At 39.2% G+C, this 64901-nt stretch overlaps 1 protein-coding gene across 1 annotated transcript; it reads left to right on the top strand.

Moving 5' to 3' along the window:
* The first annotated feature begins 4820 nt into the window (after nucleotides 1-4820).
* Nucleotides 4821-59445, top strand: IPO8 (importin 8). Its single transcript, XM_037032410.1, has 25 exons — nucleotides 4821-4904; nucleotides 11760-11841; nucleotides 14577-14733; nucleotides 17173-17331; nucleotides 18407-18563; nucleotides 21435-21524; nucleotides 22696-22790; nucleotides 23387-23471; nucleotides 26196-26330; nucleotides 27607-27706; nucleotides 31421-31497; nucleotides 31769-31885; nucleotides 32327-32416; nucleotides 33824-33989; nucleotides 34976-35136; nucleotides 35970-36095; nucleotides 39484-39550; nucleotides 44472-44597; nucleotides 45237-45334; nucleotides 48742-48837; nucleotides 50106-50326; nucleotides 52318-52523; nucleotides 54697-54900; nucleotides 56425-56541; nucleotides 57464-59445. The coding sequence occupies exons 1-25, from the start codon at nucleotides 4821-4823 to the stop codon at nucleotides 57559-57561; spliced, it is 3114 nt and encodes a 1037-aa protein (XP_036888305.1). The 3' UTR covers nucleotides 57562-59445.
* Nucleotides 59446-64901: the final 5456 nt, after the last annotated feature.

Raw genomic sequence — 64901 nt, 5'->3', positions numbered from 1 at the left:
GTGAATTGGCAGTAACTATCAAGGTATAAAGTACATGACCCAGAAATTGTTCTGCGAGGAGTTTACAAATAGTTTTGGAATTACGGCAAGGTACATGCACACAGGTCGTTCGTATAGCATTAACCCTATAGTAATCCTTGGACAGCCTGGATGCCTGTCAACAGGGAATTAGTTAAGTCGAAACAGAAGAGAAAGAACAAAATGTGCAACATTTGTGTAAAAACCTTTAAAAGCATGTGTCTTTGATTACTTGAATCATTTTTTCCCTGGCAGTATGTCTAAGAAATTTGATGGTGCAGGCGTTAAGGAAAGGGAGTTGTAGTAGAAGGGAGGAAGACTTGTCTTTCATTCTGAAACTTACTTGAAACTTGAAATGTACATATTACTTATTTTAGAAAATCTTTAAGTAAAAGGGAAAATGGTAGATTACTGTGGTATTTACTGTGCCTTGTCTTTCCTTGGATAGAGCTTGAGGGTTTGTTTAAATTAAGTCTGGGATAATACATGGAAGAGGGTTACTATAAAAAACCCAGATACCTTTCATCTTTTCCTAATATTTGCATTTCACCTTGTAATTTATAGAGGACTTTTCTGTTATCTTATTTGATCCTCACAATGGCCCTTGTGAGGTACACACTGTTTTAAAGGATAAGAAAATCGAGAGTCTTGGAGATTGACCAAGGCCACTAGTAGAGGTGCCAGAGCCAGACTCAGCTTTCGCCAATCGTAATACAACACATTTTCTACAGTGTTTTTTCCTTGTCTTTAGTTCTCTGGCACCGCTGTCTTTCATGTTTCCCATTGCTGTTCCGCACACACACATTTCTGGTGCACTACTCAGAAACAACACTTGGAGGGACAGACACTGACTTGAGATATTTCTTTTGGTTCTGGTTAGTATTTCTAGCTTCTCCCCTGCCCACAACCACTACCATTTCGTCTCTTGGTGAAGGCAGTTTCTGGCTTCTGTTCGTAAACTTCCTAACCTCCTATTTTACTTTAGCTTACATATATTACTGGTAGTTAAAAAGTTTCTCTTTAACTGAGAAGTCTGTCATACTCTTGCAGTAAATTCTACTTGGAGATTTTGGTTACATGTGTTGTAAAGGAGATTATTACAACAAAATACTAGAGATCTTACATTTATAAGATGTGTACATACTCTCTTTTTTTAAAAAAAATCCTCACCCGGGGACATGTTTGTTGATTTTTAGAGAGGAACGAGGAGAGAGAGAGACATTGGTTTCCTCCTGTATGTTCCCTGACTGGGGACTGAACTTACAACCTAGGCATATTGCCCTGATTGAACCCTCAACCTTCTGGCGAATGGGATGATGCTCCAACCAACTGAACCATTTGGCCAGGGCATATGTATGTACTCTTTTATATATTTTAGGTGCTATGATGTACAGCCCTGCCAATATAGATGCTTTTTTGAGTAGATGTATTTATCCACAAACTTTGCAGTATTTGCTTACAGATTATTTAACATGATTTAATGGATATATTGTTAAACTCACAAGTAGGGATTTTTTGCATTGGGTTTTTGCGCCCATTTTCTCTTTACCATGTGGGCAAGATTAAAGCCTGCTAACATAGACTGGCAGATGAGCTGCTGCCAACAGATGGGGAGGACAGCTGTGATGTTCCATTTAGATGACTAAAACGTCAAATCTCAAAAAAGGCTACAGTGGCAGGGCTTGGAGTAAAAAAGTACTTTCTGTAATAGAGCTGTAATCATGCCAGTTATTCTCACTCTGTGCTATTATTTCTAGGGTAATGACATCCATTTCTATGGTGTCACCTAGCCTCTATACACAGATGACTCACAGTTTTCAAATTATTTCTCCATTCCTTCTCCCCTGCCATAGCTCCCTGTGTGACTACCAGATGTGCATTTCCAGTTGTTACTGGGAACTTCTAGCTGTATGGCCCATAAGTACAACACTTCTAGTTCAGTAGGTCCATAGGCAAACTGATCTTTCCTTTGAAATCTAATACTCTTTCCATTTTCTCTGGTTGTTAATTTCCATTGGCCATCAAAGCTTGAAATTGTAGTGCCATCCTTGACTTCCCTTTGTTACTTTGTGTATCCAATCAGTCACAAATTTCTGTTTATTCCACCTGTGAAATGTCTCATGTCTATTCCTGCTGTGGATATTGCATTTTAGATCCCTTATTTTTCTCACATGCTTTCATTTATTCATCCAACCAGTTCTTTTCTTATCGATTGCTTATTATGTGCCAGGCATAGTGTGAGAGTATGTCTCACTATGGCCCATTCATCAAAGGTTGAATAAGGTCTCACCTGTCTCTTTAAATAGAATACAAGGATAATAGTATTGTATCATGAACAATGTGTTTATCTTATTTAATCTTCACTACAGTTCTTGGAAGTAGATGAGGAAACAGGCACAGAGAAGTGAGGTGAATGCAAACCACGGTAATACAAGACAATATGCTGGCTCACATTCTACCTTAAACAAGATAGCAGTAAGTGGAGACATCCTTTTATATTATGCAGAGAAACAAAAGGGGACTGGACCAACTATAAATTGAATAGTTTAGGGAAAGCAACTTTAAAACACTTGCAAAGAAATCTGAGAGCAGAATCACAAAAACTTATGGGTTCTTTTCCTGTTGTTTTGGACACTGCTAATTTGACTGCATCGCTTTTTAGTAACTGGTCTTCACTTAATCCGAAGTCTATGAAGTTTTCATGGGTGCATAAAAATGAGAGCTGAAAATGTTTCTTGCATTTGGTATTTAGGGGATCAGTTTTGACCTTTGCTTGGCAGTTTCAGTGGGCAGAAACCTGGGGATAGTTTATGGAAACATGAATAAGCAGGGAAGTACAGACAATGAATGAAAACTATACTTTGGAGTGAAAAGTGAAAAAGAATATGCACTAATCACAAAGCATTACTTAAAGTTTTTTTTAATGGAAAGGTTTTTACACTGAGGTTGAATCAGTGGAGGAAAAAGTTTTATAAATTGTCAACAATGAGCATGTAATATCCAAATGTAATGAAAAATATGTAGGTGAGAGAGATTTATGGAGCAAGGTCCCAGAGGAGATTGGAGAAGACTGGGTTCCGATTGGAGGCAAGGAGATTAATTTGTGTTTGAGTTGAGCCTGATAGCTTCGCTCATCTTTTCAGGGCTCTGTGAGGAGTGAAAGGTGGTGCTGAGCACAGACAAGGAACAGGGTTGTTGAGCTGAAGAAAACGAATTTGTAGTCGTGTCATTTTGTGCAGTGGGTCAAGAGTAGACCCAACAGGTGGATTTAGTTTAATAGCCAAGAAGGATGTGTAGTCAGAAATGAATAGGCTAAAAAGAACTGCTGCAGAAGTGATTGAATTGGGAAACAGGTAGAGAGCGAGAGCGCGTGCGCGCGAGAGAGCGAGCTCGCTCACAGAGGAAGAATAGGTCCTAACTTGAACAGTGTTTTGGAATTAAAATTTCAGAAGTCAGGGAATTTTAGGTAATTATTGTGAGGTGCGAGAGAGTGGGGTAATGAAATAGAGTGGAGATGAAAGGCACTGCGTTTTCTACGTTCCTGGAGTGCTAAGCAGTTTGCATTTTGTATTGAAATTGATGGGAATCATCAAGGAAGAAACATGACACTGAAGGCAGAGTGGAGAACGGGTTAGAGAGGGCTATAACGAAGCAATCAGACACTGGTATTGCTAGGCACTCTTGCACCCAAAGTGAGGGGCGTTGCCCCACTTGGAGCCTGCAGAGGGTAGGGCTTTAGGCAGGCAGGTAAGTTTTCTGCCTTGTATATATATTCTACTCTCTCGATCGAACCCAGTTAATTGAATGAATCTATCTTCTCAGATATATTTCGCCCACAACATGTAATCACAACTCTCCTTTTTGGTTAACCTCAGGGAAAACTAGCTCCTTAATATTTTTAGGCCATTGAAGTTGTGGGGCCAGATATGGCCATAGTGGGCCTTTCACTACTTTTCTGAGGTCTGGAAATTTTTCAGAAAACTCAGGCATTTAGTTAGTGTCTCTGATCTATTTCAAGAGTTACTTTGTAAATATATTTTACCATTTAATATTTGCCTCTTCTATCAGGTTGTAAATTCCTTCATAGTAACCCGCATCAAAGTCATGCCTGTACAATGGGGTGCCTAAATATTTCGATACTGTGTTAAAAATATGTTGAACCAACGTTCAGTGAATGAATGAGTAAATGAATGATCTCTCCCACCGATCTCGAGGGGACCCTGCCCTGTTGTGGACTAGAGGATCTCAGGGCTCCAACAAATTGTGCCCCGGAACCCACTCAGCTGTGATGCGCACCCAGCTCTCGGACTCACAAAAACTGCCAGCTCCCCTTATACGGTCAATGTGGAAGCAGGGGAAAGAGACACCCAGCCCCTCGGTCTGGAACGGAGGGGAGGGGGCTGCTTTCCGCGCAGCACGGCGGCCGCTGGCCGGGCGGCCAGAGCCGGGCGCACGTTCCGCACCGGAGCACCGCAGCACGCCGGCCGCCGGGGGGAGCCCGCCCGCGCCTCGGCCCGGGGAAGAGGCCGCCGTAAAGGAAGCGCGGCTTCCTCTCCTTCTCCCGCCTCCCACCGGCTGTCGTAAAAGGGTGAATGGAGAGCGAGTTGTTGGGGGTGGACAGGGCGGACAGGGGGCGCGGAGTCGGAGTGGCGCAGCAAGTGGCTGCAGGTGGTGACGCTGGCGGGGGGTGGGGAGTGAGGTAGTCCAGGGGCAGCGGAGGAAAAGGCTGAGCGGCTCTAAAGGAAAACTCACGCAGCTGTCTGGCCTACTGGTCCGGGGGCTGCGGAGCCCCCGCCGGGGAGATGGACCTCAACCGGATCATCCAAGCGCTGAAGGGCACCATCGACCCGAAGCTGCGGATCGCAGCTGAGAATGAGCTCAACCAGGTGAGGCCCGGGCCTGCGGCGGGGGGCGCCGGCTCCGGGGCTCTGCCCCCCGGCGCCCGATGTCCACCCCTGACCGTGGGCTCCCGCCGGCCCGGCGCCCGCCCCCGCCCCAGGGTGCTGTGCAGCGGCGTTCTGGGGACCGCGTCTGAACAGCCCCGGCACCTGTTGGCTACTTTCGCATCTTTTCTTGTGTTCCTTCCCCACCGTGCAGTTTGTTCAGCCCGTTGGGTCCGCAGAAAGAAGCTTTAGCAGCCCTTGCTGGTGTTTCCAGGGTGTGATTTAAGCACGCTGACTTGGGGACGCGGCTGGGAAAATTCACTTGAATTTCAAATCCGAGTTGGGCTTTTCTCCAGACAGAACCCTTTTTAGGTGTTACTGTGGGAAACCTTGCCCGGCGCCCGCTGCTGTGGGGCTTGGCAGTCCTGTTTTGACACTGATTAGGGGAGTTTTGTGTGCGAGCTGGGAAGTGCTGCCGGGAGAGAGCTCTAGGAAGAGGAGGCGATTTTCATGGTGGAATTGCCTTACAAAAGGCACGAGCAAAAGACGTGGTTGGAGGGATTTCTGAAAAACGCTAAAATGTATAACGCTCTTTTATCCTCCATCCTTTAAGTAACAACTCAGCTAGACCTTGTTTCCTTGTCACCGGCTACATGTTAAAATTCTGATGAGCCCAAACTCTAGCTTATGTTTTCCCCTAAACCTGGAAGCGTAAATCAGACCTCTCACAGAGAAGTGTGAGTTAAGGTCTACCCCCAAGACAGAATGACAACTGTTTGAGGTTGCGGTAGTCCTTAAAATATAAAGGAGTATTCCTAGAGTAGTGGTTTTCAGAATGCTGTCCAGGATGAACAGTGTCAACATCACCTGGGAATTTGTTGGAAATGCAAGTTTTAGGGCTTCACTCTAGACTTGAAGAATCAGAGACTCGGGAGGGAACCTCATTTTGTTTTAATTAGCTAGCTAGGTGATTCTGTGCTTTCCTACGTGAGAACGACTGTCCTAAGTAAATGTTTCTGTAGGAGCTCGCTAAGGCTTTCCCTGGCTGGAGCTGACTTAGCAGTGCAGGTACACTGCGAATCTTGGAGATGAGTTGCTTTAATGGGAAATCTGGGGGGAGTTTGGACTGAGTGTGAATCTAGGATTTTCAACAGATAAAAGGGAGAGTGAAAACACTGACTCTGTAGAGAAGGTTGAGTTGAACGGTAGCCTAAAGGGACAGTATTTCTTCTCAAAAAGAAAAGGACTCTCACTTAGAATAGTGGAAAGTTAAAGTCAGTACTTGTCCCAGGCTCTGGAGAGTAGAAGTACTCTATGTTGATTGGCTAGAAAAATAGTAATCCGGGGATCGATTAGGAGGAGCAAAGCAAGAATTGGACTTGCAGTCTACTAGTGTAAACAGAAGAGTTGGCCTCGTTGTGACCTTCTTCTCCTTACAGTGAGGCCAGGTGTTACTTTAATAGTGTCCATAGGCATCATATCTTTGATATTATGATGTACTTCCCTGCTTCTGTTAGTATACCTTTGCTTTGTTTCTGATTCATCAGTACATAGGTGCAATTGACTTTACAAAACTTGGGAAGGTAGGTGGGTGTGATCCTGTAGAGCTAGAAGTGAAACTTAGAACCCAGTTCTATTTTTTCCACGATGTTTCAATTCAAATTCATTCCATCCTCACTCTGCCTTTCCCCGTATTCACCCAAGTCATCACAGACCACAATTTACTCTGTAACTTCTAAAAGCTTATTGCCATGCCACGTTTTAGCATTTGTATTTTGTATAATGCTTTAGATTGTAATATGCCTTACGTATTTTTTTGAATTGTCTACAGGTGGAAGGCTAAATTATGTCATAATTTATGTAAAACAGGAAAACATGGTTATAGTGTTGGGTTTTGTGTGCTTAGCCTTTACCATCGTGCTCTGTTGGGTAAACAGGTGGGGAATTTGCCATAAGTGATGAGGGACCAGCTCAGTTATTGTGGTCTGGGTTGCCCCCTCAGCAGATGTGCTCTGCATAGGAAATGGACTCCTCTTCTCCAGAGTACTGATTGGTTGGTCAGTTGCCATTTAGAAGAGGAAAGCAGCTTCAAAACGTAATAGCCTGAATTCCACAGGATAAATTCTTATTTGGAGCTATATTTTTCTGTGGCCAACGTAGTATTTCTGTTACCACTGACTGGTTCCTTGCCTGCTATTTGTGATATTGTTTGTATGGAAAAATGCATTTTCACTTTTATCTCAGGAAATTAAGGCTGCTTCCTGTATATGTACTTCACCATCTCTAGTCCCAGAAAACCCTGTAGCAGCAACACAGAGAAGTAGGAATGTGTAGATATCTTGCTCCAGTAACTCACCTAGAAAAGTATTTTCTTTTAATAAATAATTCTCCACATGGCCTACACAAGGAAATAAAATACATGCTTTTATTGCCAGGCTTTTATTTCTGCTTTTCCATGCATCTGTGGTATCATTTTTATCGCCCTTTAAGGAGTTTGCTTATATGAATAACATATTTATTGAGTTATATTACAGGTGTTAGTACAAGACTCTGCTCTCATATAACTTGCATTCCAGTAGGGGATACAGACAAGTAAATAATATAACTTCAGGTCGTAAGTGTTACATGGAGAGTAACTCCCTAGAGTGGGTTGGGTTGTGTAATTAGGGTGGTCGTTCTCTGAAGAATGACGTTAAGCAAAGATCTGGATGTTAAAACGGGCAGGCGAAGAACTGGGAGGGGAATGGAGGGGAGGCCAAGCTCAGTAGAACCCTCTCCACTTGGCATGCGGGGGACTGGGGAAGTGAACATAGTGGGGGCAGTGAGGCCGAGAGTGGGAAAACCTAAGTTCTTTGCTTTAAATGGGTTCTCCTAAAGTGTAGTATTTAGCTAAGCAAGTAAACTCTTTATTTTCAAAAAACTTCAAAGTGTCTTTTTTTCACCCTTAGACATTTGATGCCTAAGGTGGAAAAGGAAATTGGATAAATATTTTTGAGGGAAGTAGTATGAGAATACATCTTAATTTACCACCGAATGTTTTAACTGGCCAAATTAACGTAGATTGAATCAAGACTGAAAGGGAAAGACAAAAATTGCAGAAGTTCTTTGAAATGCAAACAGTTGCAAAAGGAGAGTTTCGAAATGTGTAAAATGGCAACAATGTAGAAATAAAAGTAGTCTCCACAGTGACTGTTTCAAATGAGTAGCATTATTCTAAGTATAAAGATTATTTTGGACTTATGTGTAATAAGACTTTTAAATAAATACTAAACTATATAGATTAGAACTAAGCTATAGAGATATTTACTCACTATAAGATAAGATCTTTGAGTATCTCAAAAGTCATAGGCTCAAGTTATTTTATAATGTAAATGTAGGGGTGTTGAAGGGTGGGCTAAATCTGTATTAATTTTGACTCCTGTAAATTGCTGTTAAAACAAATGTTTTCTTTAAAAATACTTTAAACTTCTGGTAATTTCAATTGCGGATGAAACAGAATTTATTTCCTATGCAACAGATTTAAGATTCTGAAGTTTATATAGGATGAAAGAACAATTATAAGATGACTTAAAATTTTACTGAAGAATACAGAAAGGTTTGGAAAGCATAATATTTTTAGATGGAAATGATCAATATTTAGAAGATACCAGTTTTTCCCGATTTTTTAGTCAAACACTTATCTCAATAAATGCCATTGTAAATAAATGAATATGCTCTTGGGAGACAATAAGATGAGTGGACTCTGCATCATTTGTCCAGCTTTATTTATTTTTCTAAAAGTGTATTTTATTGATCATGCTATTACAGTTTTCCCATTTTTTCTCCCCTTTGTTCTCCTCCACCCTGCACCCCCTCCCCCCAACCAGCATTTCCCCCTTCCTTAGTTCATGTCCATGGTTGTACATATAAATTCTTTGGCTTTTCCATTTCCGATACTGTTCTGAACCTCCTGCTGTCTGTTTTGTGCCTACCATTTGTGCTTTTCATTTACTGTACCTTTTTCCCCTTTTTCCTGCCCCCCTCCTGGCTGATTACCCTCAATGTGCTCTCCATTCCTGGGATTCTGTTCCTGTTGTGGGTTTTTGCTTGGGTTTTAAAAATTTATTTATTATTATTATTTTTTTAGGTTCAGTTGTTGATGGTTGTGAATTTGTTGTCATTTTACTGTTCATATTTTTTTATCTTCTTTTTCTTAGACAAGTCCCTTTAACATTTCGTATAATAAGGGCTTGGTGATGACGAACTCCTGGAATTTGACCTTATCTGAGACACACTTTATCTGCCCTTACATTCTAAATGGTAGCTTTGCTGGATAGAGCAATCTTGGATGCAGGTCCTTGCCCTTCATGACTTTGAATACTTCTTTCCAGTCCCTTCTTGCCTGCAAGGTTTCTTTTGAGAAATCAGCTGACAATCTCATGGGAACTCCTTTGTAGGTCACTGTGTCCTTTTCTCTAGCTGCTTTTAAGATTCTCTCGTTATCTTTAATCTTGGATAATGTAACTATGATGTGTGTACTTCCTTAAGTCTAACTTCTTTGGGACTCTCTGGGCTTCCTGGAGTTCCTGGAAGTTTATTTCCTTTGCCAGATTGGGGAAGTTGTCCTTCATTATGTTTTCCAAAAAGTTTTCAGTTTCTTGTTCTTCCTCTTCTCCCTTTGGCACCTCTATGATTCAGATGTTGGAATGTTTAAAGTTGTTCTAGAGGTTCCTAAGCATCTCCTTGTTTTTTTTGAATTCTTGTTTCTTCATTCTGTTCTGGTTGAATGTTTATTTCTTCCTTCTCTTCCAAAATTATTGATCTGAGTCCCAGTTTCCTACCCTTCACTGTTGGTTCCTTGTACATGTTCCTTTATTTCACTTTGCATAGCCTTCATTTCTTCTGTTTTGTGACCATACTCAACCATTTCTGTGAGCATCCTGATTACCAGTGTTTTGAACTGTGCATTGGATAGGTTGGCTTTCTCTTTGTTGCTTAGTTCTTTTTCTGGATTTTTGGACTGTTCTTTCACTTAGGCCATATTTCTTCGTTTGGGCACACCTGTTACATTGAAAAGGGTTGGAACCTTAGGTATTTGCCCTGGTGTGGCACTGTGGCACTGTATGGGGGGGAAGGGTCTGTGAGGTGACAATGCCACCTGCTCAGCTTTCAGCTGGCTTTCAGTCACTTCCCCTTCAACCCACAGCAAATTGGGCCCTTCTGGGGCTGATTCCTGGGTGGCTGGTTTTGTGTGTGTTCTAGGACCCTGAGGGTCTCTCCAATGAACTCTCCTGTGAGGCTGGGAGTTTCTTCTGCTGCTACAACCTCCACAGGTTTTTACAGCCAGAGGTTTTGAGGCTTCCTTTTCCATGTTGGAAACCTGGGTTGTTCGGTTTGTCGTGCTCCCCATTTCCTTCTGGTTTATTTGCACGTAAATGTGGGACTGCCCAGTCCTCCAGCTGCCACCTTGCCACGGGTCCTCTCCACCCCAACTGCCCATCTTCGCCCCTCCTACCAGTCTGGATGAATGTTTCTTTAACTTCTCAGTTGTCAGACTTCTGTATGGTTCAGTTTTCTGGCAGTTCTGGGTTTTTTTTTTTTTTCCAATGTATGGTTGCCTTTTGTGTGTCCCCCGCTGGGAGTTGGCCTACAGGGAACCGGCTTGCAATCCAGGCATGTGCCCTGACTGGGAATCGAACCGCGATCCTCTGGTTTGCAGGCCTGTGCTCAATCCACTGAGCTACACCAGCCAGGGCTTCTGGTTGTTTTTGTTTTTAAATTTGTTGTTTCCCTTCTTTAAGTTGTGCAAGGAGGCAAACTATATCTATCTATGCCTCCATCTTGGCTGGATGTCTCCATTTGTCCAGCTTTAACCTTACTGAGAATTTATGAGTCTTTTCTGGGACCGTCAGAGGGAAAGGCCAAGTACATTCAAGTACATTCAGGGAATGTGGCAGGGTTGTAGTATAGTCTGGGTAACAGACATCTGGTGAAAATACTGTCAGAAAGAATGGGGTTGCTCTGTATCTTTTTGTGCTTCCCAAGTCACCCTGGCCAAACTCAAGAGTAGGTCAAAGTAGAACATGCCTATGGGCTGAAAATGACCCAGGCAGCAGGCACTTCACCAGCACAGGCTCAGTGGGGCATTGTTAAGTTTGAAAGATGCTCCAGCACCGGAGGGCCTCCTGTTGGCAGCTCTTTTAGGCACGGGGTTCCAGTCCCTCTGTGCAGTGCATGCACAGCTGTCTAATGTTATCTGGTCCGTTTTTTTCTGTGTTGGAGTTTCTGTCTACTGTAGCTTATGATTTTCTGCTTATGGGTTGTCAAAAATAAAGAAAATTGAAGCACAAATAAGCTGGGAAGAAACACTTGCAATGTATAGGTCATATAAAAAGTTGAAATTGTAAATCAAATAGCTCTAAGAATTTATTAATACTAAAACAGATATTTCATTTATAGAAGGATAAAGAGAATAAGGAGTTTGTAGAAAAACGAATAGTCAACAAACAGGAAAAATTCAACATAGAGGAAATACAATTTAAAATATGAGTAAGGTTTTAAGATTTTTGAAGGAATGATATCTCTGTATTGGATAGATGGACACACTCTTATGCTACGGTTGTGCTGTAAGTTGCCACACCTGTTCTGGAGAGCACTTTGATCATATATGTGCAAACAAACAAACAAAATATTCATACTCTTTTATTCATCAATTTATTCTAAGTAAGTTTTTTTTGACTTGAAGTATTTTAATAATTTTTATTTTGGAGAGTTTTTCTCACTTTAAAAGTTTTATTTACAGTAGTATATGTAGTAGTAAGTGCTAATAGTTATTCACTTATATTGCCCTATTTAAAATAAATTTCTTTGTAATTTCAGTCTTACAAGATCATCAATTTTGCCCCCAGTTTGCTTCGGATTATAGTCTCTGACCATGTGGAGTTCCCAGTTCGCCAAGCAGGTGGGTTGGTTTTTTACCCTTTTAAAATTTATTTATGGTGAAAGTAAAAATAGAGTTTTATTTTAATTCTAAATATCTGTGATTTCTTGAAAAAAATAGGAAATGCATGACAAGTATTTGTATTTCTAATGGTTTATAAAAATCACTTTCTGCCTTGGCCAGGTGGCTTGGTTGGAGCTTCGTCCCCATGCACCAAAAGGTTATGGGTTTGATCTTGGTCAGCATGTATGGGAGGCAACTGATTGATGTTTTTCCTGCACATTGATGTTTCTCTCTGTCTCTCCCCATCTTCTCTCTAAAACCAATAAACAGACACATGGACAAAACCAAGGGGGAGGGTAGAAGCAAGGGAGGGAGGTGGGTTTGGCTGGGGTGGGGGGAGTGGTGAGGGAAAAATGAAGACAACTGTAATTTTTAAAAAAAGAAAATCAATAAACATATCCTCTAGCAAGGATTAGAAAATAAATAACAATAAAAAATAAGCACTTATTTTAAAAATATCACTTTCCTTTTCTCTGGAAACGTAGAGGCAGATACTGAGCTCTTAAATCTCCCCTAGCCTTTTGCTTCCTTCTCACCTTCCACCTACCAGTTCCTCGCCTCTGTAACTTTGCCATTTCCCCCTTATCTTTCCTAATTTTAACATCTTCATCTCCCAGCTCCTTTCTTTTTCATGATTTCTGGTAGCCTTGCCATCAGGCCCACAGTTTAATGCTGTACATTTGTGTTTGTGCATTCGAGCTCCATTTGTGCGTCAGATCGTGGAGCCCGTGTATTGCACAGGCCTTCCTGCCCATGCGATTGGGGAACGGGGTCTTAAGATTATATTTATTTATTTTTAGAGAGAGGGGAAGGGAAGGAGAAAGAGAGGGAGAGAAATATTAATGTGTGGTTGGTTTCTTGCATGCCCCTCACTGGGGACCTGGCCCGTAACCCAGGCACGTGCCCTGATTGGGAATGGAATCCTCGGCCCTTTGGCTCACAGGCCGGCACTCAACCCCCTGAGCCACACCAGTCAGGGCGGGAACAGGCCTTTTGCTTTAAACATGAAGGTTACCTTTAAGTCTGTGGTACCTATGGTAGTTCCATGGTGTGTGGTTTTTTAAAAAATAAGGTTGTCATTAGAACCCAAAAGGTCAAAAGATGGAGAAAGAAGCCTTGGAGTATTGTGAGACCCAAAAAGATAGTAGCTTCAAGATAAAGGGCTAAAATAATAATAACTAAATAAAAACCCAAATAATTAAAAAGGCTTTTTAAAAATTATGTAAGTGGCATATATTCATTGTGGTTAATTTGGGCAATATAGGAGAATACCAAGAAGAAATTAAAAAAAAATTACTCAACATTCATCTCTCAAAGGACCATCATTAGGACATTGTGTGTGTTGTTTGGGTGGAGGGATTGGTGGACCATCTTACAGGAATGGGGTTGTATTCTACATGCTGATGGAAGTGTTTAATTTTACCTGAAATAACATAAAAAAGTAAGGAATCATTATACTTTGAGGAAATATTTATGACAATTTGTATGATTTCCTGAGAGATCCCTTTGTGATTAAGAAAAACCTATAGAAAGACACTCACGTTGGAATTATTTTTTACTTAAATAAGATTTGTAAAACTTCTCTAAGTTTTTTTGAAACCACTGCTCTATTTTGTTTAACTTTTGTTTTATAAAATCAGCTATTCTGAAACCGCATTTTGCTAAATGAAATCTATTTTAATAACGTAAGTATTTACAGGGCCATTGTGAAGTTTCTTTGGAACCTTTTTGGAAGTAGTATTTTTAAAGATCTTAAAGCAATTTATTAAACTAATATTTCCTCTTTATATGGCATATAAACATTACGGAAACACGGACTTTACACATTAGATGGCTGTTAATCCTGCCCTGAAAGATAGTTGCTGTCAACTGTGGTGCATGGTTTAACAGTTCTTTTTTTTTCTTCTAGATACACCAGCAGGCTTTAAAGAGTTACGGAGATCTGTTCACATTGCACATGCTATTTTATAATTTCCTTTTTCTTATTCAACCTTGTACTTTGGGGGGATTGTTCCATGTCAGTGCATATGCATATATTTTATAACAATTGTTCAGCATTTCTTTGTACATGACTATCATAGTTTATTTAAACAATTTGATATTAATGGACATTTCCTTTATTGTCCCTTTTCATTGTTGTTGTTATAGAGACAGTGCTAAATTGAGCAGCATCGTAGCACGTAATATCTCAGGATACTTGTGGGAATATTTTTATAGAATGAATTATGAGAGGTGGAAATGCTAAGTCAATGCCTACTAATGATGTTAACGTTCAGAACTTTGAATTTTATCACCAAATTAGTTTTGCTTGCGTTTTCTATCAACAGTGCATTAAAATGCCAGATTACCAATAAGATCATAAAACCATTATAATCCGTATAGAATTTGTCTTGAAAACAAAAAGCAACCTTCAGACAACAATGATACACACATGGTAAAATCATGGACTTACTTATAATTCAGCCATTAACTGCTGTTAATTTTATAACGAAAAATATTTGCATTAATAGGGCATCATCTGAGATGGCCTATATAAAGTAAAAGGCATACTGTGAGATTTATAGTGGTAAGATTTTCCATTTTTGCTGGCTGTCCTGTTTAACATTGAAGGGATTAGCCTTTCGTGCCCTGTAAAGCTGAATGAAAGTCATCTTTTTGTTGCTGCTACATTAGCATTTTTTTCTCTAACTTAGCTGCCATTTACTTGAAGAATATGGTGACACAGTATTGGCCAGACCGAGAACCTCCACTGGGAGAAGCAGTATTTCCGTTCAACATTCATGAAAATGATCGCCAGCAGATACGTGATAACATTGTGGAAGGAATAATTCGGTCTCCGGATTTAGTGAGGTACTTGGTGCTGTATCTGTATGACGAGTAGGGAAACGCAGCAGTGTGTGTGGATGTGGGAGGCTGGGTTGAATCATCAGCTGAATTTCGTTGGTAAGCTAATGGAGACAGGCACTCAGAGAATATTCTTTCACTTATTTGTCCTTACATTTGTAATCCTTTGCAGTATTTTCGGAAAGATTTAGCTGCTTTAAGTTGCCACAAAAAAGAGTTAAGGCAAAAATTATACTTGATTAAAATTGTTGTGTAAATCCCCACTGTGTAAATAACTTACGTCCTTAGTTATGATCTTTTGACTTTTTCCTGTGTGCTTTTCTTTTTCCGAACTTGGGAAATTGACTTTTGGAAGTTTTTAACCTCCCACTTTTCTTAACACTTAACCTATCTTTTCATTAATTTTTGTGAACTGAGTATCTTTTCCTTTAGAGCAGACAGGACAGAGTAGGTATAAACTGGAAGAATCGTCTGTGGTTTTTCGCATTTGCCTTGGGCAATGTCCAAGAGAACTTTGTGTGGTGATGGAAATCTTGACCCACACTGTCTGGTATTTAGCCATGTGACATACTTGGTATTGAGTGCTTGAAATGTGACCCGTGTAACTGAGGAGCTGAATTTTAACTTAATTTTGATAAATTTAAAGTGTGCACAGGTAGCGGGCAAGTGGCTGCCCCTATTTATGGGACAGCACAGCTATAGAGTCAAACAAATTTTTCAGTCTTAGGAGAAACACACTCTTTGCAACACGAGTAATTAGTTTAGATTTTTTTTGTGAAAATGGAGGAGGGAAATCGATGAAACCGAGGTAGGGGAATGAAATTGTTTAATGTCAAGAGATTAGATGCAGCTTTTCCCCTTGGGTGTCCACTCCACACTGTGACGAAAGCAGGGAAAAGGGAAGAAAGCGTGAGGGAAACAGTGAGGAGGGAGAAGGAACGTTGAGCTCTTCTTTGTAGAGTTAGTTTGTCTGTTGAGAGGAGAGACAGGTTTATTGATGAAAGACAACCACCGTTGTTCTCACGGCTTGCCCAGATGCCAGCCTGGCCAGTGGCTTCCCCATGGTACCAGCACGGACCATGTCTTGTTGAAATCTTTACATTTTCAGGTGTCTCTGAGTCTTGCAGTGCTTCCGCATGGTATTGTGTGAGAGGAGGACCGTTCATAGCCATCCTTTGCTTGGGTGGAATGAAAAAATGTTGGGGGGGGGTCAACCTGATGAGGAAATTTAAAAAACTGGAAAGTTTCCATTGTACTGTGTGCAGATTTGATGTATTGGTTGTTTAGGAATGGCTGCTGGTGACGTAAGGGGAGACCTTTGTCTTTATAATGAGACAGTTCTTTGTGGCTTGGCTTCTTTTATGTCTTGAAGCCTTAGCCATAATCACTTTTGAAGAAATATTCTTAAAGTTTATTTAAGAGTATTGCAAAGACAAATTTTCAAATAGATTTGGTAACATAAGGGAATGGCATTATTTTGTGTGTTTCATTTCAGTGAATTTAAGTAATTGGCTGTTCAACTCAATACGCATACACTTTTTTGTTTTTTAGTTTTCACCGTGGAATCCTGATTAGCTTTGCTCACTTTCTAACCATTCGCAAATGACCATGTGAGGACATACTGGTAGTTTAGAGAAGAGAAAAATTTTTCCTCATTTTCTTTTTGATACCAATTATGGTTGGGATCCTGTTGAGGAAATGATTACTGACCTAAGTGTTATGACCGCACATCATTTATCGTTTGGCTTTGTGGTTTTATGAAAGCGATTCTTTTTTTCCCTTTTATGTTTTTGCTGTGGCTTTTTTTCTTTATATCGTTGGGAATAGCTCTTAGATTTCCTCTGCAGAAATTGCCAGCCTGTTTCTTATACTCAAAGTACAACATTGAGTATTTCAGGAAGCTTGGATAGGTGCAGCACACTGTGTTGGCTGTTAACTGAAAATGGATGCTTCAAGGTTTTGGCTCACAGACATGATTCCCACCATTCTGTAGGCCTCTGTTTTACTTACCATTTTACATTTTTAGGCTAAGTTTGTTTACTTGAAACATACAACAGTTTGTTTTCCTCTTAGGCTATGGTAACAAAATACAAAATATGACAAGCTGGGAGATTTTGCAGAACTAAATACATAGTTTTTTTTTTTTTAATTATAAGGAACTTCTTTTAAATCCATTTTTCCCAAAATTGTATTTAGGATAAAACAGTTTGAAAGGTTGCATTTATTTATTTTAGGAAATGACCTGTTCTCTTTATCTACAATGAAGTTGAGCTGCTGGGGGGGTTTTTCTTGATAGTACCGATTTTTGTCCTTCCACCCCAGATATATAACTATATGATGTAGGTAAATTGGAGTTAGAGTGCTTTTATGTAAAATATTAGAGGTCTTTGAAACCTGATATGTATTAACTACTTAGATTTTGGACTTTCTTCCCCCACCTTACAGAGTCCAGTTGACAATGTGTCTCCGTGCCATCATTAAATACGATTTCCCTGGTCACTGGCCAGCGGTAGTCGACAAGATAGACTATTACCTGCAGTCTCAGAGCAGCGGAAGCTGGCTTGGCAGTTTATTGTGTCTGTATCAGCTGGTGAAGACATATGAGTAAGTTGATTTCTGCTGGGCGCAGATCCCGGCTTTGTGTCATTTAGAAAGAACTAAATGGCATAGAGGGTTCTGCTGGGGGCGTTCTGTGGAATCAGGTTAATTTGGCAAGCGGTAGGTTAAGCACAGCTAAACATCTTTATTTGCTACAGTCATTTAAAGAACTTTTAATCTGCCAATGTACATTGCTAATCTCTGAGGCAGTAATGTGATAATGCAGTGCTTTTCAAGCTTTTTTGTTAATTTCAGGCGGTCATTTATTAACAGCTTTCCTTGGAAACTCTGATATAGAGGTGCCTTAGCATTTGTCTTCAAATGAGCACCTTAGGTACACCAAATACTAATATTTTTTGGATGCAAAATAGAAAATGTTAAAGTTTCTTTGCTAGTGACTTTCTTTTCTATAAAAGTTGCTTGGGAGGTGGGGACAGGTGTCACATTTAATAGCAGTACTTTCCTCTTTCTAAGAGGATTGCTACTTGTGCAGGAAGATTCCTGTAGTTCTATTTACAAACTAGTTAGTTCGTACTCTGTAGGATTTTTAGGAGATATTTTAGATTCATAGCAATTGAAGTATCTAAGAGCACAGAAGTTTGTAAACTGTTTTTATTTCTCAATTTAGGATAGTTTAAGATGAAATGTTTTTACCCACATTACTTGTTATATAATAGGAGTGTATTTAAACAGACAGATCAACTAGTATTTAATAGGAACAATTGTGGTATGATGAAAATGAATTGAAGTAGTAGAAAAGTTTATTTAGGAAAGTTGCAACATAGTCTTGGATTCTTTTAAACTAGTCCATTTTTTTCTGGAAAGATTTTTAGTTTCTGCCTGAAACAGTGAACATTTTCCCGAGTTTATTCTAACAATCCAAACAGAAAATGCAACCCGATTGTTGGAATGTTTTTGTTTTCTTAGCTTTATATAGCTTAAAATATATATATATTTATAGTTTTTAGTATATGTATATACATGTATATATTTATATATATGTGTGTATATGTGTATTTATTATGTATAGTTCTTTTGTGGGGGGAAACTTTTTTATTTCTTTTTGTCTTTGCTCATGTAGATACAAGAAAGCAGAGGAAAGAGAACCTCTTATAGCAGCAATGCAAATATTTCTGCCTCGTATTCAACAGCAAATCATGCAGCTCCTTCCCGATTCCTCACATTACTCTGTTTTACTACAGAAACAGATTCTGAAAATCTTTTATGCACTTGTTCAGGTAAGTTTCTATTGTAGAAGACAAATAAAGTGCCTTGCTGTTCTGCCTAACACATGAAAAGTGCTCAGTTAGTGCCAGTTGTTAGTAAAAATGATGTATTCTCACATATAGTTCTTTTAAAAAACTCCTTGTGAGAAAACAGGCTCACAGAAATTAGCTCGACAGTCCAAGGTTATCTGAGTGGCCGAGCTGCGATTCAGGGTTTGCGTGCCGTTTACTCCAGTGTCTGAAGTGCTGGCTGCTGAAGAACCAGGGCAGCTGACGGCCCCGGGACCTGATGACGTCACTCATCTGTCCCAGGCGTGCTGCCTGGAGAGTAGTTATGATGACAGAAGGAGAGGAAGGAAGTTCCTCTTTATTGGAAAATCTTATTGATGGTAGTTTCTTTGCATTTGAGCTAATTTAAAGCTAATAAAGAAGATTTTGTGCCTCACTTTCCTTCATTTAGAATACTTCCTTTTTCTTATCTAAGGGGATAGATACCACAGATCTATCTCTCTATTCTTCTTACCACAGATCTTGGTAGAGGAAGAATAATTATTGTCAGTCTAAACTGTTTGATGATGAATGAATTAAACCTCCCTTACAGTTAAATTAGTGATGGCAAAGGATAGTTTTGTCAGGCCAGAGAGCCAAGATAGTTCAGTTTTGTTCTTGCCTTCATATGTGACTTAAATGTTTTTATACTGTTACAGAGTATTTCACTTCAATAAAGATTTATATTTTTAATCTTGTCTTTTAGTCTTTTAAACTTTTAATGGAGAGAGTTTGAGGCAGATTTTGGTTTCAGCTCAGCCTTCTTTTGGGAGAGAGGGGAGGGAGAGGAAGGCAAATCTGTGAAGAGCAAAGAAACTTGGATAGGAAGATATATTCTCCACCCTCTATTTTTTCTTTTTTAAAGTAACAGGAAAGGGGAATTCATGGTGCCTTTGCCTTTTCTTTAAAGTGCTGTTTAGAAGTTTTCCTCAGGAGTATCAGTTGACTCTGAGGCAAACATTTTTCATTCAGTGAGATGCCATTAGATGTAGTAATGTTCCATTTATTCCGAGGTCAGAGTTCCCTTTCCCTTTGGGAGATGTATAACCAGAAATCAGGAAGTATGACAGAGGCTGATGAAATAATTTTCCTCAAGCCTCTACCTCTACTTGAGCTACGAGGGCAAAATCCAAAACATTTATTTTCTCAACATACACATGCTAAAACCTTAAAAAACCAATGAAAATCTCGACATTTTAAACCATTTTTATAATCTATTATATGCTACTAAAGAAATATGCTCCCGCTGGGCATTTTAGCAGCAAGGATTTAGAAGGCTTTAGGAGGGATGATTATAGTGATAATGTATTTATGTTTTGAAAAGTATGATACAATTCATTCGACTTTGTTCAGACATTTATTAAATATTGTGTACAGCAGTTGGGTATTTCACACATACTTCAGAACTCAGTTTGTCCAAAGGTGAACTCATTGTCACTTCCCCCAAACCTCAGCCTGTTCCTCCTCTGTTCCCTCTCTCAAGTCGGAACTCCCCACTGCACTTAGAATAGAGTGTGAGCTTCAATTCATTCATTCATTCATTCATTCATTTTTGGAGAGAGGGTAAAGGAGGGAGAAAGAAAAGGAGGGAAACATCAGCATGTGGTTGCCTCTCATGTATCCCCCACTGGGGACCTGGCCCGCAACCCAGGCTTGTGCCCTGATTGGGAATCAAACTGGCGACCCCTTGGTTCACAGGCCGGCACTCAGTCCACTGAGTCACACCAGCCAGGGCTGAACTTCTTAATATGGTTTATAAAACCCTTCATCTCTCCGTCTTTTCTTTTACCATTTTCACCTTTGTACTTTACACTCCAGCCATTCTGAAATTCAGCTTTGTGAATATGTCACGCCCTTTCTTACTTCTGAGCCTTTAAAATACTGTATTTCTAACTGGAGTACTCTTCTTTCCCCTTACACTCTGGCTGATTTGTGCTCTTTCTCCATGTTTCAGCTCACATTTCTTTCTTCCAGAAAGTGGTTCCTGACACTCCCAGGCTGGGTTAGTGGTCCTCCTGTGTACTGCTCTTATCCGTACACGGTGTCACGCCACAGTGTAATTCCTTGGGTGTACACGTGTTTTCCCCAGCCAGAGCGTGAGGGCAGAGACTGTCTTACTTACCATCATCACGTCCTTAGCACGTAGCAGGTTTGGGAATGCGTGGACGCCCAGACGGTACTGCTCATCTCCCGTCACGCACAGTGCAGCACGGGGAGCCCAGTCGGAGAGTGGCTGTGGTTTTATGCCTCAGTGTAGGGGAATGTGGTTGAAGAAAATGTTTCTTGAGATAAAGCTTTTCATTAAAGTGGTTAAAATGAATTTTCATCACAGGACAGGTAGTTATGTGAGGTGATGGAAGTGTTAACCGAGCTTATTGTGGTAATCATTTCTTAGTATATACGTATATCAGCTCATCATCTTATGTACCTTAAATACAGACTCACAATGTTGTATGTCAGTATATGTCAGTAGAGTTGGGGAAGGAGTGGTCAAAACAAAGAGTGTGACAAAGGGGTGAATGGTAAAAAGCACTTATCTGGAATCTCATGCTGAGTAAATGAGACCTTCCTGTATTAAAAATATTTTGTTTTCATTTAGAAAAGTAGCTCAGAGAAGTAACTCATGGCATGTATATTTTTAGATTTTAGAATTTTAATTTACATACATATGTTAATAGGTCTATTTTAAATGGAATTTTAGGTTGAACCATATGAAATTACTGTGTTCAAGGTCAAATGGTAGCCATTTCATGTATGTCAACCCTCCAGTATAGCCGAAATTGCTGGTTTTCTGGAGCGGAGCCGCTGCGGCTGACGTTTCGCTTTTTGTTTCAGTACGCGCTGCCTCTCCAGTTGGTGACTAACCAGACCATGACGGTGTGGATGGAGATCTTTCGAACTATTATTGACAGGACGGTTCCTCCCGTAAGAGAGAGCTTCTGTTTTTAAGAAAAATGGGGAAAACTTAGGTTTGGGATACTTGTGGTAGACTGACTCATAATTCTAGACTATTTGGAAAAAAAGTTACTACTGTAGTAAAAATAATTACTAATACACAGTCAGTTTTGGAATATTCAGGTAAGCAAAACTAATAAAATAACTGTATTTAATTCCTACTAAAATGATTTAAAATTTTTGAAAATTGGTATTTATTCTTCTAGCCTTTTTTCTTTGTGTCTGTATGTAACTATATTTTACTTGTAAAAATAGTATATGTAGTTACTGTTTTAAATTTATTTTCACTTAAAATCCTTTATAAGTATTTTTATGATTACAAATGTTTTTATGCTGTCGGTTTGTTGAATGCTTCATTTGCTGGATGTTTAGATTGTTTTAGTTTTTTAGTGTTTTAACTACAAGGATGTAGTTAAATTTGAATACACATACATGATTATTTTCTTTGGATAGATTCTTCTAGAAGTGCTTAAAGCTTTGACAGATCTTGCAAAGTCCTCTCCAGAATCATTGCATTGGCTTATGCTTTAATAAACAGTAACTGAGAATATCTTTTATGTAAAATTCTAAGTTTGTCAGTTTGACAGGTAAAAAGTAGAGTCTCATTTTTATCTGCAGTAATAATGATGGTATAATTATCAAATTAACTGAAATAATCAAATTAAAATATATCAAATACTTTAAGATTTAAGCTTGTTTTCATATATATGCAGTATTTTTTCTCTTATTCATATCTTGGAACATGCTATGTTGAAATTTAATTTATATACCTTAATGCACAGAACTTTTGCATTTTTGCAAAGATACACTTGTGTTACTGTCACCCAAATAAAAAAGACGGTAGGACCTTTTCGTTATCCCAGAGTTTCCTCCAGTGACATGGTATTTTGTATTTGCTTTCTCCTTTTTGGGGCCTTTTGAAAATGGGAGATAGATGGGAACAACAGCATTGGTTAGTTGAAATTTACTTTTCTTATTTAATTCCTAGCTAGCCCTCTATAAGTAGGAATTTGCATTTGTATGGCAATCTAAATTCAGAATTGATATTACTCAATCTATAGCAAGATTTATTATGCCTCTGTTATTCACATCAAACGTTTTATTATGCAGACATTTGATCTGGGTGTTTTTGTCCTCTTAGGAGACCCTGCAAATTGATGAGGATGATAGACCAGAACTAGTCTGGTGGAAGTGTAAGAAGTGGGCTCTGCATATCGTAGCTCGTCTTTTTGAACGGTAATTCTGTTTATTAGATTTATGATCTTATGGCCTGAATTTCAGTATTGGATATAATAAAATTGAATAGGTCTCACGATTGTCCACAGATGGTTATTTGTCTTTAGTGTCATAGAGGACAAAAAGTCACCCTCTGTTTCAAAGTACGCTTATTGTGGTCACTGACTTTGAGATCATGAAGAGGTGCTGGGTTTTCTCTGAATCTTTCTATTTTTCTATAAAAAGAATGGAGAAATGACATTGTTTAGCTTACTGGAAATATCCAGGAATTGTACAAGAAGGTGCTTGGCCATTCAGCTCCATGGGAAACTTAGATTTAATTATGGAAGCACGTATTGAAAAATATATGTTGGATATATTTTTATTCGTAATATTTACCCTTTAGGAGATCTTTGTTAATTAAGTAGGTAGAAGTTTCTGTCTGAAGTTTTAGTAAGACCCAGAGTCAAAGTGTAGTTTGGGCTTGTGAAAAGTAGGGAAAGTATTAGTTTTCTGCCCCAACAGAATATCTTTCAACAAGGGATTGTATTTAAGCTAGTGAACATGCTTGTTTTTAAAATTTACTCTGTTTAAACGTTTTCTCTTTGTATTTTAAGCTATGGAAGCCCAGGAAATGTCACAAAAGAATATTTTGAATTTTCTGAATTCTTTTTGAAAACCTATGCAGTGGGAATTCAGCAGGTAATAAAGTTATGCTTTTTAAATAGAAGGATGGTTACTACTGATAGTAGTTAAACTATTTCTGTCCATTTAAAATTAGGTTACAAACATATTAATACGCTGTGTATTTGTAGGGGATGAACTAGCAGCTCTGGAATTTAATACAACGCAGTTAGTTTTAGAACCAGTAGCCTAGGGCAGCTAGCACAGGAAGCGCCCTTGCAGACTCCCAGAGGCTACACGCAGACCTTTTGGATTTGTTGGTACTGGTATGGGAGTCACCATTATTAGGTTGGATTCTTCTGTTAACTCTCTGGTCTCTTATGAGTTTCTTACCTTCTGTTTCTTTGAGGTTTAGCTCTTTGTTCCAAGTGTTTTTTTTTTTTTTTTAAATAAGAGTTAATGGAATACAAATTGTTCTATTTCAAGAGAAGTTGAGCTCAGAAGTTAAAGACTCTCAGCTGACAAGTTACTCCTTTTTTATGAAAGTTTGGGTACCATTTGATACAGTAAAAATTAGGAGTTCTTGAGAATAATATTTAAAAAGTACAAGTGGACATGAAGTTTGGTTGATCTGTATTGCCATTTAAATCATGATATTTTTGTTTATATTTCAGCAAATAAAATTTAATGACTATTGAGCAATGTCTGGGTCAGGACCATACTGAAGAAGCAATGATTGTTCATATGTAGTGAAAGGCTTTAATCATATAGAGGGCCCTGGCTGGTGTAGCTCAGTGGATTGAGTGTGGGCCTGCGAACAAAAGATCACAGTTCAATTCCCCATCAGGGCACATGCCTGGGTTGCGGGCCAGTTCCCAGCAGGGGATGCACCAGAATCAACCATACATTGATATTTCTCTCCTTCTCTCCTTCCCTTCCCTTCTAAAGATAAATAAATAAAGTTAAAAAAGTCATATAGAGGGTGTTTCTAGATTTTTATAGATTTATGTGTATAGGCTTCTTTCTTATAAATGATATGAAGTTAATGTTCAGATCTGTCACCTGAGATGGAATACTTCCTTTCACAGATTATCATTTTGTCTGGTATCATTTTATGGGCTATCGTTTCTAAAAAGTACCTTGCAACAGTTCAGGAAAGCTCTGGCTGTAATTTTCTCACAAATTATTTTATTGCCCCTTGAAACAGTCTTTAGGGAAAATTAGTGAAAAATGATTAAAATGATCTGTTCAGCAGTTCACTGTGAATACTGGCGTACTCAGGAAGCTGGCCAGCTTTGCCTTCTGCTCTCTCCACTGCTCTTAAACCCATTAGGCTTCCTGAAGTTGATGTCCTCTTAAGGTGTGTTCAGTAGAGTTTTTTTAGCCTCACATAAATGAGAGTGTGTCTAGGCACACGTACCTTTAAATGTCATGTCATTGCGGCCATGTCCTAGACTGTTTGTACCTTAGTTGTTTACAGTGCATGTTCCTAGTACTTAAAAGTAGTTTTCTTATCAAAAACTGTTCTCTTCTTTACTCTTATGTCTCATTCCCACCACCTTCACTGTGCATGAGCCACACTGTGTTGGGAACACCCTGTTCAACTGCACCCATTTTTAGCCTGCATTGCTGGCATTGTTGAAAATCGGCGCACAGGTCCTGGAAGGACTTCAGACAAATTTTATAAACCTGAATTTTATATAATTTGAACTGAGTTTATCTTCTGAATTTATAAATTTTGTACATGTTTTGAAAGAACCCTTTTTGTTTAATTCACCAGTTCATTTATCAGCTTGCTATACAGAAGAGATCTGGAGTCCAGGAATTAGAAAACTGACTTCATTGTGATAACTGACTTCACTGTTACCTCAGACCCAGGGTCCTTGGAACAGTCGTGGCTGCTTTGGGCCATGGTTCCTTCCTTATAAATAATCTCTCTCTTCTAAAAAATAACTTCTCAGTTTTGTGTTATGTTTATAAAGACTTTCTGTGGAATGAAATTCTAAAATAAAGTTCTCCCATAGTTTCCTCTAGGAATTTTAAGGTTTCATTTGTTTTGTTGTTGAAATATTTTTTTATCTGAAGTTTATTTTGGAGTGACGTTTAGTTAGCTTCATTTTTTTTAGAGGGCTAATCAGTTGTCCCAATACTATTTTTTTAAAGATTTTATTTATCTTTGGAGGAGAAAGGAAGGAGAGAGGAAGAGAAATATCAATGTAGGGTTGCCTCTTGTGCGTCCCCTGCTGGGAACTGGCCTGCAACCCAGGCATGTGCCCTGACTGGGAATTGAACCTCGATCCTCTGGTTTGAAGGCTGGTGCTCAATCTACTGAGACACTCCAGCCAGGGCCCAATACTGTTTTTTTTTGGATAACTTATCATTTCTTTTTTGTTTGAAGTGCAACTCTGACAGGTAATTAAAGTATGCCTGTGGTGAATCTTGCTGTCTGGTTATTTTCTGTGTTCATTTAGTCAAGTCTGTTGTTGCTGTTGTTTTTGTAACAGGAGTCTTAATTTATTAGAAGAGCTAGTATGTGGAGTAGAGTGTAGATTTACTCTGAGTAGATCCACGGGTTAGAAGTAGGACAGATGGCTGGAAATTACAGTAAGACACCGTTCCAGTATAACATGTTTGTATCTGATAATTAAATTTGCCCATGAGTTTTCTCACAAAATATTGACTTCCTTATAAACCTGTTAGTCTTTATGCATTCTGGGTTTTATGTCATGCCTGAAGTGCTCCTCCCCTTAAATTTACAATTGTACGTGTTCTTTTATATTCCCTCTTCCTGTTTCCCTCTAGGTACTACTAAAAATTTTAGACCAGTACAGACAGAAAGAGTACGTAGCGCCTCGTGTTCTTCAGCAAGCCTTCAACTACCTCAACCAGGGGGTAGTTCATTCTGTGACATGGAAGCAGATGAAGCCACACATACAGGTCAGTGTCGCGAGCAGTTCTCCCAACATTCGCTGGTTAAGTTAGGTTTTCTAAACAAAGAGCGTATTACTGGTTCATATTTTATATTGAGTATATTTTTATTTCCACTAATAATTACAAATGGATGAGAGCTTATACTTATTTGAAGGACTTGGAAATTTAAGTGTTTGAGAAGAGTGAGAACTTCAAGTTTTATGAGTTGGAAGACTTGGATTCAGTTGATCTTGCTTAATTGTTTACTTAAAGATAGAATTCCACATTGTTATTTAAAGAACAAATGAGAATAAAAAGTTATGGGCCATTAATAAATAAAGTCTTATTTGCATACAGACAATTTTGAGTAATTCAGTGATGTTAGGAACTGAGTTTGTTTTTCCTCTTAAATTGTAAATTCTTAAATTTTGTAATCTCTAAGATGGTATCTAAAAAGGAAAATAAATTTTTTCTTTGCCTTTGGTGTCCAGGATAGAATTTGTTTAGTATTATCTTATTTTGCATTGCTTTCTGTGGGTATCTTAACATTTGTCTAATCTCCTTGATCAAAGAGGGATCATTTCTTTGCTACTAATAGATACTGATTTCATTTTATTTACCGTGTTCCTATAGAGTAAGGGTAAATTGTGATAGTATTTTTTTCTACATGATGCCTTTGGCCTTACTTTTACATGGCTATAAAAAAGGATTAAGACAACTCTTAACCTTAGGCTGAATTTTTTTTCTCTCAGAAATATTTAATTTATTTAAGAGATTATTCTGTTTTTAAATATGTAATTGTTAGCACACAGAAAAACAGATGTGGTTTTTTTCTTTCCCCTGAAACCTGCATTTGTAGGTTTTTAAAATGGAAGAAGGAAAGAAAATTTTAATATTGTTGCTAGGTTGACATTTAGGACCAAATTGGGAATGAAAAACAGTTCATGAAAAGAAATACAATAATAAATATAACCTTGCTTGATATTTATTTCTTTTATGTTTAATACTGATTTGTTAGTAAAACCTTATTATCCTTTCTATTCCTTCAGAGAACATTTACATTCATCTCTTTCTCTAGATCTTTAATCAGTTGTTGTTTAAAAAGTCTCATGCTTGCCCCTCGCCCTCAGCCCCCCACCCCCACCCTAGGCTCTTGCTTTCCTGTCTCACTGCAGCCACTGCAAGCTTCACAGCAAAGTGACAGTTGGGAAAACCGACATTATAAAGGCAGTCAGTAAATACGTTATTAGTGTTCCCACATCTGAATAGCGCATACCCATTTATCGTTGTTCTTCCTTCGTAGAACATCTCTGAAGATGTGATTTTCTCTGTGATGTGTTACAAAGACGAGGATGAAGAGCTGTGGCAGGAGGACCCGTATGAGTATATAAGGATGAAATTTGGTAATCGAGATGGTATTATTCCTCGTTAGTTCCTGGGTACCTAAAATATTGTAGCTGAATTTATATTTTAAGCAGATTTTATTACTTTGTTAAATTCTCAAGTTCTGCCTTTGAAACCTGTGAGAGTTGGATGTTCTGTAGAACCGGCGAACTTGAGGCCTTTGGGTACGGGAGGCAAAGGGCCACGTTACTTTATCCCTACGGTGCTGAAGCCGTCTTGGAGCGTCCGTAACTTTTCTGTCGTGATGCTGATCTGCAGGCACCATCCCTTTCTATGTCTTCTGGGATACCCGTGGATAGATTGGGTTGTGCTCGGTCTGGGAGAGCCTTCGGATTTCTGCATGTTTTAGGAGCACCTCCATTTAGTTTGCTTCCTTATCCCAGAGACTACGTGTTCCACAAGGAAATGAGGTTACCTACAGTGGCCCCATTGTGTGGCCCTGTTTCTGGGGTGGGGGGTTTTTAGTTTCGATTTTTCTGGAAGCTGTCAAATGGTGTAGATTGCCTGAGTTCATTTCCTTTTATTCCCAGTTTGAATTAATTGCTTCATGGAATACTCAGACACTTAACATAGCAAAATGTTATTTGTACCTGTTTCTCCCGTGACTTAGAGTGATCTGAGGGCAGGGGCATTATGTTACTTATTTGCTTTATTTCGCACTCTCCATTCCTTCTGCATCTCTACGTACTAGTGTTTGGCTCTAGTATGTCTTTGATAAATGTTACAATAGACAGTTGGTAGAACTAGCACTGCCCAGGGCATGTGGAAGGTGCTGTGGCAACACAGGGCTTCCCCTTATTGGGCCAGGGGTCTCTGGCTACTTGAGTTAAGCCTATTGGTATAGATGCTGGATTGCTTTTCCAGTGCTTGGTGTCCGTGTTATTTGATTCAGTAAGTGAGGAATGCCTCTTTTCTTGGAGACAAAGTACAGGAAAAACAAATGAATGAGAAATGGTATTTACCATCTGCTCCATTCCTTCATTCTAACTTTTCCTTTTAAAAATCATTGCACCTGGGCATGATTTTTCCCCTTCTTAGTGCCTTTGTTTTCCTAGGAGCAGAGTGATTAGCCAGTCTCCTATCTTTTTCTTTTCATTGTATTTTTTGCCATCACCATTTACCGCCCCCCCCCCCCGTACCTTCCCTCTGCAGTCACCACACTGTTGTCCATGTCCACGAGTCCTTTTCCCTTTTTGCTGAATCCCTCTACTCCCTGACCTCCCCACTCCCAGAGCGGTTATCCTGCTCTCTACCTATGGATCTCTCTGTTTTGCTTTTTTTCTAGTTCAGTTTGTTCATTAGATTCCACATATGAGTGAAATTATATGGTATTTGTCTTTCTCTGACTGGCTTATTTCACTTAGCATAATACCCTCCAGGTCCATTCATGCTGTCACAAAATGTAAAATTTTTTTCTTCTTCTTTTTTTTTTGTTTATGGCTGAGTAGAATTCCATTGTCTAAAGGTCGCATAATTGTTTTATCCACTCATCTATGGATGGACACTTGGGCTGCTTCCAAATCTTGGCGATTGTAAATAACATTGCAAAGGTCATACGGGTGCTTAAATGTTCTCTTGAATTAGTGTTTTGGGTTCCTTTGGATATGTTCCCAGCAGTGGGATTGCTGGGTCAAAAGGCAAATTCATTTTTAATTTTTTGAGGTATCTTCATGCTGTTGTCTACAGTGGCTACACCAGTTTGCATTCCCACCAACAGTACAGAAGGGGTCCCCTTTCTCCACATCCTCACTTATTGATGGTAGCCATTCTGACTGGTGTGAGTTGATGTCTCATTGTGGTTTTAATTTGCATCTCTCTGATCATTAGTGACATTGAGAATCTTTTCATATGTCTTTCTGTCTTTTCCAATGCGTTCTTTTAATGTTTAGCTTTTCTGTAATACCTGTGTTTTTTTGTAATGTCAGAGTAATTGTTCAGCTGTTCAGACAGTTACCATTATTTCATTTCTTTTTTTTAACAGTTGGTGTTTTTTTTCTTTATGGATTTTTTAAGATTTATTTTTAGAGAGAGGGCAAGGGAGAGAGAAAGAGAGGGAGAGAAACATTAATGTGTATTTGACTGTCACATGCCTGCTACTGGGGACCTGGCCCACAACCCAGGCATGTACCCTGACTGGGAATCGAACTGGTGACCCTTTGATTTGCAGGCTGATTGGTGCTCAATCCACTGAGCCACACCACCCAGTGCACACTTAATTCTTCTTACCAAATAAGATACTGTTTATTTTTAGAAATAAAATAAGAGCTATGAGTGTTGATTGACAGTATTTACATTTTATTGGTTAATATAGAATATGGATAGCTCAAGACTAGCTGAAGTGCTTTTTCCTTAGCCATTTTCTTTTTATTAACCATTGAATGCAGTGGCTAGTTTTGAGTTTTGCATTTTACTTTTGGATAATATACATAGGGAAGAACAATTATTACATTAGTTTTCTTTTTATATTTTTGTCACTTAACAATTGTTTATATGAATGAAACACTCCTATCTAAATGTATTGACTGGTATTAATAATAAAGTGTTTAGATTCCGTAACAAGCACAACAGCCCAGGCGTTGATGTTAACCTGGGTGTGAGTGCTGGCTTGGTCACCTGCCCCGGGCCCTGTGGGCAGGTTCCTGACCCTCTCTGAGTTGCAGTGTTTTCAGCTATTAAGTAGGCAGTGGTAATGGCAGGGATGGATTCAATGGGATGGATAATACACGTAACTAGTTGTGTTAACAGCTTAGTGTGGAATACTATTAAATACACGCAGGTAGAAATCTTGGTGTAGTGCCTGGCACAGGTAAGGTACTCGATCAATGTTAGTTACTAGTCTTGTTATATTTGTGTTTTATATTTTGAGGCAAAGACTTATTTTTATATTTAAATGTGGACATATCAGATACTTCTCAAGTTTTTGTGTTCTTATATAAAACTGCCTATTCTGAAGTTTTCATGTGGTTAAGTGGTGTGTTTTACACCCATAAATGTATGCAAGTACCCTTTGAATACCTGTTGAACTTACCTGTCGATAGAGCCAAGTGCTATCCCAGCAGTCCCCCAAGACTGTTGTTACTCTCACTGGTTCCTCTCCTTGGAGAGTTGTGTCTTTACGTTTCCCTGTAGAGCTGTTTCCCTTATTCATTCAATTTCTTCTTACGTGTGTCACCTTAAAGGAACATTGCAGAGGCTTTGCCTGACCCCCTATTTTTTGACCCCCTATTTAAACTAGCACCCCATACTCTGTCACTCTGTGTCTCTTTGCCCAGTTGTACATTTGTTCATAGCCTGACCTGTTGTGTATGTGTGTGTGTATAACGTTTCTTACTCTCACCTTGTAAACTCCGTGAACCCTTTTTGTTGGATCTTTGTGTCCCCAGAGCCTAGAACAACAGTGCCTGGCACATAGTGAGCAGTAAATAAATTGTTGCTGTTTTTTGCTAGAGAGACAGCACTTTTCCTGTCAGCAGTGAAACAGATTTCCCCAAATGGGCTGCTTTTAGAAGTATGATTGCCTGAAAAGACAGCCTGTAGAGTTTGATACTTTTGTGCATGAAAACACTGATGCCCCTTAGCTCGTGTATGCTGTCAACTAGTGTCATGTGTGGGCTATTTTGTTTCTTGGTTTTGGAATAGTGATTAATCAGGCTTAAAATATATAGGAAGTAATTATATTTTTACTAACATGGTTTAACCTTTTAACATCTTAGATATTTTTGAAGATTATGCTTCTCCTACCATAGCTGCCCAGACGCTTTTATATACTGCTGCAAAGAAAAGAAAAGAGGTACGTAGGTATTCTTTTTAAATCCTGTGTTGATTTGATACTTTAATATAACCCTAGTAATTGAAAAATGGTGTTATCTGCTGTAATCTGTCACTTTAAGAATGCTTTCTTGTCCTAGTAAGTACAGAGTGTGATTTTGTTTTCTTATTTATAAAACTTGATAAAACACAATAAAGTGGCTTTAATTCTGAAAATTTGTGTTTTGTATATAATATTATAGTAATGCAGCAAAAGCTAATGTACACTAAAATGTATTCTTCTGTTTTTTTAGGTGTTGCCAAAAATGATGGCATTCTGTTACCAAATCCTAACAGACCCAAACTTCGACCCTAGGAAGAAAGATGGGGCCCTACATGTGATTGGTTCCCTAGCTGATATTTTATTGAAGGTTAACTTGTTTAAAATTTAATTTACTTAAAACTGTAACACACAGGCGGATGAGAGAATATGAAAGTTATGGATAATTTAAAACTAGTGACTGCTTCTGCATGACTGAGTTGACCGTAAATATTCTGTCACCTATTTCTTTAGTTAAAAGGAACATTGGACATTTTTGTCAGTGTTTCCATATGAAACTGTTGCTATATTTAAAAAAAACACCATGAAATGGCTTTATTTGTTTCTACAAAATCAGTCAGTATCAAATAGTATTTAAGGTACAACTTTTATCTTATTTCAAAATAAGCAATATGTAGGTGAAGTAATTTTACAAAATTGTAAATAGAAATATATTAAGTGTAAGTCATAATAAATATACTTTATTGGGATGTGATTTCTGCATATGAAAACGACATTGATAAGTTGAAACTTAGTTCCTGTTTCCTAACAGAAAAGTTTATTCAAGGACCAAATGGAGTTGTTGCTGCAGAATCACGTCTTTCCATTATTGTTGTCTAACCTGGGGTATCTTCGAGCTAGAGTAAGTTTTTCGTATTTTCATTATGTATCTTAAAATGTTCATTTGTAAGATAATTATTGGATGAAATGTTTTTGGATAAGTTGACACATATTACGGTGAAATGAAGTTAGATTGTTTCTTATGTCACATAAACTGAATAAAGGACACATTAGTAAATAAAGGGATTTGTGGATTTTAATTCCAGCTGTTTTCATTTTCCACCCTAGCCTCACTGCCTGCATATGCAAAACAAGCAGTGAGGGGTGATGGTACAGCAACAGTACAGAGTAAATTCATAAACCGGTTAATTTTCGGTGTCCAGAAAGCAGCATGGAATTCTAGTTTGGCTAAAAACCTGATTATGATTTCTAGTATATTAGGTACATATGCCTTAAGTGGAGAAAATGATAATCGATTCATGATAAACTTATATGTGTTCTAAGTGTGTATTACTTCTAGAAGCAACATTTTATGAAGAAATAGAACTTTAAGTCAAGAGCCTAGTATTTATTTTTATAACTACATCAACATAAAAAAATTCTTGCTAAACACAGCATATGTTATTAATGCCTTATACATTCTAAAGCATTTTATAAACAAGGTAATTATCACTGGAGAAATATTTGGGCGAATGCAGATTAGCGATGTTGAGCACACTCAAGTGTTTTGGTAGGTAAGCTGCTGGCTTTGAGAGTATATATAAATTGTAATTCTCTTGATAAAAGTCTTTAGTAATTTAAATTAATTACTGTTGATTATATTTAATGCACAGAGAAGAACTTTTAAAAAGTAATAATGTGGTTCTATGGTCTAATAGTTTAGAATTCGGTCATCTGTATGGTTTAAAATCCTTCATCCTTTGCTCGAGCGGGAGAGGAGATTTGGTGTAATGGAAGGGCGAGGGGTATTGCATTTGTTTGCTGCAAAGGCTGGCCTGCGAATGTCAAATGTGGGTTTGTAGTGGCTTTAACATCTAAATAATAAGTTAGTAAAGGATCACAATATTTATTAAAAGCATAAACAAGGCTTTTTTCTTTTCTCCTTATTTTAGGTACATTCTCTGAATTATTCAGTTTTTCAACACATGGTGCACAAACTTGATGCCAATTTGTGCATAGGGGCTAGGCTAGGATTTATATTTGAAATAGGGTGAACTTTCTTTTTTGTCGACACTTAAATTTGGCTCTGTTTTCTTTTTCCTGTGAAAAATGCTACTGCATATAGGTAATTTAAAAGTAATCAAGCTGCTTGTTTAAAAATAAAGTGGTTGGGAAATCCAGAAGTTAGCAACTAAGGCTTATATGCTACCCTCCAAAACACAAATAGGACTTGGTAGAATTAGTGATATTTTACTTAGTAAGTTATGTGTGACATTATTACAGAATGCCATACGCCTAATAGTTTCCTATTTACTTTCTTATAACATAGTCCTGTTGGGTACTTCATGCGTTCAGTTCTTTGAAGTTTCATAATGAGCTCAATCTAAGAAACGCAGTTGAACTAGCAAAGAAGAGCCTGATTGAGGATAAGGAGATGCCTGTCAAAGTCGAGGCCGCCCTTGCTCTCCAGTCATTAATTTCCAACCAGACTCAAGGTAAAGCCAGAAATACCGTTTAGAAGGTCTGCTTGCTTGTTTGTTTGTATCTGGACATGGTCTTCTCAGATAGTTTTCTTCAATTGCTTCCCTTCTGAGGCTGATTTTATACGTGTTAAGATTTTGGGTTTGGATTTCTCAACTTCTGTCCCCTCAGAATTTAATAGGAGTTTATTCTTGACCTTTTTAGGAATTCTTTTTCACTGTGGTTCCCAGAAGAATTTTAGATTAGGGAACAAGTTGGTAATTGTTGGGCATTATGGTAGACTGGGAAGTCAGAGATTTGGTGTCTAGTTTTGATTGTGCTACCAATTTGCCACGTAAACCTGGGCAAGGCACATGACTTGTTAAGGCTTAGATATCCATATATTTAAATTTAGGGGTTTGGGCCAGATAGCTTCAAGATTCTTTCAACCCTAAGATTCTATGGGTTTGCTACTTCTGAAAGTAGCAACTAGCATTTCTGGTAAGTGATGACATAGATATTTCATTTGTTTAGAAGAATATTTCTTTCCAAGTTCAAATAAACCATTGAAAGTAAACATGAACCCAGCTTACCTCCAATCAACAGTGTTTCAATGGAGGTCTGAGTATTGTATAAGGATATGTGGGGCGGAGGCGGATAGAGATGAGGTGGGGCAGGGAATGGGCACCCTCAGTGCTGGGCATAGTTCTACGTACATGAGTTTTTATACTGTGTCATGCTAATGACAGAACATATTTGTAATTTAAATTTCTCAGTGGGGGTGTTGGAATTTTGGGCAGGACAGTTCTTTCCTGTGCAGGATTGATTGTCCTTGTGTTGCTCTGGGGAATATTAAGGTGTTGATGGAGACTATTTTGGTACAGCATTGTAACTTACCACGGAACAAGAATCTATCTAGAACCTATTACACTGTGTCACTTTACCTTGTGAGCAAGTTAATTCTTTTTATCACTTGTGAATGGCTAATTTTTTAGTGATTTTGTTTGTTTTATTGCATTAGCTAAGGAGTATATGAAGCCACATGTGAGGCCTATTATGCAGGAGCTATTGCATGTTGTTATAGAGACAGAAAATGATGATGTAACTAATGTTATCCAGAAGATGATATGTGAATACAGTCAAGAAGTAGCCTCAATTGCTGTTGATATGACCCAACAATTGGTAAGACTGGGAAAAGTTTTATGTTAGTTTGGTATAAGAGCCTTGAATAATCTAAATAAATTAAACTGCGAAATTTAGAGTTCAGTTTTATGTGTAACTACAATGTTAATATAAAAATGTTTGCTCTTCTAATCTTGACAGTTAATTTCTGTATTTAATTAAATTTAAATGTAATAACATTTAAGATGATCTGCTGTCATCTCTAATATTCTGAGATTTCGTAATGATTTACTTAATTCAAGCCTTCTAAATTTTCACTTTCTGGGCTTTGAATCATAAACTAATTTTTTTCAGTTTTAGGCAATTTCTTATATTATTTCCTTGATGAATTTTTCCCTGCTTTTTTTTTTTTTTTTTTTTTTTTNAATTTTTCCCTGCTTTTTTTTTTTTTGTCCTGGAGTTCTGATGTAGAATACTGGGCCAGGACTGAGTTTCTGATTTCCTTACCTCTCTCTGCCATCTGCCATGTCTGTTCTTTTTGTCTCTTTTCCTAGGTGATTCCTTGACTTTGTCTTCTAAACCTTCTATTGAATTTTTCATTTGAGTTCTACTAGATTTCAGTTTTCCTAGATTTTGGATGTATTTGTTTAATGACAACCAGAAGTTAAATAGCAGCTCTCTGATTGTAATAGCTAATGTATATTCTACTCCAGCGACTAGATAAGGAAAAAACAGCTATGTTTAAAACATAACAGGTTTGGTCATTGATCACCTGGCAAAGTGCATAACTTTGCCGACATTTATGTGTGTGACATTGTTCTTTGCTCACTTATGGTACAGAGGAGTGGGTAGGATGATACTGATTGTTGAATTTGTTGATGTTAATTTCATAGGCAGAGATATTTGGCAAAGTTCTTCAAAGTGATGACTATGAAGAAGTCGAAGACAAAACAGTGATGGCCATGGGGATTTTACACACCATTGACACTGTCCTGACAGTTGTTGAAGATCATAAGGAGGTGGGATGTCTTTGCGATTTATCTCGTCATTATAGTACGTTAACTGAAGTTCACGTGGTCAGGGGGCACACATTTTAAAGTCCCGACTTTTAACTTGAGTTAGGTTGCTAAATGTTAAAAATTATCCTCAAATTTCAAAGATGTATTACAATGATTGTGAGGAAATACTACGTGTGGCTATAGGTATGTACTACGTCCTTTTGTCCTGAACTGAACTAAGTTCAGTACATCACATCTGCTCTGTGTAAGGCTAGATTTTTAGGGAATACCAAACTGAATGAGACATGAGTTTCCCCTTCTGTAATCCATAGTCTAGTCTTCTTGGTAGAGAGTGATAGCCATTTAGTCACAGTGGCAAATATTAAATAATGTAACCAAATTCTGATGTAACAATTATTGTGAAGGTGGAAGGGAAGAAGAGCTTGAAACGTAATTTTCCTAAGCCAAAGTCCAGAACAATTTGGGAAAAGAGATGGGCAGACAGTCATCCAGTGCTTTCCCACCCGTTAGCTGGCGGACTCCTACCCCTGCCATCCCGAGTTAGATGGAGCAGGTGGCGACAGTGTCCTCCTGCAAAAGAGGACAGCAAGGTTTGGGTAGTCTCAAGGGACGTGTTCAGGGTCACCAGGTTTTGGGTTTGCAGTCCAATCATTCTGATAATGTATTAATTTACCCCATCTAAAACCACTGCTCTCCTCCACAAGTATCACGTAACCTTTCCTTCATTCAAATTAGATTTGTGTTCTTTACTTCTTTGAGCTCAGTTGACTTGTTTGGTGTTTAGGGCCGCTCTTGTTTTATACAGTGAGGACTTAGGAAGCAGGTGCCAGTTCTTTAAATAACATCGTTAAACTCCGTGGCTGTCGATTTATCCTGTGTTTATCACAAAGCAAATCGAGATGACCAAATCCTTAGAAACGGTCTGATATTCTTTGCCTGGGTAGGCCTTCTTTCACCTAAAGGGCTTAATGTGAATTTCAGTTTCCATATTCATTCATTTATTGTAGTTTTGCATCCTCTTGAAACTATATGGCCCTCTTGGGGACAGTGAGGTGTTCCAAATTAAATCATAACAGTATACTTGAGGGTAATCCTTTCACCTTATAGGTAGAACTTGTATTTTAAATTTGAAGAGACCTGAGAAATCACCTAGTCTGGTTTTCTAAAGTCTGTGGAGGGTGGAGAGTAGTAGAAGGAGCAGCAGGATTATTTTGAAAACTAAACAGCATTTTATATTTTCGTTTTAATTTATTTACTTGGTATTAAATTTATTTTGAATTTCAAGTAAAGTTAAAGGAGCATGTGAACTTACTGTGATTAATTATCAAGAGAGGTGAGGGTTAAAACTGAGAGCACTTCCCAAATCCAGCTTCCTCCCTTACACATGAAAAAACTTAAAACCTTCAGTCAAATGGCTTTTCCAAGGTCACAGAGTAGTGATTTTCAGCCTTTTTCTCTCATGCCACACATAAACTAATTACTAAAATTCTGTGGCACACCCCAAAAAAATTTTTTGGCAACGTGACCCAAAAAAACCCTAGGTATAATTTTGATTCATTCACACCACATGGCTATTGTCGTGTTGGCTGTTGTCATTGCTTATTTGACAGTCTAAGGGAAAGAGGTCAGTGCCCCTGACTGAATAGTCAGGTGTTGCATGCTTTAAAAATTCTTGTGGTACATCATTTGGAAAGTGCTGTCATAGATAATTAGGGGCAAAACAAGGACTGGAATATTGTCTCCTGGTTGCCTGTCCTATGATTTTAAATTTCAGATTGTTAAAAGCAGACTTTGAAAATAGTATTTTCTGAAAGGAAATGTCACGTGTGTGCTTAATATGTAAGTAATGTGTGATGGTCACAATTAAAGGTCTAAAAGTAGATCCTGAGCACATGCAGCTGTGCTTAATGGTTGTAAATATATGGACAGATTTTTAAACTGGGAAATTTTGGATTATTTGAACTTTAAGACAATTGTTTTAGCCGAATATTATAGAATATTTATGAAAGTTGAAATAGGATACTTAGACGAAAATGTAACATAGAGTGGGTTTTCATTTTTTCTAATTTAACAACCGTTTCATACAAACACATATTGAAAATTCCAAGGTGTGAAAAGGTGTTCAGTGAACTTTCACCCTCTCACTCAGCTCAGCCATATACCTGGTTCTCCTCACAAGGAGGAAGCTCTTTTACCAGTTTTTTTGTGTCCTTCCAGAGATTTTTCTGTTATAATATCCTGGCAACAAGTGAGTAGAGTATGTGCCTTTTTCTGTAATGAAAATGATAGCATAGGGTTTTCATCTGCCATTTTTTACTTAATGTTTCTTTATGAGTCTTCTATATTAGTCAATAAAGTTACATATTTTTAATAGTAGCATAATATCTCTTTGTATGATGTATCAGATTTATTTAACCAGTCCCTTGTTAATGGATTTAATTATCTCTTGTTAAAAGTGGACGTCCAGTTGTCCTAAATCTATATAAATCCCTACTTTTTAAAAAATCTCCACCTGAGGATATATGTGTTGATTTTAGAGGGAAAGGAAGAGGAGAAACATTGGTGTGAGAGGGAAACATCGATTGGTTGCCTCCCACATGCACCCCAACTGGGGAACAAACCTGCTATCCAGGCATGTTCCCTGACCAGGAATCGCACCCGAAACCCTTTGGTGTGTGGGACGATGCTCCAACCAACTGAGCCACTCCTCCAGGACTAAAGTCCACTTTTAGATCATTGCCAGTCTGATAGGTGAAAAGTGTTAATCCTGTGCTAAGAATTTGTACTCTTATTATGTATTAAACATCTTTTTTATAAGGTTAAGGTCCATTTATATTTCTTTTTTGTAGTTGTTTGCCTTTCTTTTTGTTGATATGATTTCACGTGACGGAGATTTTATCTTTGTGCTATCACTTGAAAATATTTCCCTCAGTTTTTCATTTACCTCCGATTTCTACCTGGTCTATGTAGACATTTTTAATTTTTGATGCCAAGTGACTCAATATATGTATTTCTGGTTTCTGGGCTTTGAGTCATTTTTTTTCTTTAGGATTATACACAATTCTTTGTGTATCTTCTAGAATATTTCATGTCTAAAGTTTTAATGTTGAAATCTTTAATCTATTATGAATTTATTTTGGTGTAAAATAGGTAAGAAATTAATTTAATTTGTAATTTTATTATGGATTTAATTCTCATTTCCATAATTGGTTTACATTTCAGAATTTTCTGGTATTCGTACATGTTTAATTTTTCACATGAAGTTTAGAATTAACTTGTCAACTTCTCTCAGAAAAACCCTATTGGTATTTTTATTGGGATAATTATAACTTTATAGATTAACTTAAGGGTTATGATGAATTTTAAACTGTTTAAAACTTGTCTTTAGGTTACTCAGCAGTTAGAGAATATCTGTCTACGGATCATTGATCTCGTTTTACAGAAACATGTAATTGGTAAGTTTAAAGGTTGAATAAAAATGTGAATTGAGAATTTAAAAAAATCTGATGAACTCTCAGTATATTTTTAGCCCTTTAAATTCAAGAAGATGGACAGTTTTGAGAAAGAGAAGATGGCATTCTCTTCAGTTTTTGGATGTACTTTCTAATATCTGTATTTTTATTTAGAGAGAGACTTTGACACATCCAATAAAGAACTTTTGGTCTTAGAGTTTTTTAAGGGCAGAGAAGTTAAAATTTTACATTTTTAGAAACTAAGAACTGGGGTGGGGTTCAGGTGAGGACCCTTGAATCTGGGATGGAAAACCGTGCAGTGATGGGTGTGTCTTATCAGAGGGTGGCTTCATTGCTCAGCTGTCTGCTCCAGCGCCTGACTTCTGAGTAGCATTCGTAACTGTGCTGGGTTTTGTAAACTAATAGGCATTTGCAAAGGAGGCTTCTTTTCCATGTATTCAAGCCTTTTGAAGGTGCTAGTCCCAAGGCATTTGGACTTGGAGGGAGAGGCACCCTGCGTAGTCCACAGACAGAGAGAGAAAGGTGCAAAAAAAGCCTGCTACTGCTTCGGAGCAGTTGTCACCAAACTTGAGCATGTACTTCTAATATATATGGATAATATTTAAGGTATATTTATAGGCAGTATACACATATTACTTACAACATTTACATACATAAAAATAGAAGTATAAAAGGATGAGATTATAGGTGTTCTAGTACATTCTTCTCCCATCTCAGTGGATCATCTTGCACACTGCCTAGGGCATATGCTCCTTGTTTTTGAAATCACTGCTGTAAAGCAGTAGTTTTCAAACTTTGGTGTGCATAAGAATCACTAAGGAGCTAGTTAAAGTGAAGATGCCTGGACTTCACTAAATTGAAGAAGTCCCAGAGATTCTGATTCTTAATTTGAGGCAGTGCCCAGGAATCTGCAATTTTTTTTTAATATTCCAGGTGATTCTCATGCAGGTGAAACAGTAACTTGGAGGTGCTTTCTATTAATAGGATCCCTGGACACAAGTACCTTTCTTTACTTTCTTACTAGAGCAAATGCAAAATAGGTAACATAATCTAGTAGCCAAAAAAAGAGTCATCACTAGTAATTGTAGGAAATTTGGTGGCTACTTTTTAAGCCTGGCTATTGTGGAAACAAGAGGAATTCTTAATGAAAGTGTTACACTAATAAATTCATGACATGATTAGAGTTTTAGTTAACCTCTTACTGCACTCAAGGCCAGCTTTTACTGTTTAGCAAAGCATCAATTTGTATAAAGCAGGTAAGGGTAAGTGAGGCTATTACTTCTCCTCAGGGGACGTGTTCTAAGACCCTCAGCAGGTGCCTGAAACTGTGGGCAGTCCCAAACCCCACACATAACTGTATTTTTCTGTACATGCATAGCTATGATAAAGTTTAATTTATAAGTTAGGCACAGTAGGAGATTAACAACAACAGTAATGAAATAGAACAGTTATAACAGTATACTGTAATAAAAGCTATATGAATGGCTTTGAGGCCATTGTTCAGTCAAACAAGATCATTATGATGGAACACAGGAATAGTGAGACTGTGACAGTCAATCTGGTAAGCAGAGGCTACTAAGTCATGGATTGTGGGGGGCTCCGCCTGCAGAGTCCCCCCCCCCCCGGCCGCCACAGATGAGAATAAGTCTACCAAGACATGATCTGCTTGGGGAGGAAAGGTGGCCAATCTCTCAAAGGGGAAGGGCCAGGAGCCTGTTCCTTAGCGGACTTTTATTGGGTTCAATGTGCATAGGAATACAGGTAAAGCTCATCAATCATTGTCAGGCAGTAATGATCAAATAATAGGTGACATACAAAGAACTCTGAGGGCTTATTCTGAGTCAGGGTCAGATAGCTAAAGGGCTATAAAACTTTGGGAAACAATCTCATTTCATGCTTGGACCCTTATCAGAAAACTGAGGGCATTCTTAGCAAAGCAGATTTCACAGGATTTTGTGCATTCTTTCTTAGAACTGATTGCCCCAGAGAACCTGCCCTTTCCAGCACAGGGCTTTCCAGCACAGGGCGGCATCCACCACCAGCATTGTTTCAGGCTTAAGTCAGGCAGGGGAAGTAAGGCAGCCAAGTGGTTAGGAGAGTTCTCGCAGACAGAATGAACACTCAGGCTACCTCAAAGCCGAGGGGCGAGGGTCCATCACCCCCTTTTTCTACAGCCCCCCAAGTCCTTCCCTGAGGGCCCCTTTGTGACCATGCCTGTCTTAGGTTGTCCCTCCCTTGAGGAATCTTACCCCTCATTGGCTGAACAGTCATCTGCCTGGCACTAAGCAGGGTGAAGTAAAAGGGGGCAGATTCAGTGCCCCTGCCAGGGAGGGAAATAAACTTTTGTCTCCTTAATGGTTTATAGTCCCAAGTTCTCTCACTCAGCCTTAGCCATGGGGGGTTACAGCTTCTGAAACCAGGCAGGGCGGTTCCCAACAATGGGCGGGTAGTATAGGCACTGTGGATTCTCTGGACAAAAGGATGACTCATCCCCGGCAGGACAGAATGGGATGGTGTAAGATTACATCATTCTACTCAGAACAGTGTGTAATTTAAAACTTAAGCATGTTTATTTTTGGAATTTTCCGTTTAATAGTTTTGGACTTCAGTTGACTGTAGGTAACTGAAACCATGGGAATAACCATGGTAACTGTGGATAAGGGGGGGACAACTGTTTTGGAATTATTTGAGTATTATACTAAGACACAGATAAGAGATATAAAAATACCATATACTTAATGTGAAAGAAGCAGCAGCGGCCAGGCAGTCCAGGTGTGTGAAGGTTCCCGCTGTCACGATGCACAGGAAGAAGGCCTGCTTTGACGAGGGGATGGTGAAGGAAGAGATCAGTGAGGTTGTCAGCTAAACCTACTTTTGCAAGATGGGAACAAAGTAGAAACAGGTGGCAGGAAAGGATAAATCTGCAGACAAAAAATGCAAACAACAGGGCAAAGGGGAGCAAAGGGAAGACAGGCTGAAGTGGCTCACTAGGAAATGAAAGTGGAGACACTAAAAACAGGAGTCTGGCCTCGGTTGAAGCAGCCTAGAAAGCAGGTGTATCTGCTGGGTGTCTGTTGCGTGCCGTGTCTTACCAGTGGTCCCTGTCTCCCTTCTTACGCAATCCAGAGGAGTATTTTTATCAAGTATTCTGTTAATGCCAGTTTTTGTATCTCTAGAATCATTTTTTTAAAAGAATTTATTTATTTATCTTCAGAGGGGAAGGAAAAGAGAGAGGGAGAGAAATGTCAATGTATGGTTGCCTCTCATGCATCCCCTGCTGGGAACTGGCCTGCAGGGACTGGTTATTGTAAACAATGCTGCTATGAACATTGAGGTACCTAGGATCATTTGAATTGGTGTTTCAGGGTTCTTAGGTTATAATCCCAGCAGTGGAATTTCTGAGTCAAAAGGCAGTTCCATTTTTAGTTTTTTGAGGAAATCCCATCCTGTTTTCCACAGCAGCTGCACCAGTCTGCATTCCCACCAACAGTGCACTAGGGCCCCCTTTTCTCTACAACCTCACCAGCACTTGTTTGTTGATTTGTTTATGATGGCCGTTCTGACCAATGTGAAGTGTTATCTCATTGTGGTTTTAACATGCATCTCTGTGATGGCTAGGGATGTTGAGCATCTTTTCATGTGTCTCTGAGCTCTCTGTATGTCCTCCTCAGAGAAATGTCTGTTTAGGTCCTTTGCCCACTTTTAATTGGATTGTTTGTCTTCTTGGTGTGGAGTTGTGTGAGTTCTTTATGTATTTGGGAGATCAAACCCTAGATCATTGACAAATATGTTTTCTCATATGGTTGGTTCCCTTTTCATTTTGCTGATGTTTTCTGCAGCCATGCAGAAGGTTTTTAATTTGATGGAGTCCTATTTATTTATTTTTTTATTTCCCTTGGGCCCCTTTTTTGTCTTTAAGCTTCGTGTTAGGAAGAGGCATTTGCCCTCTTTTTGTTATCTTCCAGGGTAGGGTAATGATGAACAGAACTTTCAGAAATTTTATATTCAGATAATTTGTTGTTTTTCAGGTGATTGTCTTACATAAATTACTTCCCAGTATCTGTGATTTACCCTTGTATTTTGCTTTCATTAAGGCAAATATCTGCATTACTAGTTTTTGAACATACTGTTTTAAATAATATTACAGAAAAAAAAACTTTATTCAAGCGTCCAGGGTGAATATTAGTTCCTTTTAATAAAAGAAAAAAAACTGAAGTTAGACTTTTTTGCTCAGTGACAGGGAAGGACTTAATTAGGAATTTTTACATTGCGGTTGGTGTTTTCTGTTTGTATGTTTAGACATAATCCCCTTCTGACTTAGGTAATAATAAATATATGTGCAAATGCAAGAACATCCCCTTCAGACTCTTCTACTTTATAGTGGGTATAGTTGTCTTGATAGATTGAAAAATACTATATAAATTTTGTAAGTTACATAAATTGAGAAAATACTGTCCAGTATAGAGTTTGTAAACATATTCGAGACAGGCAGATATTTTAGCCTGGCTTATTAAACTCCCCAAAGAATATTAATTACTTGTAAGTTTAAAATCCTGTGCATGAGCAATACACAAAAAATCTGTTGCTTCTTATATCTATTTCTATTATAGTTTTACAAGCAAACTATACCTAAAATAGTTATATTTTATATATTACAGAATGTTCAGTACTATATGTAAGTTTAGTAAAAATAAATGGTTGCCTTACTGAGCCAGGGGCGGATCTCGGTAAGAAACGGAAGGCGGCAAATACAGGCCGCTGAAGATGTGAGCGCCGAGGAAGGCTTGTCTCAGCTGTAAGAGGCACGTGTGTGAGTGTGTAGTCTCGGTCTTCCTGTGTGGTCTTCGTGTTTCATTTTGTGCTATTTCCTAGCATTCTAACTAAAGATTTTCTTTTTTTCTAGAATTCTATGAGGAAATTCTCTCACTGGCTTATAGTTTAACCTGCCATGGTATTTCCCCTCAAATGTGGCAGCTTCTAGGAATATTATACGAGGTTTTTCAGCAGGATTGTTTTGAATACTTTACAGGTATGGTTTTGACCATGTAACATTTTTTGCTTTTTCTGTGTTTATACATTATTTCATTTGACACTTGAAATAAAGACATAGATGATTATAGTACTAATCAGAAAATAATTGTTCTTATTTCCCTGATGAGCAAAGGCTGGGGCTGTTTTAGCAGTGATTTTCAGCCTCAGGAATACAGGCAATAAGAGGGAGCCTGTGTTTCCTCTTATATCTTAAGTTAGTTTGCAGTCAGAGTGATTCAGTTAATATTTTCTGAATACCGACTCTGTTCCAAGCGCTGTTCTAAGCTCAGCAGTGCATCAGTAAACAATATAGTCCTTGCTCTTTTGATGTTTTCATTCTAGTGGGAGAGAAGGGCGTGTGCAGAAATGCCCAGACATGCAAGAAAACGTGTAGTGTGTTAGATGGCGATTGCTATAGAGAAAAGTCACCACATCAAGTGATGAGCATTTTATTCGTTCGGATCCATATTTTCTTCCTCTATAAGTAGAGCAGATTTGTCACTTTTGTTTCTAGCATTTTGTGGTTGCAAGGAAAGATAATAATGTGTGGGTACAACAGAAATGTGGTTTCAGTGGCAATAATTTATTTCTACTCCTGTTACTCAAGTCTCATTGGGATTTTGAAATTTTTTTTCAGACATGATGCCTCTCCTGCATAATTATGTGACAATAGATACAAATACTTTACTATCAAATCCAAAGCATTTAGAAATACTTTTCACAATGTGTAGAAAGGTAAGCATGTCCTAATCAGCTGTTGTAGTGTTGAGTGTTTTACTCTTTCCGTTTGTTTTCTTACACATTTACCGTATTTTGCCGTGTAATGAGGTGCTCCTGTGTATAATGTGCACCCATGGTTTTTGTGCACATTATACATGGGGTTATTTTACCCATTATTATACCCATGGTATGTAATCATTATACTCATGTATAATGCGCATCCTTATTTTTCCCCTCAAAAATTGGGCATAAAAGTGTGCGTTATACCTGTCAAAATATGGTAGTTTTTTGTGTATTGTCTTCATCAACATATATTTGCTATTTTGTGTTTTTAAAATGGAGTTTGGAATTGCAATTTGAAAGTTTCATATGGTGTTGTTCTTAAGAATGTTTGCCACTTTTATAGCTGTGTACTTTATAATATTCAGAGGTAACTGATTATCTTTGTGTTTATTTTTTTCAAAAGTGCAAACTTGCTACTTAATTAAAGAAAAGTGCTAGGAAAATGACCACACAGTTGGCTAGTCATTGATTTTTCTTTGAATTGACTGTACCTATTGGAAGTTGCTAGATATAGGTAATTTGATCATAAATAATGTAAGACAGAAGATTGAAATTGTTGGAAAAACAGCATCATGTAGCTCAGTCGAGTATAATTTATAAGCTATATAATGTCAACTGTTATATTTATGCACAAACCTTGATTGCCTAATGTGCCATCTTTGTCACAGGTTAGATTTGGTCTTCTATTAGCTGTATCTGGGAATCATTAATGAGTTAGTCATGTTTCCCTTCTGTAGGTGAATATGAAGTATGTACATACATAAATATAAAACTGTATTGCATGTAGCTAGCAGAGTTTAGAAAGCTCAAATAGCCAAACCTAAGTTTGGCCTTGGAGTTGGGAGCAAAATACTAGTGTACAACCTGTTTTCCTCACTGGAGACATGGACCTGAGCACTGAACCGATAATCAGCATATCTGAGTTAGGTCCCAGTTCAGTTCAAAAGACCCTGGAAGATTTAGAAAAGTCACTGAATTTCTTCACATATAAACTGAAGGGGAAGAATCATGGTTTTTAAAGATTCCCTTAGTGCTAATAGCCCAGCTTGTTAAATAATCACTTGGCATTCTTCAGTTTTTCCAAAGTTACAGAAACAGCTGCTAGTGAGGAAAAGAGGAAGGGAAAGCAACAAGCAGGAAACAAAGCTGTCGTACATGTTCCCGTGTAACTTAGAGCTGCTTTGTGCTATGACAGGAGAGTAAAGTAGTGTTCCCAATGGTGGACTTACACGTGTCAGGTACTGAAATGTTTCATCTTCTTGGCTTTAATGATCACGAATAGTTATTGAACCCTTACTGTGCACCAGGTATTTCCTAAGCACTCTATACATACTAACTTATTTAATCTTCAGGAGGTTGAACCACAGTTGCTTACAGTATGCCTGAAGTTTAGTGAATTGTCCTAACTCACTGTGCGTGGGAGCCACAGTTGAACCCAGGCAGTCTGGCTCCAGAGCCAGACTTAATCTGAGTTTTAAATTACTGAAATATATTTTGTTTCCTTTTCTTTTGAGGGAGTGGGGGTGGGAAAACGAAATCAACAAACAAAAACCCAAGTAAGCCTGGCTGGTGTAGCTCAGTGGATTGAGCGCGGGCCTGTGAACGACACAATCACGGTTCGATTCCCAGTCAGGGCACATGCCTGGGTTGCAGGCCAGTTCCCAGCAGGGGACTCACAAGAAGCAACCATACACTGATATTTCTCTCTCTCTCTCCTTCCCTTCCCCTCTAAGATAAATAAATAAAATAAAATAAAACCCCAAGTAAGTGCAATTTTGGGAAAATGGAGTGATTTTCTTCTTTCTGTATCGTACAGCCCCCATTAGGGAGGCATGTTATCCTCCTCCTTCTATAGAGGGGACGGTAAGACGCAGGGAGGGTGAGTGGCTTGTCTGAAGATACAAACCGAATGGCGGCGCGGGAAGGCGTCCTGGTTCCAGAGTCCATTCACAGATCTGGGTACATGGCCCTCGAGGTAGAATTTGAGATTTATGTAAATAGGGTTGATTCTTGGCTTTAGCAGCTCTCTGCTTACTATTCAACTCACTGTTCCATCTGTTTACTAGCTTCTAAAAATTTTATAGCTGTCTCTTTTTTCCTTCCTCTATCTTTGTGAAATGTATATCTCTGAAATCTCTCTATTATCTTTTTAATGGCTTTTTGGGAAGGAAGAAAATTAAATGGGAGCATTCAGTCTGTCATCTTTATCTGGAGTTTGTTTTTAATTCAGTTTTCTTAAATTGTATTTGTGTAGGAAATTATCCAGTTCCTCTAAGTTTTCAAATATATAAGGAAGAGGGTTTTCCCCATGGCATTCTCTTATTTTTAATCTCTTCTTTATTTGCATCCTTATCTCTTTCATTCCTGATATTTTATTATTTTGTTTCCTTTGCTTTTTGAAAATATTTTTTAAAATAAAAGTTGTCTATTAGGTCTTTTTTCTCAATGATCTGTTTTTGGTTTCTGTTACCTCTTTTTGTCTATATTTATTTTCTGTCTCACCTTTATTCTTTGGGTTAAGTTTGTTCTTTTTATGTCTGGTATTTGAACTCTTATTAATTTTTCCTCATTTCTAACATAAGCAGCTTCTACTTTCTTCTGGCAACCTTAAGAAGTGTATAATACCAAATTAGGATTGTTATTATGAAAAAATGGGTGCATATGGACAATTCGAAAAGACTGGGAAAACACAGGGTTTGTTTTATCGTTTAAAAGGAAGGTTTAGCCTGGCTGGTGTAGCTCAGTGGATTGAGCGCAGGCCTGCGAACCAAACAACCGCGGTTTGATTCCCAGTCAGGGCACATGCCTGGGTTGCAGGCCAGTTCCCAGCAGGGGACGCACAAAAGGCAACCGTACATTGATGTTTCTCTCCCTATCTCCTTCCCTTCCCCTCTAAAGATAAATAAATAAAATCTTAAAAAAATAACAGGAAGGTTTAAGAAAATTTAAATTGTTTTGTTATTTTGGTGCCTTTAAAAGAAAAAGGACTCGTGGACACAGATAGCAGTGTGGTGATTGCTGGGGGAAGTGGGATTTAAGGGGACTAAGTGCTAATGGGGAAAATACAATAAGGATTAAATCAAAAGAACAGAAGCCTCATGTATCTAGATAATTAACTCATATAGTCCACTTTATTACACCAAAGTTAAGTGAATTTTTACCTTTTATGAGGAACTAGAATAGATAAAGAAGACAGATAGACTTTGTTTTGACTTTCCCTCTTTGGCATGGTAAACTTAAAAAGCAAGCAAAACTATGATTTCAATGGCTGAATTTTTATGAGGTGTTTGCTTTGATATTTGACTTGATTAAATTTTATGCAGTGCCACTCACTGCTGAGCTAATTGTGATTGCGGCAGGTGCTGTGTGGAGAGGCAGGAGAAGATGCAGAGTGCCATGCAGCCAAACTTCTTGAAGTCATCATCCTTCAGTGCAAAGGGAGGGGAATCGATCAGGTAACATGTGTGGAAAGCCTCTTACTTGATGTTTATATATATATATATTTTTTGAAGATTTTATTTATTTATCTTTAGAGGGGAAGGGAAGGAGAGGAGAGAAGTATCAATGTATGGTTGCCTCCCGTGAGTCCCCCACCAGGAACTGGCCTGCAACCCAGGCATGTGCCCCGACTGGGAATCGAACCGCGATCGTGTGGTTCACAGGCCCGCGCTCAATCCACTGAGCTATGCCAGCCAGGGCTGATGTTTATATTTAAAATTTACATTCCTGATTGACGTGTTTATATTATGTTGGAAGTTTTTAAAAGATAGCCTGTAGTTTGTGCTTGCTGGTGGAAAATCCTATTTAAATGACAAAAAGAGTCTATGGCCATACCATACTGAACATGCCCCATCGTGTATGACCTTGGAAGCTAAGCAGGATCAGGCCTGGTTAGTACTTGTATGAGAGACAAAGAAAGATACTCATGCAATTTGGAAATTTTACCTTACGTTTTAGCTGAGAAAGGGATTCACAGAAAAATATGTAATAATCTAGGGGGCCATCAGGCAAATCATAAAGAAGATACGTGTATAGCCCTGGCTGGCATAGCTCAGTGGATTGAGCTCAGGCCTGCGAACCAAAGGATCGTGGTTCGATTCCCAGTCAGGGCACATGCCTGGGTTGCAGGCTAGTTCCTAGCAGGGGACACACGAGAGGCAACCAAACACTGATATTTCTCTCCCTCTCTCCTTCCCTTCCCTTCCCTTCCCTTCCAAAGATAAATAAATAAAATCTTTTTTTAAAAAAGAAGATACATGTATAAATTCTATACAGTTGGATTCCCAGAGATTTGACTTTTTGTTTTGTTTTTGTGTGTGCTATTGAAGTATCCCCAGGTTCTTTTTTTTAACCAGAAATGAAAATACCATGTGAAAAAAAAAATTTCTGTTTACCAATTATTTTTTCCTGTTTACCTTAAACATGGAAAGGCTGAGACCATACTTGGATTATCGCTACCATTTAGGTGTGGACTTTTTAGGACAATCTCCACTTACCTGTAATCAGCCCGGAAAAGTGAAGGAGAACCCCTGGCACTGCTGTAGGACCCCTCTTTGGCCATTTCATCTCTCTGTGTTCTTTCTGGAATATAAATTTAATATGTCTAATAACGATGTAAATAAGCAAAAAATTTTTTACTATTGAGTACCATATTTATTGATTATGTATTTTTTACCAACATTTATCTTTTCTCTGTGTCTCTCTTCTTGTTTATCTCCTTTAGTGCATTCCACCCTTCGTTCAACTTGTTTTGGAGAGATTAACCCGAGGGGTCAAAACCAGTGAGCTGCGTACCATGTGTCTTCAGGTTGCGATTGCAGCCCTGTACTATAACCCCGATTTGCTGCTGCATACCTTGGAAAGAATTCATTTCCCTCACAACCCTGGACCTGTAACTGTACAGTTTATAAATCAGTGGATGAATGATACAGATTGTTTTCTTGGGTATGTGTTTTCTTGATTTTTCACTGCATTTCTGTTTCTGGAAAGTTGAATTTTTAATATGTGTATGTAATAGCATATAGAAAGATAATCTTCATATCTTAAGAATTATTTTTAGTATATTGTTAAAATATTTAATTTTTAGAGAATGAAGAATGTGTTTGTTTCAGCAGTATAATCTAGTAGAAGGAAGGAACACTGGCTCTGAAAATTAAGTGTAGCCCTTCCCTTTTATTTTTGACTTGCACATATTGCTCTATCTACATGTAACAAAAACCAAGTGTCCGTCCAGGTTCCATGACTGTGGAGTGTCTAGGTGTAAAGACATTTTGCATGGAGTCTAAGGAAATGACCAGCATATAATGTACTGTCCCAGGATATGGAACCCCTTGCAGGTATCAAGGGAGCCCTTTCTCAAACATGGGGTCAGGATTGTTAGGTGTGGCCCAGGTGCTGCCTTGGTAGGAGAGTTTGGACTTAGGTGAAACACTCTCCTAGTTTTCTGACATAAGCAAAGTGAGATTCCAAAGTGGTTACATGCCTACCTCAAGTAGGCATGTACGTTGACCTGTGTACTGTGACCTGACACACAGTAGTGAGCCAGCACGTTGTAGTGACTGTGTTATGCTAGAATTTGAGCTAGATTGTTGATTAATGTGTATAAAGCGTTAGAAATAGTGAATGTTCTTTTTAAACTTTGTAAGATACCATTTAGAAAAATTGGCTGAGGTGGGGAAAGACTTCCAGCAGGAGAAATAGGATACTGCTGAGTGGTGGGGAGAGAGTGGTAGAACAGGAGTAGGGTAGCATTTTATAAGCTGCTCTGCTTTTCTTCAAATTATTCTATTTATAGGAGACTGGAATTTGGCCCTGTTTTAGATTTCTTACTTAATCCGAAAATGGATGAACATACTTTAAAAAGAAATAGTGTCTAAAGTTGACTCTGACAAAGATTTAGGGAGTAGAGGTTTGGTCATTCACACTTAGCAGTTGGTTAGCTCATCTCTTTGTTACCATCTATAAGCGGTTTTTCCAAAAATAGAAACACTGTTTCAGCTGTTCCCTAGGTTGGGCATGCTTGGATTGTGCTTCCTTGAGTTCTTCAGAGCCCCATTTTCTAATCAATCATTTTTCCTGCTGTGATCCCTTTGACACCTGGTATGCACGGCTAGTTAGGGGCTACATGGATGAGAATGCCCTCAGGACAGTCATGGTCCCTGTTGGAGCTACTCTGGCAACAGTCACTTGAATGACTCAAGCAGTGCAAATAATGAAGAATAGCAGAAGCTTGTAACACATTCATTATTAGGTTTATTGTATATTACTCTCATTTTAAACAAATCAAATCACTGCAAATGAATTTTTGTTCATGCCACAATTTTAAGTGTTATACCTTATAGTAGTCCTTTTATTCATAATATTTTTAGTTTTAAACAACTTAGAAGAATCATTCAGTAGAAAAATGTATGTAATACATATTGGTCATTTTTCCTTCATAATTAAATTTTCCTTATCTTGTGGCAGAAGACATTGAATAGAGTTACTTACAGACATTAAGCTCAGCTTATTAGATGCTGAGTTTTTGAAGTGGCGGTTTTGGCTCCTGGCGTCAGCGTAGAGTATATGTCCTGAAGAATCTCGTAGCCCAATGTAATAAAGACAGAGTCTAAGGAACGCTTCCTTTTCTCCTTTGGATAGGCATTTGATGCTGTCAAAGGCAGGCATTCCTGCTGTAATAAAACTTGTTATGCCAAAGCCCTGATACGGCATTTCTATTAACCATAAATCTAAATTGCAGACTTTCGTAAGTCTTTGAGGGCAGTAATTGGTTTACAAACTTCATTTACATGGGATTTCACATAGTACAAAATGGGAGATATATCTGTGTAATGACAATGAATGAACCTTAGAGCACACCTTAAACATTCCTTTTTTACTTCTTCAGAATTTGTCCCCATTGCTCACAGGCATGTTTACTGTTCCTTCATTCGTAGGCATCATGACCGGAAGATGTGTATCATAGGACTGAGTATCCTCTTGGAACTGCACAACCGACCTCCTGCGGTAGATGCCGTGGGGGGACAGATCGTGCCCTCGATTCTTTTCCTCTTCCTCGGGCTAAAGCAGGTCTGTGCTACTAGACAACTGGTAAACCGGGAAGATCGCTCAAAAGCAGAGAAAACTGACACAGAAGAAAATGGTAAAGCCTTCTAATTTCCGTGAATGCTATAATTGAATTTGATTTGAGCGTGCATTTTCTTTGGATCTTAGTCTATGTGAAGTCATTAAACAGATTTACATTCTTTGGCCTGTTGCACATTTCATAGATATTTTGGGTTTGGTTGACTTTATTATATCATGTGATATAGATTTATATTTGTTCACTTTCTAACACTTAAACAATTTATTATTGAGCCTAGTGAATGTTGTTATACTCTGGGAAATACATTTATAACAGGATTCAGTGGTCTTGACAATAAGTTAATAACCCAGTACTTATTTATTTACTTTTTGGTGCTAACAGTCTCAATGAAGGCAGCAGTTATGAGTTAAATGAACCATTAATTAGACTAGGAGTGTCAGTACAGCAAATCAGTGGAGTGCCTGATTTTTTTTGTAATGATTCTTACGTGGTTCATCATCAAGAAAATTATGATTGGGAGATATTTGTGGTCTCTATATTATCCATTTAGAATAAAGTACATAAATGAAGGTGATTTACTTAACTGAGTGAGAATAAGATTGTTAGAGTCAAGAATGTTAGATCTTTATTTTTAGATTTTATTCATTTGTCTTTAGAGGGGAAGGGAAGGAGAGAGGGAGAGAAATATCAGTGTTTGGTTGCCTCTCGTGTGTCCCCTGCTGGGAACTAGCCTGCAACCCAGGTGTGTGCCCTGACTGCGAATTGAACCGCACTCCTTTGGTTTGTAGGCTTGCGCTCAATCCACTGAGCTATACCAGCTAGGGCAGATCTTTATTTTATTGAATGTGCTGTGAAACTGCTTCATGGGGCCCAGGAAGTAACATTGTTCACGTCCAAATGGAGGTTTTCCTCTCCGGTTTAAAACAAATTATTCTGGAAAATATACAATTCTGTTTTTTATGCTAAATTCTATGAAATTCTATGTAGGTCTTTGGCAATAATTTTTTTTTGCTAGAAGTGTTATGGTTTTATACTAAGTATATGCCAACAATTATAGTTTTTTCTTTCTGATTTTTTGTATTGACCACTTTTTATTGATTTATAATTAATATGACTTGAGGGAAATTTTCCTGCAATATTCCAGACTTTCTTGATGAGTTTCTTACTAAAGTATAGAATGATTAACGAACAAAGGTACTTCTTAATGTCTTTGTAATTATACCTTTGCCACATATAGATATACAGATACACACATGTGTATATGTGTGGATGTGTGTGTGTTTATGTATGTGGTATCTATGTATATGTATGTGGATATATGCTTATGTATGTGGTATATATGTGTATGTATGTATACATGTATATGTGTGTTTGCATGCTTATGTATTTGGTAAAAACAGTGGTTTCTTGCCTTATTTCTAAGACTGCCTTGCAGTTTAATCCAGGTATTTATTGTCTACTGGTTATTTACAATACTGGTTTAACTGGAACAGATGAGCCCTGAAAATAGAAACAGAGTCCATGGTGAAAAGCAGTTTATCCTTTAACTTTTTAACCCACCTGTAACTATTTTATTTTTTCTTTACATTTCTGTATTTTCCTGTTTCTATTAGCAGAAATGACTTCTTCACTCAAGCATTTCTTAGCAGTTCATAATCAGCTTAGCTCACTGTTAAGTCCTGAGTTCTCAGCGGGGGCTCATTGCTGTTTAAAACACTTATGTACTTTAATTAGGTAATTGCACCTATAGGTGGAATCTCTTGATACAGGTGCTGGTCTGATGTGACTGAGACCATTAGCAGCATTGTAGCTGGTGATGTAATAACAGTTTCACGTTAGACAAACAAACAGATAAATAAAAACACATGCGCTGGACTGCACAATCATTTCATGTCTTTTTTGACAAAGTTAATTTGGGTATCTGCAGTTAAATAGTATTTTATATTAATAAACACGAGGCAGTCATAGCAAAATAGTAGTAATGCTCAGCTGGACCACAGGTTTAGGCAGAGTTGGAAATTGTTTTCAGTGAGGAGGATAAAGGCATTTTCAGTTTAGGAAACTATAGTAAAGATAAGGTTTATTTTTATAATTTTACATAAAATTATGTAGTGGTTTTTCCATTTCCAGAATGTCATTTTATAATTTTTGTTTTCTTTATGGAATTTTATATTGATATTTTTTGTTTGTGTATGTTTTGATTCCTTTGCAATGATTCGTGGATTCACAGAGGAGATTTCAAGTGATGAAGAGGAGGCAAATGTAACTGCTCAAGCAATGCAGTCGAATAATGGAAGAGGTGAAGATGAGGAGGAAGATGACGATGACTGGGATGAGGAGGTATTGGAAGAAACTGCCCTTGAGGGATTCACCACTCCACTTGACCTTGACAATAGTGTGGATGAATATCAGTTTTTTACCCAAGCTCTGCTAGGTACGTTTTTACTCCTTAAATCTTCACAATTTTTCTCTAAATTCTTTCTTCTTTTCCCATTAGAAGTTTTGGGATCTTTTTACTACATGAACTCTTTACCAATTTTGTATAGCAAAGGACATTATGAATACAGTTAAGGACTCATAAAAGATGGGAGAAAATACCTCACATCATATCCTATCATATATATTATAGGCTTTATTACTACATATCATAGGCTTAAGATCTACAGTTAACAGAAACCTTCTTCAAATCAGTAAGACCAATAACCCAGTATAAAAATGGGAGCTATAAATGGAAAATATAGAGAACTAAAAGTAAATAATAAACCAATGAAAATGTTAAGAAAATTATAATCAGAAAAATTTCATTAATACAGATATTGTGTTTTATAGTTACATAGTATTCCTGTGGTTGTACCATAATTTATCTCCACTGATGCACATATGAATGTTTCCCAGGTTTTTTGCTGTTACAAGCAGTGTTAAAGTGAACATCTTTGTGTCTAAAAATATTGTGTCCAACCTGGCAATGATAATGTAATGTATTGGCATTATTTACTCTTGAAGGTAAAACCACCTCTATGTTTCATTGAAAGTTAGCAGGAACTAGAGAGCACAGGGAAGGCCGTTCCAAACTCGGGAAAACAAGAGCATAAATGTGGAGATGGGAACAGGGAGGGTGTTTGCCTCCAGGCATGCATGTGTCACAGCTGTTATTGGTCTTACTGATTTGAAGAAGGTTTCTGTTAACTGTAGATCTTAAGCCTATGATATGTAGTAATAAAGCCTATGATATGATATGATATGATGTCATAATCAGCAGAAGCTTTCCAATCTTGGGTGGGGTCTTGGGATATATTTTAAAATGCCTGAGTGCTGGGCAGTCATCTTTGGATCAGTGTTTGGTAGAAAGAAGCACATAGGTGAGATTTTGAGAAAGCAGTGGAGAATTGGGTGTGGAGAGGATGTGGTTAAGGGTATTAGGGCTGTGTGTACAGTGGTTGACTAGGAGACATGGAAAGAGGGAGATAAAGAGGGCTTGGGAGGTGAAATGGTAACTTTAGTTTTACTTGTGCTGAATTTGAGGCACAAATCTTGCCTCAAATTGAATTTTGAGTTATTGGTGTAGGTGCAATGCTGGGGCCGCTGCAGGCAGTGTGAGAATTCTGGAGGAAAATGGTAACAAGTGGGTGTAGGTATTTTCTAAGATCTGGATTTTAGGGAGCTTTCATAGTTAGTAAAACCCTAGGAAGAAGGTGAAGGAGGCAGAGAACTAGGTAAAGCAGAGGTTTTTCATATCTAGCTGTCCTTTGATAGCCCCATATGGTTGGCTACTGACGGGATCCTCAGAAATAATCCATTGTTGAAATAAGTTTCATCGCCTTGTGTTTGTCTGTATTTCTGTCTCTTACTATCTGTGATCATTTCATTGTAATTAGATCATGTCATTATTATTCTCTGAAATAGTTTTCCCTCTTATCTTTTCCTCCTCCACCTGCCCTCCCCACTCCAAATGCCACAGCTGTGCAGAATCGGGACGCCGCCTGGTATCAGCTGCTGACGGCCCCGCTGAGCGAGGACCAGAGGCGAGCACTGCAGGAGGTGTTCACACTGGCTGAGCACCGGAGGACGGTGGCAGGTCAGATTAGAGCGCGTGTGTCCACATGCCAATTTCAACCTCACTGAACAAGCCTGGTGGCACTTACGTAGTGTGTTTTCAATTGTTGGAGGCCAACCTTTCAAGATAATAAGGCCTTAACTATTGTGTGATCGTTTTAATCACTCATGGTATCTTAGCTGTATACAACACTGTGCTTCAATAGGTGTCTTTTAGTGATAGTATCGTTCACATCCTTACCTTGTTTTGAAACTAAAGGTGAGACGTAAGGATTGGGATGAGTCTTGCCGAGGGGGAGTTAGTCAGCTGGATCTCACTCCCAAACACCTTAGGCACAGATGACCAAAGGCACTTTATGAGTTCTTGCAAGGAGTTTGTATTCCTGGAAATGAAATACTCTCCATTGCTCTTTGTTGGGCTTTACATATTGGTGATTCTTGTTGATTTTTGGGTTTTGAGCTGGAGACATTATTTTACATAATTATTTGACGTTATTATGGTCACTCCTAGAAAATCAATGGAAAAGATTTTTTAATTACAAAAATATTTGTGTGGGAGACATCATGGGACAGGCATCTGGAGTTTAGAACCCATGCTTTCTTCACCGACTTAGGTTCTTGGTCCTGCACAGGTGCCCTTCCTGGCAGGAGAGGTCTGGGCATCCTCTCAGCAGGAGAGACCACGGAGTTAGTGGAACTCAACTTTGAGACTTGTTTTTAGTTTGTTCGTTGTTAGCAAACAGTTTTTCCACCATGGTAAACATTCTTCCTCATTGACCAGAGTCTGTTAAAGGCTAGTGGTCTGTAGGGCAGGATAATTAATACCATGAGTGACGTTCCTTCACAGTGCAGAGTATAAAGAATCTGCCTCCTTTGAGGCTATTTCCAGCTTTGTCACCTAAAATACTCTTCTTTTTTTCCCCCTTTCTCTTGGCAAATGCTAGAGGCAAAGAAGAAAATTGAACAACAGGGAGGCTTCACCTTTGAGAATAAAGGAGTCCTCTCTGCGTTTAACTTTGGGACTATGCCCAGCAACAACTGAAAGATGGAATATCATCGGACCAAGATCGAGCGTCAGCGGGATATTTCTCTCGGCCAGGGGAACGCGGGCGTCAAGGGGAGGGAGGGCTGTAGTGGCTGTGTGGCGCCCGCTGCTGGGCCAGTCACTGCCAGTTACGGCAGAGGGCAGTACTTTTATCCACTTTCACCTCTGACCTTTCTCACCCTGAAATATGTATTTTAAGCAACTACTGTATGAAATTAAAGGAAAACATAATCATTGGACTGAAAAGGACACATCATATGCTTTAAAGGATGAACGACCAAGGTGGTTTAGCGGATTGGATTAATTGCACGTCTCAGGTTTTTGCCACGCAGAATCAGTGGATTTGTGCGGATAACAGTGCCTTCTGTTGTACATGAGTTATCTGAAAACATTTTTTTTGGAGTGCATTGCGATTTTTTTAAAGCATAAAACATATTTCTAGATATAATGTAAACCTTGGTGATATGTTGACTTATTCTGCATTTTACTATGTGAATTTACTGTTAGGCAGTTAACTACACGTCACCCTGGTTTCAAAAACCTCACCACTCCCCTTGCTCACCCGGCTGCTGGGGCTTTCTTCAGGGGCTGTAATGTATGCACTGGCTCTGGGTTCTCATTGAGCTATTTCGTGGCTTTCCTAGTAGTGTCTGATTTCCTCTTCCTTCGTGCTTATCAGCCCTGAAAGGGTGGTATTTCTTTTGGAGTCAGCAGATATGAGTATCAATTTCACTCATAGCCTGGTGAGTTCAGGACTCAAAAATTCTTGGCAGGGCTCTGTTTCGTCATTGGAATTAACAAGTCCAAGTGTTTTCTGAATCATGTATTTGATTATGCAATGAATTGACTATTATATTAAAGCACATTGAACTTCTGGGAGAAAGGTGCTACCTGAGCACACCATCTTTCTGGGTGGGGGCTTGCGTTTTTAATAATTTATCATTCCAGCTCTGTTAGACCCGGGTCCAAAATATTTTGTAACAATGGTTTTTATCTAGGAAAAAGACCCAAATCTAACTCCCCGCATTCTCATACATCTGAATTTCCTCCTGCCTAATTCATTCTAGTCTTCATTATAGCTCATGTTATAGCCCTTAATGTTTTTCTGAGTTAGTGCCGTTGGTCGGCTGCACTCTTAGATGGTGCTAATGTGATGTGGCCCATCAGAAGGATCGCAGATGGAAGTAACAGCTGTTTTTCTGAGCAGATTCAGGACCGGAACATGGATCATAGTGTTGTCATTCAGTAAAGTGAAACTGTATTTTCAGAACTTAATCTATTACTGTATGTGGTACGGTTTTCCGTTTCTGTGAAATGTCTGCAGCTTGTATGCCCATCAGTGACTGGAGGAATTTTCTCCAGGTGCTTCCTGTTGTACCATCTCTTACTAATACTAACTCACTTTAGAATTTCAGGTTATTTAAGTGGTTTTTACAGGAGTAGCCTAAGAAGTTATGAGTTTCAGAGTTGAATGATCCTCTGATTTCCTCTGTCCCTCTGTTCCCAAGGGACTGAGGTCGAATGAGCCAGCTGGCGGCCAGAAGAGAACAGAGGCAGTGGGGGAAAGCTTAGCTGTCTTAGGCTTCGAAACTCTTCTTATTCTAGCCCTGCCCCACACCTTTTGATTTTAATCTAAATAGTATGCCTTCACACTGGACTGTAAAAGTATGTGACTTTTATTTTGTGAGGTATTGTCTTCTGCGGTATGAAAGGGAAGTAATTGTTAGTGTGTGTCATCCCATCTTGTTTTTGAAGCCAGGGTAGTTGTATAATTTTGTTACCAGCAGCACTAACCTGAATGTGATCTCGGTATCTTGGAAATACAGGAACTCACATGAATGTACTGTAAAGTAAAATGCGGACTGATGCCAGGATCCTGAACTTTCCTGTGTGTAATGATTTCTGAAACGTGGAGTTTTGTTGAAAGTGGTGGGTGGTTAAAAGCCTGTCAGTGCTTTTCTGACTTACTGGAACAAGGTGGCTGTTGGTCTGGGAGGGTAAAGACTCATCAGGAAGGAGCAGGTAAAGAGGGGGCATCGCCCTGGCTGGGTGGCGCAGTTGGCTGGAGCGTCGTCCCATACATCAAAAGATTATGGGTTTGATTCCCAGTCAAGGCACATACCAAGGCTGTGGGTTTGAGCTCCACTTGGGCGTGCGTATGCGAGGCAGCCAATTGATGTTTCCCTCTCACCTTGATGTTTCTCTTTCCCCCTCTTCCTTCCTTTCTCTCCCTCTAAAAAAATAAAACACAATAAACATATCCTTGTGAGGATAAAAAAAAATGGGGCATGGTTGGGAGGTAGAACCCATCTCATCAACCAGGACATCTCCGTGAGTGTGACGGAGGCTCTGAAAAAGTGAAGGTCCTTTCCACACCTGGACCGGGAGGGAAAAGAAGAGGAGCTCAGACTGGGGCTGTTTTCTAACGGGCTGCCGTCAAATTAGGAGCCGTGAAGACTGAGTGGAATGGTAACTGCTGGCCTGTGGATTCAAAAATACTCACCTAGTAGGACAGTAAGCTCCTCTTCCCACTTCCAATTTCTGTTAAGACCACATGGAACAATAAATTGTTGATCAGGGAAAATTCCTAAGGTAGAAAACAGTTAAATTATGTCCCTTAAGTAATATAGTGAATTACAGTCCTGTTTTCTGTTCAGCAATTGAGACTGAATTTAAAAATTCCTAATAAATTCATCAGGAAACTTGGCTGGGCGATCAGAGACCACCAAAGTGTGTGTGTATGCACGCACGCGCTCCTTACATGGTAAACTTCCTGTCCGTTTCAAACTTGCCGCTGAGGTCAATGTGCCAGGGCCGCTTGGGCAGTGCACTGGTGAGTAAGGCCACAAGATCAATGCACAGAGGGTTGGACTCTGCTTCAGGAAGAAGCCCCACCTGAGGGCGACTGTGGGGGAGAGAGGCTTGCATGAAACCGCAGTGAGTGGCTGGCCCCACGAGTGTGGGGGTGTTGTGGAGAAAAGGGAGTTCCGGGCTCTGCCATCGAGCAGGGAGGTGGATGAGTGCCCAAGCTCTCAGGTGGGCACACGAGAAAACGTGCACCTTGGATATCACCACACTTGAAAATTACACGAATAGATGGGTGCCCAGAGGGTTTGCGGTTTGCAGGCGGCAAAGGGCAACTCAGGCAGGAGTGGCCTTATGGGGCCTTCTTCCCAAAGGACCTCTGGGGTGAGGGGGAAAGCCAAGGAGGATGAGAATACACAGCAAGGCCTCGCGGGCAGCTTTCAGCCATGGCCCAGTGTCCCTCCCACACAAAGCTCTTCTCGGTTTAGAGTGACCTACCCTTCCTCCTACCCAGTGAGTGGGGACAGTGCCCACCTTTCTCTTCCTTTGCCATCATTTTCTCCCGGGAGCTGGTGCAGCTCGATTTCACCGATTTCGCAACCCCACCGATTTCAGACAGCCTGACTCCTCTCTCCTTAGCGTGTCTGGTTAGAATTCAGTCAAAGGAGGGTGGGGTGGGATGGGATGGGAGTAATAGACATAAAACTGTACTTGAGAAATAAATGAAAAAAAAAAAAAGAATTCGGTCAAAGGGGCTGAGCTCTGACCTCAGCACGAGCTGCTCCTTTTCGTTTTTTGTTTCACCTTGACTTGCTCATTGATTATAAGTTTGAGGGCAGAGACTAGGCTTTACATAGTATTTCATATATGTTCTGTCTTCTGTGTATACCCTGGACCTGGTGGCCAAGCATAATGCCTATAAAGAAATGAAGGCGCGCCCTGGCTGGTGTAGCTCAGTGGATTGAGCGCGGGCCTGCGACTCAGACGATCGAGGTTCGATTCTCAGTCAGGGCACATGCCAGGGTTGCAGGCCAGTTCCCTGCAGGCCAATTCCCAGCAGGGGACGCATGAAGGGCAACCATACATTGTTGTTTCTCTCCCTCTCTCCTTCCCTTCCCCTCTAAAGATAAATAAATGAAATCTTTAAAAAAAATAGAAATGAAGGCGCATTTGAGGGTCTGCCAATGAAGTTGGAATTTAGAGGCATCTCTGAGGCCTCGGATAAGGTGTTCGAGTCGGGGAAGTTCCTGTGGAGGCTCCTGGTTTTAGGAGAAAACAAATGTGCAGCAGCAGCAGCTGGATGGTGAAGTAGGTGTATGCCGCTGGAGGCAGGATGTCACCTGTGGTCCCTGCTGGCCTTCCTGTTTCTAAATCCAGTGCACAGGGGTTTTTTGACTGTTCGTTTTTTTGTGCAGCAGCATTCCAGGCCACCGAGTCCTCTCTTCTTCAGACCCCTCTTCCTTTAATGCCCATGACAAAGAAACCCTTTCTCCTAACTCCAGCAGTTTCTTTCCTTCCCTTATGGTTCATTATCCTCTACTCAATTTTAAGAGCCTATTTATTTATTCATCAGATATTTATTTTGCAGAAAGTCCTTCCGAGATTGATCCTGGGTTCTCTTCTAGTGTCTTGGCTTTAGTTAGCACTCCTGACCTCCGCCCCGGCATTCAGACTTCTGGAACCAAGTGCCACCTCTTGAGGGTGGCAGGCATCTCATACTCCACACGTGCACTTTCACCCTCTGTCTCCAACCCTGCCCTCCCGCAGCGTTTCTTGGTTGGTAGTGCCAGTCCCCAGACCATGTTAGATATCTGGGTGTCGTCCTTGATGACTCCTACCTCTTCGCTCCTCACACTGATTCTTATCTTACCGTAGGCCACCACCATTTCTTGCTAGAATATCCTAGTGTCCTCCAGTCTGAGATCTTACACCTGTGCTTGTGCCCCACCTCCCTGCCCTCACTGATTCGCCAACGAGGCCGAATGATTTTTCAAAATGCAAAATTTGGTTGTATCACTAATCTGAGACGTTGTCTCCCACTGGGTTTTAGGATACAGGTAGATCACGAAGCCGGCCCAAAGGCCCTGCGCTGATTTGGCCGTATGTAAACTGTCCATCCTTTGCTACTTTTTTGTGCCTTCCAGATGCCTTTGTCCCTGCTTCCAATTCACTGGTTTCTTCCTTCTGGAGGTTCACTGATGTGATTTTCCCCTCTACTCTTTACACAATACATTTCACTTTCAACTTTGAATATAAAAGTTTTCTTAGAGACACTTTTTTGCTCTTAGGCTTCCTATATGAACTTTGAATCACGTATTCCACTTATAACCAAATAAATGTGCAATGTAAGCTTCTTGAGAACCAAGTCAATGTCCTACTTATTCCAGAAACCCAGTACCTAGTGTAGTGCTTCGCTTGTGGTGGTAGTTTTATTTTTGGAGGCTTGCGTGATCCAAAATCCTCTCCAAAACCCTATAGCTAAATCGCAGAAGTCGGTTGTCATTAAAATACTCCACTTGAAATTAAATTATCTGCCTAGTTATAGTCAAACAAATATGTAAAGGCCAACAATTTCATCTCTCCTTTGATCTAGTGATGTTTAAACATTTATTCAACATTTATTTGGCAGAGTTTGGGAGAAATTGATTTATTAATAAAACTTGTATTTACAAAATAAGAAATGTATGCATTTATCACACAGTTTTATAAACCAGGTAACTAATTTTCAATCATTCCCAATAACCAAAACTACAAGTTCAACTCATAATTTTTTAGCTCCCTGAAGCTACTCATGTCAGACAACCTTCAGCTGGGTGCTCTCGGGATTGGGAGCATTTCTACATGTAACAGAATGTCCAACCCTGGTAGATGCCAGCAAGTAGTGTTTATTTCCTCGTGAAGGAATGGTCTGCTTTGGTGGGAACAAGAGCAGTTTTTGTGTCACTAGCTAAGTATTAACTAAGTATTGTTCCCCGGGGCCACAGTTCCAAGTGTCCAGTGAGGTCTGAGCGCCCTTGTAGCTGGTATCCAGGCCACTCCATGGCTGGCCAGCCCTCCCCGGGGCTGTGGTTGGACACTGGGGCCAGACATTGCCTGAAGTCAGAAACAAGCATATCGTTGACTCTCCCAATGTGCCTGCAGCTGACAGGCTCTCAGCCTCTTCTTTCAACCCAGGTTTAAAGACTATGGCGTAACCCAGGCCAGTTGCTCTGCCAGGTGCTGCTGCTTCCCTTCCTGTTCTTTCATGATCCCATCACCTTATATCGATCCTCACCTGGGCTTGTCCTTCGCTTGGTGGCTGGGTTATGGGCTGTGGGAAGCAGAATAATGACACTCCACCCCTACCCCGAAGATGTGGAATCCTGATCCCCAGAATTTGTGAATGTGCAACTTACAGGGCAAAGGGGAATGAGGTTGCAGATAGAATTCGGTTTGATAAGCAGCTGACCTTAAAAACAGCATAGCGTGGTTTCCAGGTGTTCCCAGTGTAATCACAGGGTTTCTTAAAGGTGGAGGAGGGAGGCAGAAGAGAAGGTCCCAGTGATATGTGGGAAGGACTGACGCCACTGTCCTGGCTAGCTTTGAAGAGGGAGGGTGTTGGGGGGGTGGGGGGATAGGGCCATGAGCCCATAGATGGCCTCTAGACACTGGCAAAAGGTTAGGAAATGGACTTTTTCTGGAGCTTTCAGGAATGCAGCCCTGCCAGTACCTTGACTTTTAGCCCAAGTAAGACCCAGCTGGGACTTCGGACCTCTGGGACTGTAAGGTAACAAGTCTGTGTGTGTTTAGCCTTGACTTTATAGTAATTTGTTGCAGCACCAACAGAACATGAATACACAGGCCCTGGTGGGGGCAGATGCAGGAGTCTCAGCTATGAAGACTGAGATATTTTGGGCTTGGCATTTTAATTTCTAAATCAAGACCATGTTTTGCAGTATAAAGTGGTGATGGGGCCTCTTGCTACCAAAACGTGATTGGGAAATTACTGGGCCTGCTGGGTGCTTTCCTCTGAAACCAGGACAAACTTTATGCTGTGGGTAGAACTTAAAGAGCAAGTGGAAGATAAAAATAAACATGCATTTTGATTATATCCCATAGGTTGTGGTCGTTAATGTCCCTCTTATAATTGCACAGCATCTAACAGTGTAAAACGTATTTTGTAATGAATATATTCATTCAGCAAATACCTCATGGTTCCTGACATTTTCTGAGCCTCCTTAGTGAGCTTTCTCTTCAGTGCTGTGAGAAACAAGATTTTTTTCCATCAAATTCCTTTTCTGCTGAAGTTAGCTAGGGCCGGTTGCTGTTGTTTACAACTAAGCAGGCTGATGGACGCAGGGAACAGCACTTCCTCGTCTAGAGAGCTGTGCGGCTCCAGGCGGACTGCTGTGTGCTTGTGCTACAGCCGGCCCCCAGACGGCCCCCAGTGATCCTGCTTGCCCTTGGGTCCTTCCTACCCACACTGTCCCCATGTCGGACTGTAAGCTCAATAGCATATGGAAGGAGTTACCGTGTCATTTCCAAGGTTAGGT

This window comes from Sturnira hondurensis, unplaced genomic scaffold, assembly GCF_014824575.4.
Source record: "Sturnira hondurensis isolate 20B ecotype Veracruz unplaced genomic scaffold, ASM1482457v3 Scaffold0000362, whole genome shotgun sequence".
Classification (NCBI taxonomy): domain Eukaryota; kingdom Metazoa; phylum Chordata; class Mammalia; order Chiroptera; family Phyllostomidae; genus Sturnira; species Sturnira hondurensis.
The sequence above is the reverse complement of the archived record's forward strand: the minus strand, read 5'-3'. Positions and strand labels throughout refer to the sequence as shown.

Excerpts from the sequence above, each read along its gene's own strand:
- IPO8 (XM_037032410.1), top strand. The coding sequence starts at position 4,821 with ATGGACCTCAACCGGATCATCCAAGCGCTGAAGGGCACCATCGACCCG. Across the intron at positions 22,791-23,386 it reads GTAGCTCGTCTTTTTGAACG|CTATGGAAGCCCAGGAAATG; the intron begins GTAATTCTGTTT and ends TTGTATTTTAAG. Across the intron at positions 31,498-31,768 it reads CTGCAAAGAAAAGAAAAGAG|GTGTTGCCAAAAATGATGGC; the intron begins GTACGTAGGTAT and ends CTGTTTTTTTAG.